The 72,089-nt window shown below is 43.9% G+C and overlaps 1 long non-coding RNA gene across 1 annotated transcript; it reads right to left on the bottom strand.

Annotated features, from left to right (window-relative positions):
- Positions 1 to 12,267: 12,267 nt before the first annotated feature.
- Positions 12,268 to 66,204, bottom strand: LOC125129123 (uncharacterized). Its single transcript, XR_007135416.1, has 3 exons — positions 66,120 to 66,204; positions 17,679 to 17,761; positions 12,268 to 12,596 (listed from the first exon to the last, which is right to left on the bottom strand). It is a non-coding gene; the product is annotated as an uncharacterized LOC125129123 (long non-coding RNA).
- Positions 66,205 to 72,089: the final 5,885 nt, after the last annotated feature.

The raw sequence follows: 72,089 nt of genomic DNA, 5'->3' as shown, positions 1-72,089 counted from the left end.
CACTTAGCGTCCTTTTCAAAATGTCTACATATGATTTGGACATTTTACCAGTTTTATTGGGGATGTAACTTGACACTTCCTTCATGTTGTATTGTTAAAAATATTGTACTGAGTTTGGGGAATGTAAATACAATTTTTTTTCCCATATAAACATCAGTCCCCCAAAGTCTTATATTATTATATACTTATGTATTATGACATTTGGATATTAAAAATCAAGAAGCATTTTATTGATAAAACATCGACTAGAGAGGCATTCTGTACGATACACTTTCTTCATGAGAAGAAAATTTCTCCTATTCAAAGGAAAGCAGGAAAGAAGAAAAAATAAAAAGTAAAGGTATAAATGCCAATTAAACAAATCCTATTTTTTTTTTCTTTTTTCTTTTTAGGGCCGCACCCTCGGCATAATGGAGGTTCCCAGGCTAGGGGTTGAATTGGAGCTGTAGCTGCCGGCCTATGCCACACAACGACATAAAATCTGAGCAGTGTCTGTGACCTACACCACAGATCATGGCAACTCTGGATCCTTAACCCACTGAGCAAGGTCAGGTATTGAACCTGCAACCTCATGGTTACTAGTTGAATTCGCTTCTGCTGTGCCAACAGGAACTCCCCTGATATAATGTTAATTAAAATAAATGTAGGAGTTCCCACTGTGGCACAATGGGATCAGCAGTGTCTTGAGCACTGGGACATAGATTCAATCCCCAGCCCCACACAGTGGGTTAAAGGATCCTATGTTGCCACAGCTGCAGTGGAGGTCACAACTGCAGCTTGGATCTGATCCCTGACTGGGAACTCCATATGCCATGGGGCAGCCAAGAAAGGAAAAAAAAAATTAATAAAAATAAAATTAATATAGATAGTGGGAATTCCTGCCAGGACTCAGGGGTAACAAACCTGACTAGTATCCATGAGGATGCAGGTTCAATCCCGGGTTTTGCTCAGTGGGTTAAGGATCTGGTGTTGCCATGACCTGTGTGTAGGTCACAGATGTGGCTTGGATCTGGGTTGCTGTGGCTGTGGCTCTAGCCAGCAGCTGTAGCTCCAATCGACCCCTAGCCTGGGAATTTCCATATGTCACAGGTGCAGCCCTAAAAAAACAAAAAAGGAAAAAAAAATACCAGGCAAAAATAAAATATTAAAAGAAAGCTGAGGTAGCAATCTTAATATCTGACAAAATGAAATTCAAGTAAAAAATAGAATTAAAGTTAGTAAGGAATAATATATACTAATAAATACAAAATGATAAACCAGGCATACAGAAGCACTTAATAAAAGCAATCTCAAGTATATATTTAAGCACAACTGACAGATACACATCAAAAATTACAGTTGGAGGGTTTAACTGATAGGTTAAACAGATCAAAAAAAATAAATGTGGGAATTTCTGCAAGTATAATGAATAAGCTTGAACTGACTGAAAAAAGTACAAAGGGAGAATGAGATCTTTAGCACAATTATCATTTGTAGAAATTAACAATAAATTTACAAATAATGATACATATTTTACTGAAATACATATAAATAGAAGGCTATGCATCATCTCACAGTAAAATGGCTGCCTAGTAGAAGCAGAAGGAGTGAGGAATGGGGATAAATAAATTTAAAAAAGGGGGGCTAGTTTCTGAGGTGACTTAGCAGATTAAGAACCTGACTAGTGTCCATGAGGATGCAGGTTCAATCCCTGGCCTTGATTAGTGGGTTAAGGATCTGGCATTGCCACAAGCTGTTTTGTAGGTTGAAGACGTGGCTCAGATCTGACATTGCTGTGGCTGTGATGTAGGCTGGCAGCTGCAGCTCCAATTTGACCCTTTGCCTGGGAACTTCCATGTGGCATGGGTGCAGCCATAAAAAAAAAAGAGAGAGAGAGGTCTTACATGAACCAATAGTTATAGAAACATTAACTCAGGCCTTTAAAAAATTATGACAACAACACCCCATACCCTCAACTTTTCTTACCCTTAAAGGAAACACTACTGTGAATGAAGCCTCAGTGTTAAAAATGAGCCGAGCTTTCTGTTTCAAGATAGAGAACAATGAAGGAGGCCACTAACTGATGAGAATTTCCAAAAATTTCTGGAGACAAAAAACAGGAAATGGGGTGGGTGTTGGAAACTGTTTCTTGGGTTGGGTGTAGGAAACTTTCTTGACAGACATAAGATGTGGGCTGCAATGAGGAGGGAGCTGATTTGCTTATAGAAACTCAGAGAGATCAGGACTCAACAATGGCGGGCTCTACAGGGGGCAGAAAACAGAAATCTACGTTAGGAAGAGTCACCTCGTCTGCCCCTGGTCACAGAATACCAGGCTGCCTAGTGTTTACCCCAAGGTTAAAGTAAATAGGAAGGTGCTTCTCTAAGGAAACTGACCAACCTGCCTGGAGACAAGGAGATAACAAGTGCAGTCTGGAGTCCTCAAGCAAACCGGCTGATCCTCAACTGCTTGCCTGAAAACAAAGCTTGCCATTCAGCAAGCCCATCCACACAGCCAAGCGCTCAAGGAACAAGCTTTTCTATTGCCTCTTTTTAAAATATACATGACCAACCAAGGATCACTAGACATTGGAAAAAAGGCTGCAACAAGAAAAAAGGACCAAATTAGACAGAGAAATCAGTCCTACAAGAGACAAATAATTCAGAGAATTGTAGATAATTTTAAAAAATACCATTCGCGGGGAGTTCCTGTCATGGCGAAGTGGACAAATCCGAGTAGGAACCATGAGGTCGCAGGGTTGATCCCTGGCCTCGCTCAGTGGGTTAAGGATCTGGCGTTGCCATGACCTGTGGTGTAGGTCACAGACGCAGCTCAGATCTGGCATTGCTGTGGCTCTGGTGTAGGCTGGCAGCTATGGCTCCAATTAGACCCCTAGCCTGGGAACCTCCATATGCTGTGGGTACAGCCCTAAAAGGACAAAAGACAAAAAACAAACAAACAAAAATAAATAAATAAAACAAACCAAATATTTTGGGCGTTCCTGTCATGGCTCAGCAGTAAAGAACCACACTAGCATCCATGAGGTTGTAGGTTCAATCCCTGGCCTTGCCTAGTGGGTTAAGGATGAGGCGTTGCCGTGAGCTGTGGTGTAGGTCATGGACTCAGCTTGGATCCTGCATTGCTGTGGCTATGGTGTAGGCTGGCAGCTCTGATTCCACCCCTAGCCTGGGAAATTCCGTATGCCATGGGTGTGGCCCTAAAATGCAAAATAAATAAATAAATGCCCTTTTGTATATTCAGAAATATCTGAAAAATTAAAATTGTACCCCTAAAACAAGAGAAGGATGCTATAAAAATGGTAGGATTAAAGAAGAAGCTTTGAAAAATTTAAACGATTGTCAAATTTCAAAAATGCAATAGAAGGAAGATAAAGTTGAAGAAATCTCTCAGAAAATATAGCAAACACAGAGGTGGAAAATATAAGCATAATGAAACCCCATATTTAATTAATGTAATTAATGAGAATTACAGAAGAGCAGGAACAAAATGGTAGAAATAAAGAAATCATGAGAAAAAAATAGATTTCTGCTTAATTCTTATACCAGTAGACCATTTAAGCTTGCAACTAAAAACTGTAATTCCAACATGAACATTAGTTAGTATTTTTCTTTACATTAATGAGCAAGACAAATGTGAAATAATGCAGAGGTATGTCTGAACGTCACCCATTTGCCAATCATGCGAGTAACTTTGCTGAATTGGATAACATTTTCAAATATTGGAAGAATATTTCCTCATTTTCTCTGTTCTCTTTACAATGTAATGGTTACAGATGTGAGGCACTTTTAAGTTCAGTCTGAATTATTAATATTTTCTCCATTACTTTCCTAAGTCTAGAAAAATCAATGAACCTCAAGCCCTGACTTGTAACATTTGTTGATTTCTGTGGTGCAAATGAAATGGGCCACCATGGCCCATTGTATCATACAGATACAATGCACATAAATAACCTCACGAGCATGGATGATAGTTACATGTAGTTAAATAATTAGGAAGTTTTGAGTATCTTCTTTTTTTAATTTTATGGCCGAACTCACAGCATATAGAAGTTCCCAGGCCAGGGATCAGATCTGAGCCACAGATCAGGAACTACCAGATCCTTTAACCCAGTGAACCAGGCTTGGAATTGAAGCCATGCTTCCAGCCACCCAAGCGGCTGTAGTCAGATTCTTTTTTTTTTTTTGTCTTTTTGCCATTTCTAGGACCACTCTTTCAACATATGGAGAGTCACAGGCTAAGGGTCTAATTGGAGCTGTAGCCACCGGCCTACATCAGAGCCACAGCAACACGGGATCCGAGCCATGTCTGCAACCTACACCACAGCTCACGGCAATGCCGGATCCTTAACCCACTGAGAAAGGCCAGGGATCCAACCAGCAACCTCATGGTCCTAGTTGGATTGGTTAACCACTGTGCCACAACAGGAACTCCTGCAGTCACATTCTTAATCCACAGCACCATGGTGGGAACTCCTGAGTATTGTTTTTAGCATAATTTATTTAATCATAAGTTTCGCTAATATAATTTTTGGGGGGCAGCACCCGAGGTATGAGGAAGTACCTGGGCCAGGGATCAAAACCTCACCACAGCAATACTGGAGCCACAGCAGTGACAATGCTGGATCCTTAAATGCTATGTCACCAGAGAACCCCTCAATAATGTAAATTTTTTTGGGGTCTTTTTGTCTTTTTAAGGCCTCACCTGTAGCATATGGAGGTTCCTAGGCTAGGTGTCTAATCGGAGCCACAGCTGCTGGCCTATGCCACAGCCATAGCCACGCAGGATCCGAGTCTCGTCTGTGAACTATGCCACAGCTCACGGCAACTCGGGATCCTTAACCCACTGAGCAAGGCCAGGGATCGAACCCGCAACCTCATGGTTCCTAGTTGGATTCGTTTCCGCGATGCCACGATGGGAACTCCAATAATGTAATTTTCAATGATGGTTGTGTTTAACAACCAGCTCACAGATTCCTGGAAATTTAAACAATCAGCTCTCAGAGCTGGTTTGCACAGACTTCAGCTCACAGCTGGAACGCACCTACAAAACCAGTCCCAGAGTCCACAGACCTTATCAATACCCTAGAAGGCCCCTCCTGCCCTTTCTGGGCAATGCCACCCTTAAGGATAACCACTATTATGACTTCATAGAGTGTACTTTTGATGCAAAGAATTTTATTTGCATAGGTTGTAAATATGATTGAATGTTTTTCAATGTTTCTAAATGCTATAGCAACAAACAGTAATAATCAATGAACATTTAAAATCATTTAAAATTGTATTTTAATTGTATTTCACAGAATACCTTGCTTCTTTTTCTACATTGCATTTATTTATTTATTTTTGCCACACCTGCAGCATGCAGAAGTTCCCAGGCCAGGGATCAAACACATGCCACAGCAGTAACCAGAGCCACAGCAGTGACAATGCCAGATCTTTGACCCACTGAGCAGCATGAGAACTTCTGCATCTTTTTTTTTTTTTTTTTTTTTTGCTTTTTAGGGCTGCACCGGTGACATATGGATGTTCTCAGGCTAGGGGTCCAATCAGAGCTATAGCTGCCGGCCTATGTCACAGCCACAGCAACATCAGATCCAAGTCACATCTGCAATCTATACCACAGCTCATCGCAACACCAGATCCTTAACCCACTGAGTGAGGCCAGGGATCGAACCTGAAACCTCACGGTTCCTAGTTGGATTTGTTTCCGCTGTGCCACGATGGGATCTCTACTCCTGCACCCTTTTTATTTATTTAAAAATGTTTTAAAATTTTTTAGTATTTGCTTTCTAGGGCTACACCCATGGTATATACGTGGAGGTTCCCAGGCTAAGGGTTGAATCAGAGCTGTAGCTGCCCCTGCCACAGCCACAGCAATGCCAGATCCAAGCTGCATCTGCAAACTACACCACAGCTCATGGCAATGCTGGATCCTTAACCCACTGAATGAGGCCAGGGATTGAACCTGCGTGCACATGGATACTAGTCAGATTCGTTTCTGATGAGCCACGACAGGAACTCCTCCCGTATCCTTTAAAAAAAAGTTATTGTTTTATTCGTCTTCATTTTCCAACATGAATCTTTGGTCTATACTTGAGATCTCTGCTTTCCATTTACATCAGCTATTGATTAGACTCAGAGCGAAACCCTGGTGCAAGAAATGGGGTTCCAGGCCCCGAAGGCCATTGAGACTTTATGAAGAAGGGATACCACCTCTCGGGGGGCTCCTCCTTGGGACCTGGGAACATATGCCCTAGTGTACGTTGCTGTTTCCCCAGTCCTCTCTTACCTGCATGATGTTTTCCAAAGAGATGTCATTAGCAGACAAGAGTGACCATTTAAGCTGGTCACATTGCCGTTCCTCCTCAGTTTTTCTATGAGGGTGACACACTATCAATTTTATTGGCTTTGAGATCTTGATTTGCACGTGAAATGGCTCATGCTCAAGTTCCTCTCTGAACGTTCTTAACTCTACAGAAGTACTGCAATTGCCTGTGAAACCATTCTCTGGACCCCTGTGATATCTCTGCCACTTATTTCCCGATCTGTGGCAAATAAGGACACTTGAGATTTTGCTACTAAGCTTTGTTTTCTTTCTTTCTAGCCCCTTTTGTAATCCTGTCATTCCTTCTCTAAAATCACTGTCAAACGCACTTGAAAGCATACTTAAAAATCTTACTGCCTAATGACCTCAACAGCGAACACCACAGCCTCCTCTCCTTAACTAAGCTTTAAGCCTTTATTTAAAAAAAAAAAAAAAAAAAAAGTTGGAGTTCTCATCATGGCTCAGTGGTGAATGAATCCGACTAGGAGCCATGAGGTTGCAGGTTCAATCCCTGGCCTCGATCAGTAGGTTTAGGATCCGGCGTTGCTGTGAGCTGTGGTGTAGGTCGCAGATGCGGCTCGGATCCCGTGTTGCTGTGGCTCTGGTGTAGACCAGCAGCTACACCTTCGATTAGACCCCTAGCCTGGGAACTTCCATATGTCGTGGGAGCAGCCCTAGAAAAGACAAAAAGACAAAAATAAAATAAAATAAAGTCATGCACTAAAAACCAGGCTTACACCTAAGTGGGTATAAAATGGTTTTGGGGAGAACTGCTTAAAGAGAATGTAGGGCAAGGATGTGGAGATGGGGGTGCAGTGAGGATGGGCCTGCCCAACATCCCAGAAGGAATAATTATACCTCCCAAACCAGCTATGTAAATTATAAAATGTAAGCCACAGTCCTTATTTGTCTTGTGAAAATGTAAAAATATGCAATTTTTCGCATTGACCAAAAAAAAAAAAAAAAGAAAAAAGAAAAGAAAGAAAAACTAGAGACACCTTATGGACTGCATGCCTGTGTCCACCCAAAATTAACATGTTGCGACTCTACCTCTCCATGTGATGGTGTTGGGAGGTGGCGACTCTGGGAAGTAATTGAGGTTAGGTGGGATTATGATGGTGAAGACCTCATGAGCGGCATCAGTGCCCTTATAAGAGTTACAGAGAGTGGAGTTCCGGTCGTGGCTCAGTGGTTAACGAATCCGACTAGGAACCATGAAGTTGTGGGTTTGATCCTTGGCCTTGCTCAGTGGGTTAAGGATCTGGCGTTGCCATGAGCTGTGGTGTAGGTCTCAGACGTGGCTCAGATCCTGTGTTTCTGTGGCTCTGGCATAGGCTGGCGGCTACAGCTCTGATTCGACCCCCAGCCTGCAAATCTCCATATGCTGCAGGAGTGGCCCTTGAAAAGGCAAAAAGACCAAAAACAAAAAAGAGTTACGGAGAGCCTGCTTCCCCTCTCAGCTCTCTGCCATGTGAGAATACAATGAGAAATTGGCCCTCAATGAACCAAGAAGCATATTCTCACTGGACACTGAATCTAATGGTGCCTTGATCTTGGACTTCTAGGTTTCAGAATTTCTGTTCTATGATACTTTTGTTACAGCAGCCTGAATGGATGCAGATAGGACATTATGGAGCATCTCTTCTCAAACGAGGGTGAGTCCTGCTCTTGGTGTTCTGCCTGTGTCCTCATGTGGACTTATTTGTTCCTGTCAACATTGCAGAGTCTGCAAGGCTTGGTAAGCACATTGCGTTGTTGCTGTTCTGCAGCAGTGCGATTACTTCAGCTGTGGTCAGTTGCGTATGCCTGTGTGAGTTTTGTTTGTTTGGGAACTGTGGTTACTTTAAAACACTGTCAGAACAAAAGTCTGTTATTATCACTTATAAACTATACTAACATTCCATTGTAAGTTGAAGAATGACACCAATGATAGCATAGGAGGCTATATCATTACCAGTAATTAATCAGAGTGCTTCTACTGAGCAGACAACGATTCAGCTTCCAGTTGGGATCCTACAAAGTGTTTGAAGTTCATGAAATTATATGACTGGCAGTATCAACACAAATTTACCTGAAAATTACAAACCATCCCAGGTAAACCACAAAGTTATAAGAAAATTGTTTCAATGGTTGGAATATGGTATTACAAAGAATTCAATATTCAGTTACTTATACTTATTGGTCTCCCCCACTTTTTTTTTTGTCTTTTTAGGGCCGCATCCGTGGCATATGGAGGTTCCCAGGCTAGGGGTCTAATCGGAGCTGTAGCCACCTGCCTATACCTCAGCCACAGCAACGCGGGACTGAGCTGCATCTGCAACCTATACCGCAGCTCACGGCAATGCCGGATCCTTAACCCACGGAGTGAGGCCAAGGTTCAAATCTGCAACCTCATGGTTCCTAGTCGGATTTGTTAACCACTGAGCCACGACGGGAACTCAGGTCTCCCCTACTTTAAAAAAAATCAGTCATGAAGAATTTCAGATGGAAAATAGCTTTGAAACATTTTAGGAAGAAGCATTGAAAACTTTCAGAAAGCATGAAAAAGTTGAAAAAAAATTTACTTTTTTTTCACTTTTTTTGGTCTTTGTCCTTTTAGGGCCCCATCTTCGACATATGGAGGTTTCCAGGCTAGGGGTGTAATTGGAGCTCTTGCCACCAGCCTACATCACAGCCACAGCAACGCCAGATCCTTAACCCACTGAGCGAGGCCAGGGATTGAACCTGCAACCTCATGGTTCCTAGTCGGATTCATTTCTGATGCATCACGACAGGAACTCCCGAAAAAAACTTAAAAACATGGCAACTCGAGAGTGAATATTGATTTTTGTGGTAAAACCATTGATAATAGATTGTCATCACTCATTCAAGAGAAGCTGGAGTTCCCGTCATGGCACAGTGGTTAACGAATCCAACTCGGAACCATGAGGTTGTGGGTTCGATCCCTGGTCTTGGTCAGTGGGTTAAGGATCTGGCGTTGCCGTGAGCTGTGGTGTAGGTCGCAGACTCGGCTCAGACCCCGAGTTGCTGTGGCTCTGGCGTAGGCCGGTGGCTAGAGCTCCGATTAGACCCCTAGCCTGGGAACCTCCATATGCCGTGGGAGCAGCCCAAGAAATGGCAAAAAGACAAAAAAAAAAAAAGAGAGAGTTTCATTAATGATAAAGACATAGCCAAGACTAGCTGTCCATGGTTATCAAGTTATTTGCAGTAAATCAGAGTCAATATGAATAAAATGCAAGATTATGCCCATGAGGTATAAGAAATGTTAACAGAATGGAAAGTTACCAGAGAAACGCAGTGAAGTGTAAGTAAGAAAAGCCAAGACCATTTCCCCAGGTGCCCATGCCATGCGCAACCTCTGGATTAGTCAGATGAGTCTGGAGGGAAACGAGAGAACATCACGGTTCTCTGAGAATTACCAATCCTTTGTTTTCTGCCACTCATGAATCTGTGGAAATAGTGACAATATAAAAACATGTATAACTGCAGTTGAAAGTGTAATGAACCGCAAGCTATGTGATGCTTTTTAAACCCATAGAACTGGACATCATAGTTCATTATCAGCAGTGAGGAACTTTTGGAGACTTTTGGAAGATGCAAAAGGCTTTTGCAATTGGCTCTTTAATGACACAGGTAAAAAAATGTATGGAGCAGTTTGTTGGCATAAATTTCCAAATTTGACTTTCTGTTTGCTGAAATTGTCTTTATCACAGGCTAAGCAGCTATGCGGTTGGGTAACATGCAATTGTCACTGTTGCCATTTTAGGATTTCTAAAATAGTTTACCACTGATGAGATTTTAATGAAATATACTCTATCATTTTGAATAAAAATATCTGTCTGGAGTTCCCGTCGTGGCGCAGTGGTTAACGAATCCGACTAGGAACCATGAGGTTGCGGGTTCGGTCCCTGCCCTTGCTCAGTGGGTTAATGATCTGGCGTTGCTGTGAGCTGTGGTGTAGGTTGCAGACGTGGCTCGGATCCCACGTTGCTGTGGCTCTGGCATAGGCTGGGGGCTATAGCTCCGATTGGACCCCTAGCCCGGGAACCTCCATATGCCGTGGGAGCGGCCCAAGAAATAGCAAAAAGACAAAAAACAACAACAAAAAAAACCCGTCTTTGCTTTTGTTAGGTCTAGCTTACACTGGAAATGCTGAAGGAAATCAAATATGGTATGACCAAATTTTTGTGCTTCTGGGGGCTTACTTTCATTGCTGAATGCAATCAGATGCCAGGTTTTGATGCTCTGGATGAGGCAGGATTCTGCCAGTGTAAACCTGGGGCCAGAGAAGCTTAAGGCGGAACTGACCTCCTCCCATATATCTCAGATAGTGTGGATTCATGAGAAGAAATACTAGCATCTTATGAAGTGGATTCATCTCAAATCATCTTTTGAAGTATGCTGCAAGATGCATCATCTAAAGCCATTGCTCCTGCCAAACCAAAGAATCCCCATGGGACTGGAGAGGCTGAGGTCAAGCCCCAGACCCTGAAATTGGTCCATGTGAAGGTTTGAAGCTGAGATGGAATATGTCAGTTGCTGCCCACACTCCAAAATGTGGCATATTCCTTTCTTGTATTTTGTCTTTTTGTTGTTGTTGTTGTTGTTGTTATTGTTGTTGTTGTTGTTGTTGCTATTTCTTGGGCCGCTCCCGCGGCATATGGAGGTTCCCGGGCTAGGGGTTGAATCGGAGCTGTAGCCACCGGCCTACGCCAGAGCCACAACAACGCGGGATCCGAGCCGCGTCTGCAACCTACACCACAGCTCACGGCAACGCCAGATCGTTAACCCACTGAGCAAGGGCAGGGACCGAACCCGCAACCTCATGGTTCCTAGTCAGATTCATTAACCACTGCACCACGACAGGAACTCCCCTTTCTTGTATTTTGAAGCACATCTTTGAATAATTGAAAATGATAACATTTCTCTTTGAACGGAACTACAAACATTCCTCTGGAACCTTCTGGGTTTTGTTCATCATTACTGACTAGTGCCATCAGAGGAAAAAACCCCTTATTTTCTGAGCTCAGTTTTGAAAATAAAGATCCCACTACCACCCTGAACGGTCTTTGTCAAGCAACTTCTGATGAAAAGAAAACTCCCAGCTCAGTTTTTAGGAGGTGCCCCAGAAGCTCAGGTGCCCATCAGGTCACACTGCTGCTTAGAAGAAAGTGGCTTGCATGTTGGCCAGCAAGGTGGCAGGTGTCAAAGATCCTGTGAACAGTGTTGCCTAAGCTCTGAATATCTTCATCTTCCTCCAAGCCAGGGCCTTGAATCACCACCTTTTCAGAGATTGTTTCCAATAATAATAGCAGAAAATTATCAACTGTGAAGAATAAAAGAGGTCATGAAGCGCTTACTGAACTTTTTTTTTTGTATTTTCTTTTAGGGCCACACCTGCAGCATATGGAGGTTCCCAGGCTAGGAAACAAGTTCCCAAGTGCTTATTGAACTTGAAGCAGGAGTTGTGTGAGGGGAAAAAAGGGAGTTCCCATTATGGCTCAGCGGTAATGAATCGGACTAATATCCATGAGGATTCAGGTTTGTTCCCTGGCCTCATTCATTGGGTTAAGGGATTGGGCATTGCTGTGAGCTGTGGTGTAGGTCGGCAGCTGCAGCTCCAATTCGACCTTTAGCCTGTGAACTTACATATGCCACGGGTTCAGCCCTAAAAAGTGACCTGAGCCACAGCAGTGACAGTGCCAGATCCTTAACAAACTGCTCAACAAGGGAACTCCTTTTTTGGGGGGGTGTGCCCATGGTATGTGCAAGTTCTCCAGCCAGGGGTCGAATCAGGTCCATAACCTGCTGAGCCACAATGGGAACTCCTGCATGTATTTTTTTTTGTCTTTTGTCTTTTTGTTGTTGTTGTTGTTGTTGTTGCTATTTCTACATGTATTTTTAATGAGAGAGATGGACAGAGATAAAGCCTTCCAAAAAAGTATTTGTAAGACACACTTATTATAGAGACAGTAACCAAATACTTCCCACTTAGATTGAAGCAAGTTCAGTAAAAAATTACTTCTGTGATTCATCTGCTGTTCATTGAAAAAATTTTATAATGCAAAAGTCTTTTATATATGAGGGCACCACTACCACAAACCATCCAAGTACATGTGCTCTGAGGTATTATTTTAACAGTAGGAGAGACCTTTTAGTGTGGATCCATCAGTCCATCTGCACAGGCAGGATTTATCTATGGCCTGGAACAGGAAACCAACCAGGCCACACAAAGATGCTTCTTCCAACGTCACAGCCTCAATTGTGGAGCCCTTGAGAGAACAAATTTGAAACTACTGTTTGTGACAATGACAAGATTTTAGTTTTCTTAGTTCTATTTCTTTCTTTTTTTTTTCTTTTTTCTTTTTTTGCTTTTTAGGGCCGCACTCGTGGCATATGGAAGTTTCCAGGCTAGGGGCCTAATTGGAGCCACAGCTGCCAGCCTACACCACGGCCACAGCAATGCCAGATCCTTAACCCACCAAGCGAGGCTAGGGGTCGAACCCACAACCTTATGGTTCCTAGTCAGATTCGTTTCTGCTGTGCCACGATGAAAATTCCTCCTAATTCTTCGTTTTCTTAGCTGTCTGTGGCCAACTCATCCCAGAAAAAAACTTTTTACATTTCATTTTGCAGATGTGTCACTCCAAATGTAGATTTAAAAAAAAAAAAAAAAGACTTTTTTTTGGGTCTTTTTAGGGCTGCACCTGGGGCATATGCAAGTTCCCAGACTAGGGATGGAATAGGAGCTACAGCTGCTGGCCTACACCACAGCCACAGCAACTTGGGATCCGAGCCTTTTCTGTGATCTATACCACAGCTCATGGCAACACCGGATCCTTAACCCACTGAGCAAGGCCAGGGATTGAACCCACGTCCTCATGGATGCTAGTCAGGTTCGCTAACTGCTGAGCCATGACTGGAACTCCTACACTTAAGTCTTTGTGAGAGGTGCAAATCTGTGTCTGGAGTTTTTTTTTTTTTGTCTTTTTGCTATTTCTTGGGCTGCTCCCGAGGCATATGGAGATTTCCAGGCTAGGGGTCGAATCGGAGCTATAGCCACTGGGCTACGCCAGAGCCACAGCAACGCGGGATCCGAGCCGCGTCTGCAACCTACACCACAGCTCATGGCAACGCCGGATCGTTAACCCACTGAGCAAGGGCAGGGACCAAACCCGCAACCTCATGGTTCCTAGTCGGATTCCTTAACCACTGCGCCACGACGGGAACTCCTTTTTTTTTTTTTTTTGCATGTGAATGTCCAGTTCTTCCAGTACCACTTGCTGAAGACACTACATTAGCTTCATTGCATTGCTTCAGCTCCTCTGTCAAAGATCAGCTGTCTGTATTTGTGGGAGTTTATTTCTGTACTCTCTATTCTTTTTTATTTATTTATTTATTTATTTATTTATTTATTTATTTATTTTTTGGTCTGTTGTCTTTTTAGGCCCCTACCCGCGGCATATGGAGGTTCCCAGTCCAGGGGTCAAATTGGAGCTACAGTGGCCGGCCTACACCACAGCCACAGCAATGCCAGATCTGAGCCATGTCTGTGACCTATACCACAGCTCACGGCAACGCTGGATCCTTAACCACTGAGCGAGGCCAGGGAATGAAGCATATCCTCATGGATAGTAGTGGGATTCATTTCCACTGAGCCACGACGGGAACTCCTGATGACTGTAGATTTATAAGAATGGAACCCATACTGCAGTTGTGATCTGCACCAGCTGCAGCAATACAGACCCTTAACCCATTGAGCCACAGAGGAACGTCCTATAGTAAGTTTTGAAGTCTGGTAACATTAGTCTTTCACCTTTGCTCTTCTCCTTCAGTATTGCGCTGGCTATTCCATATGAACTTTATGCTTTCCATGTGAACTTTAGAATCAGTCTGTTGATATCTATAAAATAACTTGCTGGGATTTCTACTGGGATTGCACTGAATCTAGAGCTCAATTTGGGAAGAACTGATATTTCTTCAATATTGAGTCTTCCTCTCTGTTAACATGGATTATTTCTCCATTTGTTTAGTTTTCTTTGATTTCATCCATTGGAATTTTGTAGTTTTCCTCATATAGATCTTGTCCATATTTTGTGAGATTTACACCTAAGTATTTAATTTTGGGGATGATAATATAAAACTATTGCATTTTTCATTTCAAATTCCACCTGTTTATTACTGGCATATAGGAAAGCAATTGACTTCTGTATATTAACTCTGTGTCCTGCAACCTTACTCTTATTAGTTCTTAGTCTTATTAGTTCCATGAGTTTTTGTCGATTCTTTCAGATTTTCTACACAGACAGTCATATCATCTGCTAACAGTTTTTCAAACTGCAAAACAGTTTACTATCTTCCTTCTCAATCTGTATCCGTTTTATTTTCTTGCCTTATTGCATAGCTAGAACTTTTAGTACAATGTTGAAAAGGAGAGGTGAGAGGGGACAGCCTTGCCTTGTACCTGATCTTAGTCAGAAAGCTTAGAGTTTCTTACCATTAGGTATGGTAGATTTTTTTGAGTTTTTTTGGTAGATAGTCTTTTTATCAAGTTGAGAAAGCTCTCCTATATTGCTAGTTAACCAAGAGTTGTTTTTTTTTTTTTATCATGAATGGGTGTTGAATGTGTCAGAAGCTTTTTCTGCATCCATTGGTATCATCATGAAATCTTTTTATGATTTTTTAATCTTTTTTAATTTTTTGTTTGTTGATGTAATGGATTGCATTAATTGATATTAATGTTGAACCTGACTTAGCATGCCTGGAATAAATCCCATTTGGCTGTGCTATGTAATTCTTTTTACACTTTTTTGAATTTGCTTTGCACATATTTTGTTGAGGATTTCTGCACCTATGTTCATGAGAGACATGGGTTTGTGGTTGTCTTTTCTTTTTTTTTTCTTTTCTTCTTCTTCTTCTTTTTTTTTTTTTTTTTTTTGGCCACACTCATGGCATGTTTTATCCCTGGGCCAGTGACAAAGCCAAATCCTTAACCGTTAGGCTACCTCCTATAGTTGTCTTTTCTTGTGATGTTTTTGTCTAGTTTTGGTATTAGGACAATGCTGGCTTCAATGAATTAGTTAGGAAGTATTCTCTTTGCTTCTATCTTCTAAAAGATATTTAAGAGAATGGGTAATTTCTCCCTTAATGTTTGGTAGAATTCACCAGTGAATGCATCTGGGCCTGGTGATTTCTGTTTTGAAAGGTTATTCACTATTGATTCAATTTTGTTCATAGATAATACGTCTATTTAGATCCTGTACTTCTTCCTGTGTGAGTTTTGGCAGATTATGGCTTCCAAGGAATTAGTCCATTTCAGCTAGGTTATCAAATTTGTGATTACAGAGTTGTTCATAGTGTTCTTTTATTGTCCATTTAAGTTCCATGGGATCTGTAGTGATTCCTCTCTTTCATTTTTGATATTAGTATTTTGCGTCCACTCTCTTTTTTTTCCTTAGTTAGCCTGGCTAAAGGTTATTGATTTATTAGTATTTTCAACAAACCAGCTTTTGGTCTCACTGATTTTCTCTATTTCGTTCCTTTTTTTTTTGTCTTTTTGCCTTTTCTAGGGCTGCTCCCGTGGCATATGGATGTTCCCAGGCTAGGGGTCCAATCGGAGCTGTAGCTGCCGGCCTACACCACAGCCAAGGCAACGCAGGATATGAGCCGCATCTGCAACCTACACCACAGCTCATGGCAATGCTGGATCCTTAACCCACTGAGCAAGGCCAGGGATCGAACCTGCAACCTCATGGTTCCTAGTCGGATTCGTTAACCATTGTGCCACGATGGGAACTCCATACTGTTTTTTTTTTTTTTGTCTTTTGCCTTTTCTTGAGCCATTCTCATGGCATACGGAGGTTCCCCGGCTAGGGGTCAAATCGGAGCTGTAGCTCCTTTTTTTTAATTTTATTGATCTCTGCTCTAATAAATTCTTATTCTTTTCCTTTCCTTACCTTGGATCTTATTTGTTATTCTTTTTCTTGTTTCCTAACGTAGAAATTTAGATTATTGATTTTATTATTTTTGTTGTTGTTGTTCTTTTGGCCACACCTATGGAATGTGGACATTACTGTGCTGGAGTTCCCTTCATGGCTTAGTGGTAAACGAACCCGACCAGTATCCATGAGGATGCAGGTTCGATCCCTGGCCTCACTCAGTGGGTTAAGGATCTGGCGTTGCCATGAGCTGTGGTATAGATCACAGATGCAGCTTGGATCCTGTGTGTCTGTGTCTGTGGCTATGGCTGGAAGCTGTAGCTCTGATTCGACCCCTAGCTTGGGAACCTCCATATGTTGCAAGTGTGGCCCTAAAAGGCAAAAAAAAAGAAGTAGAAGAAGTTGTTTCTGTGCTGGTGATCAAACCTGACCAACCCAAGCTGCTACAGTAACAACACCAGATCCTTAACCCACTATGCCACAAGAGAACTCCAGATTATTGATGTTAGATTTTTCTTTTCTAATACATGCATTCAGTGGTATCAAAAAATTTCCCTCACACTGCTTTCTCTGCATCTCACAAGTTTTGATAAGTTGTATTTTTAATTTTCATTTAGTTCAAAATACTTTCAAATTTCTGGAGTTCCCCTCATAGCTCAGAGGAAACAAATCTGACTAGCATCCATGAGGACACAGGTTCGATCCCTGGCCTTGGTCAGTGGGTTAAGGATCCAGCATTGTCATGAGCTGTGGTGTGGTTGCAGACACAGCTTGGAGTTGACATTGCTGCAGCTGTGGTGCATGATAGCAGCTGTAGCTCCGACTTGACCCCTAGCCTGGGAACCACCATATGCCACGGGTGCAGCCCTAAAAAGCAACCCCCCCCCAAAAAAAAATCTTTCAAATTTCTTCTTTGACCATGTGCTATTTTTTTAATTTATTTAGAAGCATAGTGTTTACTCTTTGCATATTTGGGCATTTTCCTGTTACCTTTCTGTCACTGATTTCTGGTTAAAGTCCACCATAGTCTGAGAGTTGACACTGTATGATTTCTTTCCTTTTAAGTTTAAGTTGTGTTTTATGGCCCAGAACGTAGTCTATCTTGGTGAATGTTCCATGTCAGTTTGCGGAAAATGGGTATTCTGCTGACAAGTAATTTTAAGCTCCTTTGATCTCGTGGTTCTGTCACCTTTTAGGGCCTGGCAGCCAGCCATTGTACTATTTGCATCTGGGGGCAGATGATAATTGCACCAGAGATACTAGGGACCAGGCTTAAAGTTGCATACAGTTCTCTTGGGCAGCACACATTCTATTGGGCATAACACAGCCACGTGGTGCCATCTTGATGCAGAGGGACGAGAAAATGTGGTCTGCTAGTGTGCCAAGGAAGAGCACAGGGACGGGGGAATGCCTTACCACTCTCTGCCAAAGTCCATGCTTCTGGTAACCATATGTCTGTTTCATTCTTTCTGCCACACACAGAACACTGCCTCTTCACCCTGCAAAGAAGAACACTCCAAAGTCTCATCCAGTTACTACCTTCAGCCCACAAGGCAGGATCTGCAGACAATGCACTGATGTGTAAGTCTCTTCATCAGGTCTGGATATGGCTCCTTGTGTGCAAAGTCAGCACCTCCTGGAGTGTGAGCACCTCCCTAAATTTTGCGCTCTAGGCATCTAACTTGCCTCATCTTGGTCCCAGCCCAGTCTTCTTCACATCTTGATAAAAAATGTTGGAACAATGTTGCAACAGAAGAAAGGGTGGGGGAAAAAATATAATTGTAATGTATACATGTAAGGATAACCTGACCCCCTTGCTGTACAGTGGGAAAAAAAAAATGTTGGAACATAAAATTGCTGCACTGATCACTCACATTTGGAAGAGAAAACAGAAGACATACAGCAGTCGCTGGTCAAGAACAATTGGAAATCCTCTAGGTGTTCACACCCAAGATCAGCTCTAATTCTTCTCTTTGGGAATAAATTTCCATTGGCTTTGGTGGCTCCTGGATCCACTGTCTGGCGTGGTCTTCAATGTACATCACTTTCTTTCTTTCTTTTTTTTGGCTGTACCTGCAGCATGCAGAAGTTCCCAGCCCAGAGATCAAACCTACACCACAGCAGTGACCTGAGCCACAGTAGCGACAATGCCACATGATCCTTAACCACTAGACCACCAGGGAACTTCTCTGTGCATCACTTACTTTTTCTTTTTTTTTTTTTTCTTTTTAGGGCCACATCTGTGGCATATGGAGGTTTCCAGGCTAGGGGTCGAATTGGAGCTGTAGCCACCGGCCTACGCCACAGCCACAGCAATGCCAGATGCTAGTCCCGTCTTTGACCTCCATCACAGCTCACAGCAATGCCTGATCCTTAGCCCACTGAGTGAGGCCAGGGATCGAACCTGTGTTCTCATGGATACCAGTCAGATTCATTTCTGCTGAGCCACAATGGGAACTCCCTATAAAGTATTTTTAATTAAGGTATGTACATTTTTTTCAGACATAATGCTATTGCACACTAAACAGACTACACTATAGTGTAAATATAACTTTTATACGCACTGCGAAACCAAAAAGTTTCTGTGACTTACTTTATTGCGCTACTCACTTTATTGCCATGGTCTGGAACCAAACCCACAACATCTCCAGTGTATGCCTGTAGTTCCAATATGCTTGGAAATGAGAAGTCATTCTCACATGCTTGTTAGAATGATGTGTAGGGAAAAACTACATGGGCTGTGAGTCAGGACCCAGTGGCTAATCTTGACTCTCTTAGCGAAAAAAATACATGAGTTTTTATAACAACTGTTTTATTTTGTTATAGACGTGTATTTCTTAGCTGTGTTCCTACAGGGCTGCAGATTGCTGAGCTCTAGAGAAGTGAGACATTGTAAATAGGAACTATTTATTTATTTATTTATTTTGCTTTTTAGGGCCGCACCTGTGGTATATGGAGGTTCCCAGACTAGGGGTCGAATCGGAGCTGCAGGTGCCAGTCTACACCACAGCCACAGCAACACAGGATCCAAGCCGTGTCTGTGACCTACACCACAGCTCACGGCAATGCCAGATCCTTAACCCACTGAGTGAGTCTAGGGATTGAATCCTCATCCTCATGGACATTAGTCAGGTTTGTTACCACTGAGCCATGACGGGAACTCCAAAAATTTATTTTAAAATAAGAGCAAGAGAGTTCCCTTGTGGTGTGGCAGGTTAAGGATCTGGCATTGTCACTGCAGCAGCCAGGGTCACTGTTGTGGCATGGGCTCAGTCTCTGCCCTGGTAACCTCCACATGCTATGGGCGAGACCAAAAAAAGTAGAGCAATATCAGCAGTGAATGATTTTTTTTTTGCCTTTTGGGCCGCAACCACAGCATATGGAGGTTCCCAGGCTAGGGGTCAAGTCGGAGCTGCAGCTGCCGACCTATACCACAGCCACAACAATGCCAGATCTGAGCCGCGTCTGCAAACTACACCACATCTTATGGCAACACTGGATCCTTAACCCACTGAGCAAGGCCAGGGATCGAACCTGCAACCTCATGGTTCCTAGTCAGATTCGTTTCTGCTGTGCCATGATGGAAACTCCCAGCAGTGAATGATTTTTGTTTATGGTAAATTTCAGATGCAGTTACTTAGTTCTGAATCCCTTGGGGCCATTGCAAATGGGTACTGTAAAATCAAAAAACTTTTAACATTGGCTTTGCACTTGGGTTTTCATATTATGTGCTTACAATTGAGTCAGCCTTGAGAATGAATCACCTCATGTTCATGGATTTACCTCTCCATATCTTGGGGGGAAATTAAGAGAAGGGTGCCTTGTTCACTTGAATCTCTGCTAGTTTCAAAGAGATAAGAGCGTCCTACAGTTTTGATATGGCTCTCTGGCAAACCGGATGTTATTTATTTTTAACATTAATAATTCCTCTGCCAAGGGCATGCTATTTGCTTGGGCTTGTAATCTCTTTGCCATAATATTTATTCTGTATTATTCTACAGAATCCATGGATGAATTAATCATTCTTGGAACCTGAACATTAAGTGTGCTGGTGAGTCAGATCACACTCATTTGGAGTTGCTGGAGAAGAGGAGGGCTGCTTCCTTGTGGACCCTACTCTTTTGTGTGTGTGTGTGTGTGTGTGTGTGTGTGTGTGTTTGCCATTTCTTGGGCTGGTCCCACGGCATATGGAGGTTCCCAGGCTAAGGGTCTAATCGGAGCTGTAGCCACCGGCCTACGCCAGAGCCACAGCAATGCGGGATCCGTGCCGCATCCGCAACCTACACCACAGCTCACAGCAACGCTGGATCCTTAACCCACTGAACAAGGCCAGGGATTGAACCCACAACCTCATGGTTCCTAGTCGGATTCATTAACCACTGAGCCATGACGGGAACTCCATGGACCCTACTCTTAAGGACAGATATAGTCATCAAATGGGAAAATTCTCAAACACTTCGAGATGACATGTGAAGCTCAATCAGAAGCTGGGGTGGTTGCTCGTAATTAGCATTACAGATTGTTTTTCATTGTATAGAAATTGTTTATTTGCCCCCAATATTCATTCTCTGTCTCTTTCTCAGTAATAGAACAAGTAGTTACACGGGCACTTGGCCACTCTGAATAAGCACTACCTTACCCAGGCTTCCTTACCATAAACTGTCATGCTATAACTTAGATCAGGCCAGTGGGGAGGGGTAGTCACAATTTCAAGGCAGTCTCACTAGTGGGAGAGGGTATGTCCTATTTCTCTCTGAACCACAATGTGAAAGTTACATGTTGAAAATGAAAAAGCAAGATGAAAGGAATGTGAGCCCCTGCTCAGGGCAGAGCCTCCATGCCAATGTTGGACTGCCCTTCCAGATTTTTATGTGTAAGATAAATAAATTACTACCTTGTTCAAGCCACTGTCACTGCTATTTTTCTGTCACTTCAGCTGAGTTTAATCCTGATAAAGTCCCCATATTTAGAATGAATATTCCAGATCAGGGAAAAGGGATCTTTTCTCTCTCTTTCTAATACAGAGTCTGGCTGCACATGAGCACAGAATGGGGAGGTTAGATCCAAGGACTTTCTTTTTGCCTTTTTTTTTTAATCTTTTTAGGGCCTCACCCTAAAAAGGGGTAGAATCAGAGCTGTAGCCACCAGCCTACACCATGGCCACAGCAGCGCCAGATCTGAGCCACATCTGTCACCTATACCACAGATCACAGCAACGCCAGATCCTTAACCCACTGAGCAAGGGCTGGGATGGAACCTACAACCTCATGGATACTAGTCAGATTCATTTCCACTGAGCCACCAGGGAACTCCAGACTCAAGGACTTTCAATGCAATAGTAACCTATTACTGGCTGATATCTACTAAACACTCTGCCTTTGAAGGTGAAATTTCTTCTCTCACCAGTTACCAAGGAATCATTGACAGCCAAAAACCAGTTCTACTTGCAGAGTGTCCTGGTAAACATGACAGACACTCTCAAAATACCTGCCCGGACAAAGACTGAGGATATAGATGTGATTAAAGTATCATCAGATTTAGGAACAACCATCAACTAAATAGACTGGAAACTACCAAAAAGATATCCTATGCCCCCAAATAAGGAGGCCATATTGAGATGGCAGGAAGGATGATTACACACTATGAGCAACCCCATACCCACTGGGTAGGTAGCCCACAGACTGGAAAGTAACGATATGGCAGAGGCTCACCCAAGAGAGTGAGAGTTCCAAGCCCCACGTCAGGTTCCCATGCCTGGGGGGTCTGACATTGGGAGAAGCCCCTGAAGCATTTGGCATTGAGGGCTAGCAGGGCTTGGGGGCAGGAGCTCCACAGGACTGGGGGAAATGGAGACTTCATTCTTGAGAAACACACACAAGCTTTCATGTGCACTGGGTCCCAGGGCAAAGCAGAGACTCCATAGGAATCTGGGTCAGACGTGCCTGCAGTTCTTGGAGGATCTCCTGGGAAAACGGGGTGAGTATGGCTCATTGTGAAGGATACTGGAAGCAAAGGTCTTGGGAATAATCATCAGTGTGAATGACTCTCGAAGTGGCCATTTTGGAAAAAGCTGCCCCACCCATCAGTGCTGAGAAGCCCCAGGCCAAATAAAAAACCGGGTGGGAACACAGCCCCACCCACCAGCAAATAGGCTGCCTAAAGGCCTCCCAGGCACACAGCCACCTCTACTCATACCCAGAGAGACAAAGCCCCACCCACCAGAGGGATAAGAATCAGCTCCACCTACCAATGGGCAGGCACTAATCCCTCCCATCGGGAAGCCTGCAGCAAACCCCCAAACCAACTTCAGCCACCCACAAGGGGAGCACACGTCAGAAGCAAGAAACCCTACTTTCTGCAAAAAGGAGAGCACACTAAAAATCTATACACAATGAAAAGGCAGACAAGTATGACTCAGATAAAAGAACAAGAAAAAATCCCAGAAAAACAGCTAAGTGATCTGGACATTACCAATCTCCATAAAAAAAGACTTTAGACTAAGGATAGTAAAGATGATTCAAGATCTTGGAAATAAACTAGAGGCGAATATTGATGATTTTTTTTTTGTCTTTTTGCCATTTCTGAGGCTGCTCTCGCGGCATATGGAGGTTCCCAGGCTAGGGGTCAAATAAGAGCTGTAGCCACAGGCCTATGCCAGAGCCACAGCAACGTGAGATCTGAGCCACGTCTGCAACCTACACCACAGCTCACAGCAACACCGGGTCTTTAACTCACTGAGTAAGGCCAGGGATTGAACCCACAACCTCATGGTTCCTAGTTGGATTTGTTAACCACCACGACGGAAACTCCAAATATGAATTATAAGAAACAAAGAAGTAAAAGATTTAAAATTAAGCAAGCAAAGATGCAAAATACAATAACTGAAATTAAAAATTCACTAGAAGGGGGAGTTCCCGTCATGGCTCAGTGGTTAACGAATCCGACTAGGAACCATGAGGTTGCAGGTTTGATCCCTGACCTTGCTCAGTGGGTTAAGGATCTGGTGTTGCCATGAGCTATGGTGTAGGTCGCAGATGCAGCTCGGATCCCATGTTGCTGTGGCTGTGGTGTAGGCCAGCGGCTATAGCTCCAATTAGACCCCTAGCCTGGGAACTTCCATGTGCTGTGGGTGTGGCCCTAAAAAATACAAAAAAAAAAAAATTCACAAGAAGAAACACATAGCATAATACAGAAAGTAGAAGCACAAATACGCGAGGTGGAAGACAGACCAGTGGAAATCACTGATTCAGAACAGAAAAGTGAAAGGAGATTGAAAAGAAAGGAAGACAGTCTAAGAGAACCCTGGGACAATATTAAATACACCAACATCCCTATTATGGGGTGCCAGAAGGAGATGAGAGAGAGAAAGGACCAGAGAAAATATCCAAAGAGATAAAAACTAAAAACTCCCATAACGTGGGAAAGCAATCACTCAAATCCAGGAAGCATAACAAGTACCACATAAAATAAACCCAAGGGGGAACACCCCGAGACACATATTAATCAAACTGACCAAAATTAAAGACAAAGAGAAAATAATGAAAGCAGCTAGGGAAAAGAAACAAATACCGTACAAGGGAACCCCAATAAGGTTATCGGCGTATTTTTCAGCAGAAACTCTGCAGGCCAGAAGGGAGTGGCACAATATATTTAAAGTGATGAAAGGAAACATCCTCCAACAGATTAGTTTGCCCAGCAAGGCTCTCATTCAGATTTGAAGGAAAAACCAAAAGCTTTACAGACAAGAGAATTCAGCACCACTAAACCAGCTTTACAACAAATACTAAAGGAACTTCTTCTTCTTTTTTCTTTTGAAGGCCGCACACATGGCATATGAAAATTCCCAGGCTAGCCACCAGCCTACACCACAGCCACAGCAACACTAGATCCAAGTCACATCTGTGACCTACACTGCAGCTCACAGCAATGCTCGATCCTTAACCCACTGAGCAAGGCCAAGGATCAAACCCGTGTCCTCATGGATAATAGTTGGATTCATTACCACTGAGCCACAACGGAAACATAAAGAAAACTCTCTAGGTGGAAAAGGCCACAACTGGAAGCAAAAAATATTGAAAATGACAAGGCGCACCAGTAAAGGCATATATGTAATAAAGACAGGAAATCATCCATATGCAAATATGCTACCAAAAGCAGAAATCATGAAAAGAGGATGGTACAAATGCAGGATACTGGAGATGCATTTGCAATTGAGATACCAACACCTTAAAACAATCTTGTGTGTCTATATATGTGTGTGTGTCCTATATCATATATATGTGCGTGTATATATACTCCTATATCATGTGTGTGTGTGTGTGTGTGTATATATATACTCTTGTAACAAAACTTCATGGTAACTGCATACCAAAAATCTGCAGTAGATATGCACAAAAAAAAAAAAAATCTGCAGTAGATATGCACAAGAGAAGAGAACAAGAGAAGGGAAGAAAAAAGACCAACAAAAACAAATCCAAAACAACTAATAAAATGGCAGTAAGAACATACATATCAATAATTACCTTAAATGTAAATGGACTAAAGGCCCCAATCAAAAGACACAGGCTGGCTGAATGGAGATAAAAACAAGACTCATACATATGCTGTCTAGACCCATATACATGCTGTCTTCAAGAGACTCACCCCAGTTCTAGGGACACATACCAATTGCAAGTGAGAGGATGGAAAAAATATTCCATGCAAACAGAAGTCAAAAGAAAGCTGGAGTAGCAATACTCATATCAGACAAAATAGATATTAAGGAATATTACAAGAGACAAAGAAGGACATCATATAATGATTAAAGGATCAATCCAAGAAGAAATACAACAATCGTAAATATATATGCACCCAACATAGGATCACCTCAATATATAAGGCAACTGCTAACAACCTTAAAAGAAGAAACTGACAATAACACAATAATAGCAGGGGACTTCAATGCCCCGTTACAGCAATGGACAGATCATCCAAACCTAAAATCAACAAGGAAACACAGGCCTTAAATGATGCATTAGACCAAATGGACTTAATAGATATTTATAGAATATTCCATCCAAAAGCAGCAGAATGCACATACTTCTCAAGTGCACACAGAACATTCTCTAGGGCAGATCACATTCTGGTCCATAAATTAAAGAAAATTGAAATCATATCAATCATCTTTACTAACCAGAATGCAATAAGACTAGAAATCAACAAGAGAAAAACCAAAAAAACACAAACACCTGGAGACTAAACAGCATGCTACTAAACAACAAATGCATCACTGAAGAAATCAAAGAGGGAATTTAAAAATACCTAGAAGCAAATGACAACAAAGACACAGCAATCCAAAACCTACGGAATGCAGCACTAGGACACAGGTTTGATTCCGGCTCGGCACAGTGGGTTAAAGAATCTGACACTGACGCAGCTGTGGCATAGGTTGCAACTGTGGCTCAGATCCGATCCCTGGCCCTCAAACTCCGTATGCCTTGGGGCAGCCAAAAAAAAAAAAAAAAATTGAAGGCATAAAAAGAACCAAATAAAAACTTTAGAATCGAAAAACACAATGATAGAAATTAAAAACTCAGTGGACAGGGGACAAAGAAACACATCCATGAACTTGAAGATAGAAGAACTAAAATTACCCAATCTGAACAAGAAGACAGACCGGAGAAAAATAATGAACAGAGCCTCAGGGACCTGGAGGACTAGAACAAAGGATCTAACATGTATCATAAGATTCCTAGAAGGAGAGGAGAAAGAGGATAGCACTGAAAAAGTGCCAGATTTTTTGATAAACAATAACATCCTCACCACACCCAGTATGAAATAGATCATTTGGATAACCTTGTAACTATCAAGGAAATTCAATTTTTATTTATTTTTTATTTTAATTTTTTGAAAAAAAAATTTGGGGGGGGGTCTTTTTTTTTTTTTGCCTTTTCTAGGGCCACTCCCGTGGCATATGGAAGTTCCCAGGCTAGGGGTCTAATCAGAGCTGTAGCCACCAGCCTACGCCAGAGCCACAGCAACTCGGGATCCAAGCCTCCTCTGTGACCTACACCACAGCTCACGGCAATGCTGGATCCTTAACCCACTGAGCAAGGCCAGGGATCGAATCCGCAACCTCACGGTTCCTAGTCGGATTCATTAACCACTGCGCCACGATGGGAACTCATTTTTGAATTTTTAATTAAAGGATTCTCCAAAGAAATCTCTAGGCACAGAGAGAATTTTACTGGTGAATTCTACCACTCAAGGAAAAATTAACATCAATTTCACGTTATCTCTTCCAGAAAATAGAACACTTCCCAATTCATTTTATGAAGCTAGTATTACCTTGATGTCTGCAGGGGATTTGTGAGATCTGGGGGATGATCAAGAAAAAAGATATCACCACAAAGGAAATAACATTCAAGCTTTATTGGGCTGTGCTTAGGGCTGCATGTGAAGGGAAGTCCTTCAGGGTATGAGACTGACCAGACACTTATGGCAAAAGGACCACTATCCAGAAGAGGAGGGGGGCAAGGGCACACCCAGAGGAGAGTGTGATCAGAGAGGGGACATACATGTCGAGGTGACATTACTCAGCAGCCTGGTGGGGAGACTCTAGGTCAGAGAACTCTGAAGGGCAGAAGCTTGGGGTCTTATAACCCCAAAGCTCTGTCTTATCAAAGGCCAGCAGATGCTAGATGAGGTTTTGTGGGATATGCAAAGCAGGTGAGCCCCAAATGGCTAAATTTTTTCCTGGTTGGGACTATTTTAAAGATAATTGTTCATTGCAGCACAGTTCACAATAGGCAAGACATGGAAACAACCTAAATGTCCATCGACAGATCAATGGATTAGGAAGATGTGGAATGGAATACTACTTCACCGTAAAAAGAACAAAATAATGCCATTTGCAGCAACATGGATACAACTAGAGAGTCTCACACTAAGTGAAGTAAGTCAGAAAGAGAAAGACAATATGTGTAATCTAAAATAGGGCACAAATGAACTGATATACAAGGCAAATTGACTCACGGATACAGCAAATGGAGTTATTGTTGCCAAGGGGGAGAGGGAAGGACTGGGAGTTTGGGGTTGGGAGATGCAGACAATAGCATTTGGAGTGGATAAGCAATGAGATCCTGCTGTATAGCACAGGGAACTATATCTAGTCACTTGTGATGGAACATGATGGAGGATAAAGTGAGAAAAAGAATATACATATATTTATATGTGTGTGTATATGTATATGTACGTATAACCTGGTCTTTTTTTTTTTTTTTTTTTTTTAGGGCTGCACCCACAGCATGTGGCGGTTCCCAAGCTAGGGGTCTAATCAGAGCCACAGCTGCCGGCCTATGCCACAATCACAGCAACATGGGGTTCCAGCCGGCTCTGCGACCTTCACCACAGGGGTGCAACGCCAGATCCTTAACCCACTGAGCAAGGCCAGGAATCGAACTCATGGTTACCAGTTGGATTCATTTCTGCTACACCACAACAGGAACTCCAAAGTTGGTCACTTTAATGTACAGCAGAAACTGACAGAACATTGTAAATCAACTATTAATAACAACAAAAAAAGAAAGAAACCAGGCTCTTTGGAGAAATGGCTAATTCTAGGGTTGGGGCAGGGAATAAATAAAAAAGAAAGAAAAGAGGAGTTCCCATCGTGGCACAGTGGAAACAAATCCAACTAGGAACCAGGAGGTTGCGGGTTCGATCCCTGGCCTCGCTCAGTGGGTTAAGGATCTGGTGTTGCTGTGAGCTGTGGTGTAGGTTGCAGATGTAGCTCAGATCTGGCATTGCTGTGGCTGTGGTGTAGGCTGGTGGCTACAGCTCCGATTAGACCCCTAGCCCGGGAATCTCCATGTGCCATGGGTGTGGCCCTGAAAAGACGAAAGACAAAAAAATTTTTAATTAAAAAAATAAAAAAGAAAAGAAAAAAAACAGTCCCCAAAGGCTACATACTGTATGACTCCATTTATATAAAATTCTTGATGTGACAAAATTATAGAAATGAAGAAGAGATTACTGGTTGCCAGGAGTTAAGGAGTGATGGGAATGAGAGGGAAGTAGGTGTGACTATAAAAAGGCTTCTTGACTTATCAATATCAGTATCCAGGTTGTGATCTTGCATTATAGTTTTACAACATGTTATCAATGAGGGGAACTCAGTAAAGGGACACAGGATCTCTTCATATTATTTCTTAATATCATTCTATAGCTGTCTCAGAACAAAAAGTTTAATTTAAAAAATGGAAGGAGTTCCCATTGCGGCACAGCGGAAATGAATCCGACTAGGAACCATGAGGCTGCGGGTTCCATCCCTGGCCTTGCTCAGTGGGTTAAGGATCCAGCATTGCCGTGAGCTGTGGTGTAGGTCGCAGATGCGGCTCAGGTCCCATGTTGCTGTGTCTCTGGCATAGGCTGGTGGCTACACCTCCGATTAGACCCCTAGCCTGGGAACCTCCAGATGCCGCAGGAGCGGCCCTAAAAAGCCATAACTAACTAACTAACTAACTAACTAAATAAATAAATAAAGGAAAACCCTTTTTCTTTGCCTGTTTATACAGGTATTAATTTGTTAGCAGTTCCAGGCAAAAGGTGGCCAGTTTTTACCTCATAAAATGTTAAGTCTGGGTTTTTCAGACCAGTACTTACTGTGAGGAGTCAGGGGGTTTGGGTGTAATCATTCCACTGTAAACCACTACTAGATTCTTTGCTACCTTGAAGAGAAATCTGCTCATAACAGCATAAAAGGTGGTTCTTATAGGCTCTTCTTTAGGCTTTAAGGGCTTCAACTGTGTCCATCCTAAATCAAAAGGTCAGTTAATCATCTCTGACAGGATAAAACTGGAATTTGTTTTGGCCTCTCCTCCTTTATACTTAGATCATAATCACACTTTTAGTTCTTTGGGGTCAGCTGGATGCATAACATCCTGTTACAGAGAAAGAAAGACATCCATCCTCTCGTGTGCAGACGACACATACGGATTTATCATGACCTAAGAGTGGCCTTAAGAGGCATTTGGTCCTAATGGCTCATTATTGTCAAGATGAACAGCTTCAGGTCCATTATTCAAAAGTCAAATCCGCTGTTTTGAGTAGATGGCCCTCAACTTTTTACGAGTTTGTCTCTAGTAATCTCATAAGATTGGTAAGATCATTTATGGTCTCAGATTTACACCCCAGAGACAAGCAGGTGCGCCTTTCCAGGGAGGCAATCAGACTGTTTCTCAGGAGGCCTCAGGTGACACCTGTTCCCTTTGGCAATTTTCCACGGTCTGCTGGGTGGTCCCTGGTCTTCTGGGCTTAGAGACCTAGTTTTGTCCATCACACTCACTTAACCAGGTATATGAGAGTCGATGTAAAACCAAAACGCCAGTGCATGGATTTGCTGAGAGGCATGTTCCATAGACACTTTCATCAGTGTTTTGAGGATACAAAGACAGTCTTCCCTAAGAACCAGGAAGTGCAGGTGCCCACTGAGACTTAAGCTACACAATCAGAACAGGATGGGGATTATTAGACTAGGACACATAAGCAGGCATGGAGAGCCCATTTTCTCCCTGCAGTCAAGGTGTGTGGGAAGCCAAATCATAAACTATAACGATTCAGTTACAAAGTCAAAAATTATTGTTACAATGATGGGGAGACATGATATCCATATTCTCCATACAAAATTTCTCTGTAGGGACAATGACAGAGGGAGAAAGAGACTGATGATAAGCATGGAAGGAGAACAAGAGGAGTGGGATTAATTCTATGTTTCACGGTATTAGGTTCACAAAGCTGAAGACATCCGTCTCACATGGGGCGGGGGGAGGGGTGACCTTGGAATCTGAACATCTGGTGACACATCTTCCACTTCTATCTCTACTGGGGAATGGCCAAACAAACAAATGAACAAAATGCTCAAGATTCAGAAGCTGTTGGCTAGGATTTCCACTGCCCTAGGCTGTGCCCTTAGGTTGGACAATGCCCACATTCTCCTCCATGCCTTTTCTAGGGTAGCAAAGCCCTGCCTGGGTAGCATTCTCTTTCTTCAAGGTGATTTTGAATATTGCTGCTTCAACCTATTATGTTTTGATGTGATCGCTCTCGGAGGACTCTCTTATTCCAAACTCCTGGGATTTGGCTCAGTAGCCTACAAATACTTACAAGCAAATATTTTGCAACTTACTTATCTGGGATCCACCCCAAGAAGCTGTGTGGCTCAAATCAATAAAGACTTTTCTTTTATTGATCCAGGTGGTCATTGGGATAACTGCTCTAAAACCCTTCAAGGTCAAAATAATTTCTGTACTGCTATGGGGGTGGAGGCTTGGGGCTTTCTTCCATGGTCTATATTAAACTAGGCTCTAAATGATTTTCTTTTTTTTCTTTTCTTTTTTTTTTTTTTGTCTTTTTTGCCTTTCCTAGGGCTGCTCCCGCAGCATATGGAGATTCCCAGGCTAGGGGTCGAATTGGAACTGTAGCTGCTGGCCTACGCCAGAGCCACATCAACGTGGGATCCGAGCCGTGTCTGCAACCTACACCACAGCTCACAGCAACACCGGATCCTTAACCCACTGAGCAAGGCCAGAGATCGAACCCGAGACCTCATGGTTCCTAGTTGGATTCGTTAACCACTGCGCCACGATGGGAACTCCTCTAAATGACTTTCCAAATCATCCCTTTTATCATCAGTATGGTATAAATAAACGTCATAACACAAATGCAGATCACTAAGCTGTGTGTTCCTTCAAAATATTTGTGTTTATCTTGATTGTATAAGAAATGATAAACATACATAAAAATAATTTTTACTCCCCCTCTCCCCCACCAAGAGTCTGTATTTGTCTGTTTTCTATCAGTGGTTCTGGCGTCTGACTTTTGTTATGGCGTGATACTGGGTAACAAAGCAATTCATCTGCTGGAAAGAAGTATGAACACCCTTCTTGCAGCTGGCTTCATAAATATCATCTATTTATGCTGCTCACAAGAACTCCTCTTTTCAGCCATGACATAGCTACTGAAAAGTGCTTACATTTACTGCAGAATTTTAAGCACAGAGTTCCTCTAAGTGGAATGGTAATGGATTTGTGTTGTGGTATACCCTTAATGGGCAGGCGGCTTTGTTCAGTTTATTATTGGCAATGATGAGAACACATGCTGGTTTTGTCACCTGGGTCCCAGGTTCACATCAGCTTAAATGATGACCTGTCTTTGCTGCCACATCCTGTATCAGTCATCCGATGAAAGAGCTGGGATGACAGATTCAAGTCTAGGTGCCCCAACTGCCAGAAGGCTGGAGCCAGAGGCATCTGAGCCAGGAACTGACTTAGAACTTCAGAGCAAGTGTCTCGGGGTTAGGCTCCAGACAATCAACCACGTGGAGACTGTGGTGCTCTGACCTGTGTACATTTACACACCACAACTCCCTGGGCCTTTGGTAACACACACATGCCAGGCAGATGCCACTCCCCGCTCCCCCACCCCGACTGCAAATAAAAACCCATGGGGTTAAAAATATACACATCACCTCATCATCCCTCCCTGATTCTTTTTTTTTTTTTTTTGTCTTTTTAGGGCCACACCCACAGCATATGGAAGTTCCCAGTAGCCTGGGATCGAATCAGAGCTGTAGCTGCTGGCTACACCACAGCTCAGGGCAACGCCAGATCCTTAATCCACTGAGCGAGGTCAGGGATTGAACCTGCGTCCCATGGATGCTAGTAAGATTCGTTATGCTGAGCCACGACGGAAACTACCCCTCCCAGATCCTTATCAAAGAATCTGTGTTGATGAAACAGACTGAGTAGTTGCAGGCAGCCTATGTTGTAAAGGCATTTCTTATAGACGTTCTTGTCTCTTTATGTCTCCATTCATTTCTTTCAAGTTCATCAATCTAAAGATCACTACATTGTTCCTGGAAAGTTGTCTCCTAGAAAGTTATTTGACTGAAGCTTTTTTACCCCCTGATACTTAGTTTTACTCGCAAATGAATTGTTAATCGGCTCTCAGTGGAAATGTACCAGTGAAATGACGTTTTTCTGTTCAGCTATTACTAACCTTTTCCATAGCCTTGCAAAAATAATTTGGCTTTTTGTTCTGGGTAATTCCTGTCCTGCTGACGTCACTGCATAATGCAGGGTTGTAATGATAAAATTAACGCCAACCACCACTACCACCAAAATAAGAACACTCAGCATTTCAACATTTTGAGCACTTTTCTAAGCACATACATATATCAACATAATCCAACCTCACAGTCTCATGATGTAGGAACTAGCATTATCCTCATTTTATAATGGAGGAAACTGAGGCATAGAGAAGTTACCTAACTTGCCTAAGGTTATACTCATGTCAAAAGAGATGTGTGTAATTGCTCTTTTTAGAAAAACGATTTTTCTGTTTTTAGTCTATAACAATAATATGTGCCTATGGTTTAAAACAAAAGTTCTTCTAAGACTAAGAATTACAATTTGAAAAGTTAAGAAAGGGAGTTCCTGTTGTGGTGCAGTGGAAATGAATCTGACTAGTATCCATGAGGATGAGGGTTCGATCCCTGGCCTCGCTCAGTGGGTTAAGGATTTGGCATTGCCGTGAGATGTGGTGTAGGTTTGCAGATACGGCTTGTATCGCATGTTGCTGTGGCATGGGCCGGCCCCAGTAGCTTCAGTTTGACCCCTAGCCTAGGAGCTTCCTTATGCTGTGGGAGCGGCTCTAAAAAATTTTTTTTTTAATTAAAAAAATTCTAAAATTAAAAAAAATTAAAAAACAAAGGCTTTTTTTCTTTTTTTTTCTTTTGTCTTTTTGCCTTTCCTAGGGCTGCTCCCGAAGCATATGGAGGTTCCCAGGCTAGGGGTCGAATTGGAGCTGTAGCCATTGGCCTACGCCAGAGCCACAGCAACGTGGGATCCGAGCCGCGTCTGCAACCTACACCACAGCTCACGGCAACGCCAGATCCTTAACCCACTGAGCAAGGCCAGGGATCGAACCCGCAACCTCATGGTTCCTAGTCGGATTCGTTAACCACTGAGCCACGAAGGGAACTCCTTTTTTTTTTTTTTGTCTTTTAAAAAAGAAAAAGTTTTTTAAAAACTGCACCAAATTCTACTACCTAGAGATAAATACTGATCATTTTAACTAATTTATTTATTTATTATATATTTGTTTGCTTTTTAGGGCTGCACCTGTGGCATATGGAGGTTCCCAGGCTAGGGGTCCAATCCGAGCTACAGCTGCCATCCTACGCCACAGCCACAACAATGTGGGATCTGAGCCACGTCTGCAACCTACACCACAGCTCATGGCAACGCCAGATCCTTAACCCACTGAGTGAGGCCAGGGATGGAACCGGCAACCTCATGGTTCCTGGTTGTATTTGTTTCCATTGTGCCACAACCGTGACTCCACCACTGTCACTTTTTAAGCAAATTTCCTCCAAATATCTCTTTATATATTTAGGATCATATTGATTTACAATGATCATAACACAAATGGGATCAAACACACACTACTTTTTTTTTGTTTTTGTCTTTTTGCCTTTTTCTAGGGCCGCACCTGCGGCATATGGAAGCTCCCAGGCTAGGGGTTGAATCAGAGCTGTAGCCGCCGGCCTACGCCAGAGCAACGCAGGATCCAAGCCGAATCTGCAACCTACACCACAGCTCAAGGCAACACCAGATCCTTAACCCACTGAGCAAGGCCAGGGATCAAACCCACAACCTCATGGTTCCTAGTTGGATTTGTTAACCACTGAGCCAAGACAGGAACTCCAAACACAATACTTTTTTGCAATTTACTTTTTCCACCCTATTTTATGATGTCAGTGGCCCTCTGAAGACAGCTAACTGCTATGTTGATCTCTCTGGTTATTGGAATGATCGGGGTTGAGGGGAGTCAGAAGAAAGGACTCAAGATCAGGCTGTATCCAGTCCCTGAAGGACTCCTGCCCTACTTCAGGGCAGGTTTTACTTCTGTCTGATGTTTAACATGGTCATTTTTTGTTTTTTTTTTGTCTTTTTGCCTTTTCTTGGGCCACTCCCGTGGCATATGGAGGTTCCCAGGCTAGGGGTTGAATCAGAACTGTAGCTGCCGGCCTACACCACAGCCACAGCAACTCGGGATCCGAGCCGCGTCTATGACCTACACCACAGCTCAGGGCAATGCCGGATCATTAACCCACTGAGCGAGGCCAGGGACCGAACCCTCAACCTCATGGTTCCTGGTCGGATTCCTTAACCACTGCACCACAATGGGAACTCCTAACATGGTCATTCTTGAGAATGCCACAAAAATTCTTTCAAGAATAAAAGCCAAGAAGTTCTGCTGGCCACTGACTTGGTCCTGAAGACCTGACCCCCAGTTCTCAGATAAGTAGCCAGACTCTGGGCTGAGGATGGTTTACTGTCTGAGTCATGTTCCAGCTGGCACGAGGGGAACCCAGTATCAAACACGTAGTCTCAGTGGGGAAGCGGAGCTGAGAGCTGACACTAGGTGGTTACTGCAGCAGCCCACTGATCAGTGATGTGCTAGTGAGGGAAGAAGTCCAAACCTCTCCAGGAAACCAAGGAAGTCTTAGGATGAGGGCTGTTCCCAAGCATCTCACTAGGAGACACCACTCACACCAATTCACGTGGGTGACACCCTTGAATTACACAGTGCACAACATGAGCAGACGTAGGTGACGGCCACTATTGATCAGCTGAGGCTGGGCCTGCAGGACAGAGTTACATCCTGTGGCCACTGGAAAGAGAATCAGCCTAACAGAGTCCCAAGGATGACAGCTGATACCATGCAGAACACCCCTGCACCTCTCGTGTGTTTGGGAATCAAATTAGTAAAGGAGTAGTTTAAGGGAAGGCGCACCTACATGTGAAAATGGATTCCCAGGCTGACTTTTTTTTTTTTTTTCCTTTAAGCTGCCCTGCAGCCTATGGAGTTCTCAGGCCAGGGCCAAAATCTGAGCTACTGTTGCAGGGACAACCTACTCCAGTGGCAACACTGGATCCTTTAATCCACTGTGCCTGGCTGGGGATTGAACCTGTGCCCTGGCACTGCAGAGACAACACCCAATCCCCTTGAGCTATAGGGGGAAGGCCTCCTAGGCTGACTTTGAAGGAGAGAGACCCCCTGGGCTCACACGCATGTCACCACTGGACTGTCCTCTGGGCAGGCAGGGCCAGTCCATGTGGGAATGGATCCAGCTCTTCAGAAACACAGTACGTTTTAAGAAATGTTTTAAATTCTATCTTTGGACTTAAATAAAAAACAAGAAAAAGTGCAAAATAAATAAATGTCATCCATAATTCTTTTACTCTCATCTAAAATAATCATGGCTATGATTTACGTCTATTTCTGTCTCGCCTTTTTTTTTTTTTTTTGCTTTTTAGGGCTGCACATGAGGCATATGGAAGTTCCCAGATTTAGGGTCACATCAGAGCTACAGCTGCCGGCCTACACCACAGCCACAGTAACTCCGGATCCTTAACCCACTGAGCAAGGCTGGGGATGGAACCCGAATCCTCATGGATACTAGGTGGGGTCATAACGCCCTGAGCCACAACAGGAACTCCCCAAGCTCATGTAATATTTTATGTTTCCCATGATCATTAAATTCTACACGAACATAAAAGTGTAATGGCAGCAAAATAATGCACTATCTAAAGTTCTACAGCCACCAAAACAGCCCTTCAAAGCAACTGTCTTCCTTAAAGATGGTATCTGGAAAGCAAGGCTTAGATCATTTCCCCCAAACAGATTCCATATACACTTCCACAGTGTATTAGCCCCTGGAATCTGGGAGGATGGCATTAGTGAAAGAACATACCTCTAGCTTTCATTTTCATTTTTATTTTTGGCTGCACCTGTGACATATGGAAGTTCCCAGGCCAGGGATCAAAACTGAGTTGCAGCTGCGACCTATGCCATAGCTGTGGCAATATCAGATCCTTAACCCACTGTGCTGGGCTGAGGATTGAACCCTCGCCTCTGAAGATAAAACACTAGATCCTCAACCTTCTGTACCACAGCAGGAACTCCTGCTTTCATTTTTAACTGAAAGGGTTTTTTTTTGTTTTTTTGTTTTTTTGCTTTTTAGGGCCACACTAGCGGCATATGGAGGTTTCCAGGCTAGGGGTCTAATCAGAGATGTTGCTGCCAGTCTACGCCAGAGCCACAGCCACATCAGATCCGAGCCGTGCCTGCCACCCACACCACAGCTCACGGCAATGCCAGATCCTTAACCCACTGAGCGAGGCTAGGGATGGAACCCAAAACCTTGTGGTTCCTAGTCGGATTCGTTTCCGTTGCACCAAACTGAAAGATTTTAAATTAATTCCTATACATGGCAAATGAACAAAAAACTCCCAGTAAACTTCAAAGTTTTATTTTTAAATTTATTTTATTTATTTTTTGTCTTTTGTCTTTTTAGGGCTGCACCCACAGGATATGGAGGTTCCCAGGCTAGGGGTCCAACCGGGCTGTAGCTGCTGGTCTACACCACAGCTCACAGCAACACCGGATCCTTAACCCACTGAGCAAGGCCAGGGATCGAACCTGCAACCTCATGGTTCCTAGTCGGATTCATTTCCACTGTGCCACAACGAACTCCAAAGTTTTAAAAGAATATATATTCAGGACTCACTTCCTTGCCCCACCTTCTCCTCTCCAGAGGTGAAACAGTTGTCAGGTTCTTGGGCATTCTTCTAAACATGTACTGTGTATAGGTAAGCACGGATGTAATAGTTATCTCCATTTTTTTTTTTTCCCCACCTAAATGACAGCATACTCTATGCTTTGCTCTCGCCTTGTTTTGTATACTTAATTTGGAGAGAGAGCACATGGTCTAGGGGCTAAAAGCATAGGATTTGGAAGCCAGATTTCCTGGCCTTAAATTCCAGTACCATCATTACATAGGCAGGTGTTCTTGACCAAATTACCTAATCTCTCAGTGCTCTGATTTCCTTATCTGCAAAGTGGTACTAACAATGGTACCCATCTCACTGGTGTTAATGAGCTGAACTGGGTTTCCTCCCAGAAATATGTTAGAAGTCCTGCACCCCCACCACAGGACCTCAGAGTGGGATCTTATTTGGAAATAGGATATTTACAGAGATAACCAAATTAAAATGAGGTTATTGGGGTGGACCCAAATCCAAGATGACTAGCGTTTTGGTTTTGGTTTTGTTTTCTTCTCTGTGGCAAATGGAAGTTCTCAGACTAGGGGTTGCATTGGAGCTGTAGCTGCTGGCCTGCGCCACAGCCACAGCCACACCGGATCCAAGCTGTGACTGGAACTTATGCCATAGCTCTTGAAATGCCAGATCCTTAACCCACTGAGCAAGGCCAGGGATCAAACCTGCATCTTCATGGACACTAGTCAGATTTTTAACCCACTGAGCCACAGGGAATTCCCTGACTAGTGTTCTTATAAAAAGGGGAAATTTGGACACAGACACGCACATAGAGAGAAGACCATGGGAAGATGGAAGTTATGCTGCCAGAAACCAAGGAATATCTGGGACAACCAGAAGCTGAAAGGGGCAAGGAAGCATCCTCCTCCACAGGTTTCAGGGGGAGCATGGATCCCCCAACACCTTGACTTCTGACTTCTGACCTGCAGACAACAAATACCTGTTGTTTTCAGCTACCTAGTTTGTGGTACTTTGTTACAGCAGCTCCAGCAAACAAATACACATACGCCCAGAATTTATACCATGTCCAATGTTCCTCAAATACTACATAAGCATTACCTATCATTATTATGTAGATCTGCCTTTTTTTTTTTTTTTTGCTTTTTAGAGCCACACTCATGGCATATGGAGGTTCCTAGGCTAGGGGTCGATTTGGAGCCATAGCTGCCGGCCTACCCCAGGGCTCACAGCAACACCAGATCCTTAACCCACTGAGCGAGGCTTGGGATCGAACTCATAACCTCATGGTTCCTAGTTGGATTCATTTCCACTGTACCACGATGAGAACTCCCTGCCTCATTCTTTTTTTTTTGTCTTTTTGCTATTTCTTGGGCCACTCCCGAGGCATATGGGGGTTCCCAGGCTAGGGGTTGAATCGGAGCTGTAGCCACCGGCCAACGCCAGAGCCACAGCAACGCGGGATCCGAGCTGCGTCTGCAAACTACACCACAGCTCATGGCAATGCCGGATCGTTAACCCACTGAGCAAGGGCAGGGACCGAACCCGCAACCTCATGGTTCCTAGTTGGATTTGTTAACCACTGCGCCACGATGGGAACTCCTCTGCCTCATTATTTTTAATAACTACATAGTTTTTTTGTGGTTCTGTCAAAATGTAGTCTTTAAATATTTTTCATTATTATCAAAGTAATAGATTTGTTTAAGAAATAGTACTAAAAGGCACATAATGAAAAAATTAGTATTTTGTCTCCACTAATCTTCAAACTCCCAGTTTCATTCCCCAAAGACATGTATTTTCAGTAACTTGGATCTTCTTTCTGGTATTTCTAAGTTTCAGACACTCTTTTCTGCCTTCCTGTTTTGATAAATGAAGATCTGGGTTTATGGCAATCCCTTGCCCCCAGACACACACACACACACACACACACACACACACACACACACACACACACACACACACACACACTTTCCCCTCTCATCTTCACAATACAATTATATAACCATTTTCAGTTATGTAATCGATTGTTAAAATAGATTTCTTAAGGCTCTGAAATTCAACTGAGACTCAAAGGCTGAGAACATCCAAAGCCGAGAGCAATAGGTACAAAGCACCTCTACGTTGTAAACACATTCTAGAAATCGATGCAGGGCTTGCCAAATGGGTGGCCCCAAAGTGATTCTTCCATCCTTAGGCTTTAACTACCTCCGGTCTCGAGAATTAACGAAGGAGCCTGTGTTGGGCACTGCTTTGGAGCAGTGCTGTGTTTCCCACCCCATCCCTAGTGCTGGAGGGGAGGAAGACTCCTCCTACTCAGCCTAAATGGAGTGAGGAGGATGCTAGGAAGACCCTCAGAGTTTGCAGGGACAGTCTTGTACCTGGTGACTGATTGACCCCTGGATAAAAGGTATGAAGCAAAAGCTGGCTGGAGCAGCCTGCCTGGTCGCAGGACAAAGAGTCAAGGTTGGCCAAGGCTTCCAGGGATTAGTGGGGCAAAGATGTGGTTTTCTGTGACCCAAATTGGATTCTGTGGAAGAGAGCTGCTAACAGGTGGATTTCAAAAGTTCCCAACCCCAATAGTCCCATCTGGAAGGATGAAAAATGACCTCAACAAAGAGTGGACAGGCAGGAGCCAGGTGCTGAGCAGACAGCTGTCAGTGGTCAGCCAAATGAGGCATCTTCCAGGTCAGGGAAAGTACAGAAAAACATCCCCAGTGATGGAGGTTCTCCCACAAATCAACCTTGGACATATGACATATGAAGAGGATGCTGATGGCAGGTGAAAACTTTGCAGGCCCAGATCTTTCCTTCCCCTTCATTCTACCCTTTCCGTGTCTTCATCTGGCACAGTGAGCAACACAGAAGAAAGTAACACTGCCCTTCTAACTAGGATTGCCAGATTTAGCAAATAAAAGTACAGATGCCCAGTTAAATTTGAATTTTAGATGAACAATGGATGCTTTTATAATATCAGCACATCCTATGCAATATTTGGAACATTATTCTATTAAAAGCATTTGTTGCTTTCTGGAACTCACATTAAACTGGGCACCCTGTGTGTTATTTGGCAATCCTGTCCATACTTCTTGCCCACTGCAAACTTCAAGCCTGGGTCAGGTCCAAGCAGTGGGAGAGGAGAAGTAGAAACTGGATAAGAGCTTAGTGTTCTGATATCAGATGACACTAGACTTTGGATAACCTGGAAAAAAATGGAGATATTCATTAATAACCTAAAAGTACTTAGAAACATGATCGAAATGGTTGATACAGGTTTGCTCCCTGGCCTCGATCAGTGGGTTTAAGGATCTGGTGTGGCCATGAACTGTGTTGTAGGTCGCAGACGTGGCTCGGATCCTGCATTGCTGTGGCTGTGGTGTAGGCTGGCAGCTACAGCTCCAATTTGACCCTGAGCCTGGGAACTTCCATATGCCTTGGGTGCAGCCTTAAAAAAGACAAAAGAAAAAAAAAAAAAGAAATTGTTCATAGTTCAGCCATGGGGCTGAAAAAGTGAGATGACAGATTTTTGGAGCTGGAAACTTCCAAGTCCCTCTTGTTTAATAAGCTACTCCCCAATATACTAGGTTTAGCAGTTAGATTATTTATTTATTTAGCTATACTCTCAGCATGTGGACGTTCTCAGGCCAGGGATCAAACCTGTGCCACAGGAGTGACCCAAGCCACAGCAATGACAATGCTGGATCCCTAATACACTGAGCAACAAGGGAATTCAACTCCTAGGATATTCTTTCTTTTTTTTTCTTTTGTTTGCTTTTTAGGGCCTCATCTGTGGCATATGGAGGCTTCCAGCCTATACCACAGCCACAGCAACATCAGATCCAAAGCCATGTCTGCGATCTACACCACAGCTCACAGCAGCGCTGGATCCTTAACCCACTGAGCGAGGCCAGGGATTGAACCCACAACCTCATGTTTCCTAGTTGAATTTGTTTCTGCTGTACCATGATGGGAACTCCCTTAGGTTATTATTTCTATGTAAATGTTATTTGTTGCTGAGCCAAACTGTGAACTCAGATTACATTTCTTTTACAACTTTTTTTTCTTTTTTTTGTCTTTTTGCCATTTCTTGAGCCGCTCCCACAGCATATGGAGGTTCCCAGGCTAGGGGTCTAATTGGAGCTGTAGCCGCTGGCCTACGCCACAGCCACAGCAATGCCAGATCCGAGCCGTGTCTGCAACCTACACCACAGCTCACAGCAATGCCGGATCCTTAATCCACTGTGCAAGGCCAGGGATTGAACCCGCAATCTCATGGTTCCTAGTCGGATTCGTTAACTACTGAGCCACGACGGGAACTCCTATAACTTTCTATTTTTAATTTGATTTAATAATTGCCTAGTTAAATCATTTTTCATTGGTTAAAAGCCATTTATTTTTCTTTCCCTATGAACTGCCTAGTCACGTTATCTGTTGGGTTGTTGAGCTTTCTCTTACTGATTTATTAAAGTTTATTTATATATTAAGAAAATTACCCTAAAAGAACGCTATTTTATGGGGGAATTAGAAATAGTGAGCAACAGAGGCTAAGTAGGTTTTTTCTGACATTTGTGCTGAGAAACTTAGATTTTCTCTATGCTCTGTTGTGAGTATCCAGTCTTGCTCATCCAAAGCAAATTTTCTTAAATCAATAGTTTCCTTAAATATTCCTTTAATGCTCACACTCTCAATTCTTGGTTAAAAATTTTCCAAGAAGGATGTCTACGATTAAGACATAACCCATTAGCATTTTTCTTCTTTAGACATGATCATTCATCCTTGGGATTTATTTCCATGAAATTAACCCACCTCAGGAAAATAGCTGCAAATATTAACTCAAAGGAAACAAGCTACAGTTCTCTTGAGATACTAATATTATGTGGTTGGAACATGGAACGCAAAGATTAAAATCTCAAATTTGTTTCTTTCTTTGTTCATGATTTTATGATTCTAATCCAATAAGAAATCTCATTACTATTTTCAGTTTCCCACTAGAAAATTGGAGCCCTGTGCCTTAACTGTCTCATGAGATTTAGTCTCTGAGACGTCTCCAAAGTAATGGGAATTATACAGTAAGATAAAGGTTACACTTCAGATGACTACCAGGGCATATAAATTTCCATTGTAAATGGTTGCAAACTACTTGGGTAATTTTTGCATCTAATTCTTTCCAAAGAATCCCTTTGTTCTTAAGGGAGATAAAACATGCCAAAAACAAATACATTAAAATATGAATTCAAGAATTATTTTAAGAACAATAGACAGAAAAAACTGCATTTCAGATTAGCTGTCAGTAGAGTCCCACATTTGGCAATAATTTCTCAGAAGAGCCCAGGGCGTGCACCACCTTCTAATTTTTATTTATAAATTCAATTTTAAGATTGCAACGAGGCCTGCTGATTCTATTTCCCTGCCTAATTTATTTATTTCTCTTGAATGAATGACAAGTCGGAAGGGCTGGATTCCAGAATCCCTTGGCCCTGGAATTAAAAAAAATCTTTGCACGTCATGCAGATGCGAACTCTGTTGAGTGTCAGCGATATCATCCCCAGCATATGTAATATCTCACATTCCTGTTCTGCTTTCTCTCTCTATTCAATAGAAAACTCGCTTTGGGGGGAACCTCCACCTTAAAAATCGCCAACATTTCTTTGCTTTTGTCCCGCTGCAGCACTCAAGTTCATCTATCAGGTTTTTGAGTTCATTGGACAGAGCAACAAGACAGAAATCTGATCAGTACACAGAACAATCAGTCCATGAAGTGTAACATGGGATGTCCCATGGGATGGGAATATTTGCTGAGGGATGGTCAGGTTCCTGGCACAAGGTTGGGTGTTTCCATTTGGGCAGTTTTACTGAACTCTTGCGACAGCTTCCTCGAGGTAAATGGGAGATCTGAAGGTCAGAAAGTCAGTGACTTGCTGAAGGAGGTGAATGTCAGGATTTTCCCGCTGCTACCTGTCTCAGACCCAGTCCTACAGCCATACCGAACTGCTGCCAGTTCTTTTTTTTTTTTTTTTTGTCTTTTTGCCATTTCTTGGGCTGTTCCCTCGGTATATGGAGGTTCCCAGGCTAGGGGTCTAATCGGAGCTGTAGCCGCCGGCCAACGCCAGAGACACAGCAACCAGCAACGCTGGATCTGAGCCGCGTCTGTGACCTACACCACAGCTCATGGCAACGCCAGATCGTAAACCCACTGAGCAAGGGCAGTGATCGAACCCGCAACCTCATGGTTCCTAGTTGGATTCATTAACCATTGCGCCACAATGGGAACTCCTGCCGACAGTTCTTCTTGAGCTGGTACTCCTTCTGCAAATGTATCTGGATAGTCTGGGACACAAAAAGCATCATAATATGAATAACCCTGATGTAGGGTTTTATGAAATTGATGGAGAGGCTATTAAGGAAATGCTAGAATCACAGGCAAACAATGATAAATAAGAGCTTTGCAGATTTAGACCAGTTAAAAATTAAAGAGGAGGGAGTTCCGTCATGGCTCAGTGGTTAACAAAGCCGACTAGGATCCATGAGGATGCAGGTTCGATCCCTGGCTTCTCTTAGTGGGTTAAGGATCCGGCGTTGCCGTGAGCTGTGGTGTAGGTCGCAGACACAGCTCCGATCCCATGTGCTACAGCTGTGGTCCTAAAAAAAATAAATTAATTAAAGAGAAAAAATGGACCTTAATAGGATCTTCAAAAGAGAAATATTTGTGGAGTTCCCATCATGGTGCAGCGGAAACGAATCCGCCTAGGAACAATGAGGTTTTGGGTTTGATCCACAGCCTCACTCAGTGGATTAAGGATCTGGCATTTTTGTGGCTGTGGTGTAGACCAGCAGCTACAGCTCCAATTTGACCCCTAGCCTGGGAACCTCCATATGCCTAAAGTGTGGCTGTAAAAAGCAAAATAAAAAGAAAAGAGAGAGAGAAATATTTGAAAATCATAAATTAAGGGGGGCAGTTGGGAAAAACAAAGGACTTCAGTATTTTGTCAAATGTGCTACTAAACACATTTTTACTTTTTATTTTTATGTACGTATTTATTTTTCTTTCTTTCTTTTGCTTTTTAGGGCCACACTCGCGGTTCCCAGGCTAGGGGTCAAATCAGAGCTATAGCTGCCAGCCTACTCCATAGCCACAGAAATGCCAGATCCAAGCCTTGTCTGTGGATTTACATCACAGCTCATGGCAATGCGGGATCCTTAATCGACTGAGTGAGGCCCAGGATCAAACCTGCAACCTCCATGGTTCCTAGTCAGATTTGTTTCTGCTGTGCCATGACGGGAAGTCCTGTATTTACTTTTATGACCACAGCTACCGCATATGGAAGTTCCAGGATAGGGACTGAATCCAAGCTGCAGCTGTGACCTACACTGAAGCTGCAGTAACTCCAGCTTGTTTAACGCACTGTACCTGCCTGGGGATCAAACTTGCAGCTCCACAGAGACCCGAGGGGCTGCAGTCAGATTTTTAACCCACTGTGCCACAGTGGGAACTCCACATTTTTAAAAAAGTAGATTCCCAAACCCTAATCAACATTAACTTTGTTTTTCATTCCAAAAATTAAGGAAGACTTTAAATAATTATCTAATTTTGTTAAATACAAATATAGATTATTTGTAGAATTCTTTTCACTTTCCAAGATAATTTTTTTTTTTTTTTGGTCTTTTTAGGGCTGCACCTATGGCATACAGAAGTTCCCAAGCCAGGGCTTGAATCGGAGCTGTAGCCACTGGCCTACGCCACAGCCACAGCAATGCCAGATCCAAACTGTGTCTGCAGCCTACACTACAGCTCACCGCAATACTGGATCCTTAACCCACTGAGCGAGGCCAGGGATGGAACCTGCATCCTCATGGATACTAGTCAGATTCGTTTCCACAAAGCCATGATGGGAACTCCCAAGATCAAATTTTAACCAATTTTCCCCATATCTTATATGAGATGTTTGTGTTGGGTTCTCTTTATGTCCTCCTTAAGGACTGTGAGGCCGCCTGTATTTGTCCTGCTGTTTCATGCTTCCGAACCTGTGGTTCCATCTGCCTGCGGGACCCATCTCTGTGTCTCTGCAGGGCCACACCCTTCCCTGCTCTCAACCTTCTCCAGTATCATCTCTTGTGTGAGATAGTTTCCTCTAGCCTTTCCTGCTCTCTTAGCCAAATGGATGGAAGAACAGGAAGAAACACACAACTTAACAGGAAAGTTAAGTTATAATGAAGCAATGAATGAGTTCATGTCAGAAGGCACAGATTTCTTAGACTGAAACCTGAGCACAAATAAAGAATATTTCTACTATCATAGAAAAAGTTCTATTGCACAGCACGTGGAACTTACTCGTGAAAATGTAAGCAATAGCTTAAAAGTAATAATAATAAAACAGAAAGAAAGGAATTCTGGGCTTGTTTTCTTCTTAAGTCATAGTGATACTTCTGGAATGAGTGTCACCATTCTGAGATGGTGCTCTGGGAGCACGTTGGTGGGGTCCTTACCAGTGTGGGAGGATGGATGAGGAAATGACCTTTAAGCTAAAACTTGAGTAGGAATTAACTGGGAGGGTGTTGGCAGGGGGTGGGCTGTGGGTTGGTTTAGAAAGACAGTCCCAAGGAGAGGGAACTGTGGGCAAGGAGAACCTGAAGAAAGATACAGGATGCCTCTGGAAGAAGTACAATATATCCTTCAGGCGCTGATTCTGCAAAGTCATGGTTGACCTTGTGCCTGCATCAAAAAGTAAAAGAATATGGCCTAAATGTGAACTGAGTGCCATAGGAAATAAATGCTTCTGGTTATGCCAGGTCAGGATGATTAGAAGGTGTGATGTGTCAGGAGTCTTCCTATTAATTCTTTAGTTTCAATATTCGTTCCTTTCATACTTATCACACATCAAATGTGGTAAGAACTCTATTAGGAAACTCACTGAGTGACCCAAATAGCCTGGAGATGTTACATAATGAATGGAAGTTCACATCTTTCTATCTTCAGAAGATTTTTTTTTTTTTTTAGCTAAGAAGTTTTTTTTTTTTTGGCCATGACCATGGCAGGTGGAAGTTCCCTGGGCCAGGGAGCAAACCCATGCCATGGCAGCAACCCAAGCCATTGCAGTAACAACGTCAGACCCTTAACCCACTGCCCCACAAGAGAACTCCCAGAAGATTTTTGCTCCAATTGAACTAATTTCCTATTGCTAGACATAGTAATTATGAATAGAATATCAGATTTTTGTTTCCAGGGCAGTATGTCCAAAGTGTGGCATTTCAGAAGGCCTTGTAGTGCTTATTTTAAATGCATACTCCTGGAGTTCCTGCCGTGGCCTAGCGGAAATGAATCTGACTAGGAACCAGGAGGTTGCGGGTTTGATCCCTGGCCTCACTCAGTGGGCTAAGGATTTGGCGTTGCCGTCAGCTGTGGTGTAGGTCACAGAAGCAGCTCGGATCTGGTTGTTAATCACTGGGCCACAACAGGAACTCCCAAGTTTTTTTTGTAAAAAAATTTAAAAATAGGGAATTCCCTTCATGGTGCAGCAAAAATGAATCCGACTAGGATCCATGAGGTTGCAGGTTCCATTCCTGGCCTCGCTCAGTGGGCTAAGGATCCGGCGTTGCCGTGAGCTGTGGTGTAGGTCGCAGACATGACTCGGATACTGTGTTGCTGTGGTATAGACTGGTATCTATAGCTCCGATTAGTTCCCTAGCCTGAGAACCTCCATATGCCATGGGTATGGCCCTAAAAAGACAAAAAAAAAAAAAAGATATCCCAAGCCAGAAATAAATCCACATACCTATGGTCAAGCAATTGATGACAAAGGAGGCAAAAATATACAATGGAGAAAGGACAGTCTCCTGAATAGCTACATGTAATTCAGTGAAATGAGAACACTCCCTCACACCATGTACAAAAATAAACTCCAAATGGCTTAAAGATCTAAATATAAGACACAACACCATAAAATTCCTAGAGGAAAACACAGGCAAAACATTCTCGGGCAGAAATGCCAGCAATAATTTATTTCTTAGTCTCCCAAGGTAAAAGAAATAAAAGCAAAATTAAATAAATGGGACCTAATCAACTTACAAGTTTTTGCATCAACAAAACAAAAAGTCAACCTACAGCATGGGAGAAAATATTTGCAAACAATGTAACTGACGAGGGGTTAACATCCAAAACATACCAACAGCTCAAACAACTCAATATCAAAAACGCAAGCAACCCAAACAAAAAATGGACAGTGGATGTCTCCTCTCACCACTGTTATTCAACATAGTTCTGGAATTCCTAGCCATAGTAATCAGAGAAGAAATAAAAGGAATCCATATTGGAAAAGAAGAAAAAAAAGTTTGTGTAGATATATGTATATATATGTGTGTCTGTACATATGTGTGTATATTAAGAGGATGTGTATATACCAATGGGATATATAAGATGTACATATATGCATATTCAGAAATATGTATAGAATCCCAGACCCCTTAGCAGCCTCTAGAATGGATTGGAATGTTCTGCTGAACATGAAATGAAAAGGGCTTTTTTTTTTTTTTTTTTTATGCTTTTTAGGGCTGCATCCACAGCATATGGAAGTTCCCAGGCTAGGGGTCAAATGGGAGCTGGTTCAGCTGCTGGCCTACACCACAGCCACAGCAACACAGGATCTGAGCCATGTCAGTGACCTACACCAGAGCTCATGGCAACGCTGGATCCTTACCTCACTGAGCGAGGCCAGGGATCAAACCCACGTCCTCATGGATGCTAGTCGGGTTGGTTAACTGCTGAGCCATGACGGGAACTCCAGGAAGGGCTATTTGATACATAACTTTGGACCCTGTGTCTTGTTAACTCTATCTGCCCCATCCCCTCCCATCCAAGACGTTTACAAAAAGTTGTCTTGAGAGCTACCTTCTAGGATTGGGCCCAAGCTGAGGAATGTGAGGCACCTTAGATGAAAAGTACTGACCAGTGGTTCTCAAAGGGCCATCCTAGGACCAGAGCCATGAGCACCAGCTGGGGAACTCATGAGAAAGGCAAATTCTGGGATCCCACCCCAATCCCACTAAGTTAGAAACTCTGGGGATGGGGCCTAACAGTCTATGTTTTAATAAGCCCTGCAAGTGATTCTAAAGCTAAAATTTGAGAACGACTGCTCTCAATTGGAGTCACTGCCAACTGGCATGGCATCCAAGACAAATCTGTAAGCAAAAAGAAGGTGGCAAGGCCAGTGTAGGCTCTCAGACTTGCTCTCCGTGGTAGTGGCCACAGTGTACAGGTGCCATCAGGACCCTAAAACTTCCAGGTGAGTGTTTATTGGGAATCAATGTTTTCCCCAAGAGCTGGCACCAGAGTGACGTGTGCATCTCCCAAAAGGGTTTCCAGACAAGAACTTCCTCCAGGAGCTTCCAGGAGAGGTGCCGGGAACCATGGCTTATCTATAGGCAAGGAATTCTCTCTCTCTCTCTCTCTCTTTTTTTTTTCAGTCCCACACCCATGGCACATGCAAGTTTCTAGGCTAGGGGTCGAAATGGAGCTACAGTTGCCACCCTACGCCACAGCCACAGCAACGTGGGATTCGAGGTCTCCAACCTACACCACAGCAGTGGATCCTTAACCCAGTAAGTGAGTCCAGGGATCAAACCCACATCCTCAAGAATATTAGTCAGGTTCTTAACCTGCTGAGCCACAATGGGAACTCCCTAGGCAAGGAATTTTTTTTTTTTTTTTTCAGGGCTGCACTCACGGCATATGGAGCTTCCCAGGCTAGGGGTCTAATCGGAGCTATAGCCTCTGGCCTACACCACAGCCCATGGCAACACCAGATCCTTAACTCACTGAGCGAGGCCAGGTATTGAACCTGCAACTTCATGGTTCCTAGTCAGATTCATTTTTGCTGTGCCACGACGGGAACTCCCTATGCAAGGAATTTTAAAGATCCACCTGCATCTGCAGAGGTGGGGTTTTTAAGACCTTCATTAGTGCAGGATGGGGAGGCTAATTCTCCTTATCTGAAGATAAGCAGGGCGAGGGCTCTGCTTAAAAACCCCTGTGTCACTTTACTACTTTGGATTTCAGAGTCGAGCTAACCAGATTTTATTTACTCACTCCAAAACCAGTTCAACTTGGCAAAATTAAAGAACAAGAATACATACACTTTTGATAGATTTTTCATGGCTCCAAAATAATTTGGGTCCTGGATCATTCTATCAGCTGTCACTGTCAGCAAGTAACCTTAATGAACAGCATCTTGCACGTTATTGCCAAGTCACATTTTTTGGGCACATATTTTCCTATAAAATATTTAAGGCTCCATCTGACTCTGGGTCTTTGGAAGAGATTACATTTTCTCTAAATGTCTGATGCATCCTCTAGAGTTCTGGCCACAGTGCTGCCAAGGCGAAGGCTGCTGATGGGAAGCCCTGTGCTCTGGGGTGCTGGCAGCTCGTCACCCCCATTTCACAGAACTCCGAGCCCACTGGAAAAGGCAGAGTGGATGGATACATTTTCAGAGTGATTTTCCAATTATATTCCCTGTATGTTTTTTTCTTTTCTAGAAGTCTAATGAAAAGACTTCAAATACCAAAATGATTGCTTTTAAAAAAATGTTTGGTTTAAAAAGCCATCTTAGGAGTTCCTGTTGTGGCTCAGAAGAAGTAAACCTGACCAGCATCCATGAGGATGTAGGTTCAATCCCTGGCCTCACTTAGAGGATTAAGCATCCAGAGTTGTGGTGAGCTGCGGTGTAGGTTTCAGACACTGCTCTGATCCTGTGCCGCTGTGGCTGTGGTGTAGGCCAGTGGCTACAGCTCCAATTGGACCCCTAGCCTGAGAATCTCTATATGCCTCGGGTGCAGACCTCAAAAGATTAAGGGAAAAAAAAAAAAAAAGCCATCTTAGTCCAGGTCTGAGGTCAAGGGGCAAAAAAGACAGGTGATGTGGGCCCTTCAGGGATGTTGGATAAAACCCTGAAAACTTCCAGCAAGAGGCAACAGAGGCTAGCTGTGCAGCAGGCCGGCCGTGGTGCAGTCCTTGAGAGAGGGGTGGGGCCTGACATCACAGTCCTGCAAAACTAAATGCATTTGTCTACACTTCCTGCTCCACACCGAGGGAAGCTGCTTCTGAGGACTGGGATGCGGGCATTGCAACTGGCAGAAGCTGGGCTGCCTAAGTCTTGGGTTTCCCAGAATGATCTGACTTATTGACATTCCATTTCGGGATGCATACCGAGAGCTCTTGAGAAGCCGTGCTTATTTTTTGTTAGGGTTTCAGCAGCTTTTACATACACTCACACATACACATACATACACCAACCCTTCTGCAAAGAAAGCGCTGTATGTATATATTTTAACAAGTCTCCCTGGTCTCTCTGCCATGCATTTTTAACGCAGCTGTTCTGGAGGTCAAAAGAAGTCAGTCTCTGGATATCCTGCAGTGGTTCAGACTCTTAATCCCAGGGCTAGAACCCCCCTGAAGTTATATGCCAACTGTGTGTGTGCATTTCCCCCCCTAAAGTCGAGAGGACACAGCTTTGTCAGAGGGTCAAAGAGTTTAAAGCGTTTAAGAACCTCAGAAATTTAGGTGCCGTGGCAATGATTAATTTCTGTTGCCTGCAAGAGAATATTCCTGAAGGACCATGGTCAAGGTTATTCACCAAGGTCTCCGGATCCAGAACAATACAACACACACATACATATCAGACTCATAAGCCATATTTTTTTTCTGAGAAAAAAGAATCTTTGTAATATAGAACAGCGTTTTTTGTTGTTGTTTTGTTTTGTTTTGTTTTGTTTTGTTTTTGTCTTTTTAGGGCCACACCCACAGCATATGGAGGTTCCCAGGTGAGGGGTCTAATCAGAGCTACAGCCTCTGGCCTACGCTACAGCCACAGCAACCCCAGATCCGAGCCGTGTCCGTGACCTACACCACAGCTCACGGCAACACCGGATCCTTAACCCACTGATAGAGGCCAGGGATGGAACCCGCAACCTCATGGTTCCTAGTCAGATTCATTTCCTCTGCGCCATGATGGAAACTCCTAGAACAGTGTTCTTCTACTCCAACCACCACCCTAAATTCAGTTATTGATATTTTCCTTTTACGGCTTTATGGTTTTGATTTTTAAAACACATCAGAGATAAAATTTGGTTCCCAAATTCCTCTTTCCAAAAGTAACTGCAATGATGAGTTTAGCACGTATTTCTTCAGCCCGTTGTATAAAGCTTGTATATACATGCAGCCCTGAACCATATACGGCATTCCTTGTATATTTTAAATGGTATCATCCTGAATGCATCAGTCTGCAACTTGTTTTCTCCCCTTAAAGTTATACTTTGAAATCTATTCACATTGATATATGAAAATCTGGTTCATGCTGCCGCGTTTGCTATTTTGTATTTTAACATTTAAATACACCACATTTTATTTATGTATCATTGATGGATACTCAGGTTGTTTTTAATGTCTGGATCTCATAAACAATGCAGCAGCGCAGCTCCTTGAAAAGATCTCCTTGTGAGCATGTCTTTCTGGGGTGGAGATCTCGAAGCAGAACTCCTGGACCATGGCGTGTGTGCATTTCTGATTTAATAAAATACTGCCCAATGGGTCTCCAAAGTACAGCACAGCAATTTAACTCCTCCAGCAGCATCTGAGTCTGCAGGGATATTTTCCACTGGGGCTCAGGTGGGAATGTATCTGGCCTGAGACCTCCTGCCTCTTTCCCACCTTTCTGTGTTTAGGCAGCTGCATCTCCGAACATGGAAATGGGAGCCCATCTAATGAAAGTTTGGGAGGGAATCTTTCTCAAGTTTTTGATCCATGAGGCTCTACTGACTTGCCAAGGCCTACACCATGGGGTTGGGCCCCAGCCTGTTTGTTTAGACTCTTTTTTTTTTGTCTTTTGTTGTTGTTGTTATTGTTGTTGTTGTTGTTGTTGCTATTTCTTGGGCCGCTCCTGCGGCATATGGAGGTTCCCAGGCTAGGGGTCCAATCGGAGCTGTAGCCACCACCCTATGCCAGAGCCACAGCAACTCGGGATCCGAGCCACGTCTGCAACCTACACCACAGCTCACGGCAACGCCGGATCGTTAACCCACTGAGCAAGGGCAGGGACCGAACCCGCAACCTCATGGTTCCTAGTCGGATTCGTTAACCACTGCGCCACGACGGGAGCTCCTGTTTGTTTAGACTCTTAGCTGTTTTTTTTTTCTTCTGACTTTAAAACAAGTGGAAACTCCTCATCTGCTCATACCTGTGCCCTAAACTGACCCTGAACAGAGAAGGACCACGTATCACACTCGTTTGACCTCAGGTTACCTTAATCAATATTATTGCTTGGTTTGGCTTGCGCATCCATTACACCAGTATTTATCCAGCACCTGGCTTGGAGGGTGCAAAGATAAACAAAACAACCTCTACGGTAGTAACTGCCACCTGCAGAGGGTATGAACTAGCAGCTTAGGTTCTTAACCAGTCCTTCCAGCCGGCCTGTGAAGAAGGTACTATTATCATCTCCCCTTCGCAGGGAGGGAAACTGAGTTTAGGATGATCTCCCGTGCCCAGGCCCAGCTAGGACTGCAGCTCACATCTCTGACTAAGTAATGCGGTAGGAGATGCTCTCTTGGAACTGGAGTGAGAGGTCGCTTTAGTCAAAGGGATAAGAGGAGAAGGTAGAAAGGAAGTGACATTGGAAGGGGCCTCGAAGGCTGCTTCATATTTTAATGGGAAGTGATAGTGGGAAGGATTGATGATGTACCAATGCATGAGGTGGGAAAGAGAAAGATGAGTGTGGGGAACAGTGAATGTCTGGGGCAGAGGAAACTCGTGGAGTAGGACATAAACCAGGAAGACAACCTGAGGTCTGATCACAGTAGAGAGGATGAGTCATTGGCGTGATGTGATCAGAGGTGGAAGCAGTAGACAATGGAACTGCGGGGAAGTGCAGAGCCGCTGGGAGACGAGCTGGGAGAGGAGAGATGCTGAGGACTGGCTGCTCACATCCACTCTAGCCAGTATGACTAAGGTTGGAAAGCTGGTAACTACAACTCACACATTTCCTTGTAGCTAGACTTCTAGACAAGGATCTATTTTGCTGACATGGGTGATACAGAGGCCACATGGTGCCAGGGTCAGGGTCACTTACTTCCTGATTGGAGAACTTCTATAGTGAAAGAACTCATTTTCTTTCTTTCTTTCTTTTTTTTTTTTTTTTGTCTTTTAGCCATTTTCTTGGGCCGCTCCCATTGGCATATGGAGGTTCCCAGGATAGGGGTCGAATCGGAGCTGTAGCCACCGGCCTACGCCACAGCCACAGCCACACAGGATCCGAGCCACATCTGCAACCTATACCACAGCTCATGGTAATGCCGGATCCTTAACCCACTGAGCAAGGCCAGGGATCGAAGCCACAACCTCGTGGTTCCTAGTCGGGTTCATTAGCCACTGAGCCACAATGGGAACTCCAGAACTCACTTTCTAATTGTTGACAGAGATAGTAGGTTTCTAAGAGTTGGGTATTGTTCCTGGAAGCTCTGTTTCCACTGTATTCACCAGATTTTTCAACAATTCATTAGCCGCCTAAAGCTGAGTTCTGTTCAAACTAGCTTGAGTGGCTTCTATTTCTGCAAATAAACTTGAAATAAGAAGGCGATAGTTTGGATGAAAGCAATGGCTGGAAAGAAGAGGGGGTGGGTGTGCACATTTCGGAGATAGAAATGGGCAAGATGGGGTCCAACTTGGGATGTGGAATGAAGGACACTGTCAAAGTTGATGCTGAGGTTCTTACGCAATGATGATGTAGGGAGTGATGGGTCATTAATGGCCACAAACACTGGATTTTGAGAAGGTGACTTTAATCTGGAACTTTGGGGAAGACCTAAATCTTGGGAAGTGCAAGAAGAGTCAGGTATGATGCAATTAACTATTTAGAAGCCTCTTTCCACTCTAAGCTCCAGTTCCATAAGGTCAGAATCCTTGCTAGCTTATTCACCATGACAAATTCTAGGCCTGGCTCAGTGCTTGAAATATTATGGGTATGCAAGAAGTATTTGTTGAATAGTAAAGTTAGGCATCCAAGGTACGAGAAGAATTATGAAAGGAAAACATTTTTAGAGTAAAAGGGTAGGAAATAATGCAGGAGCAAGAAAAGTTGCGAGGTAAGAAAAAGACCACAGATACAACAACTGGTGATGGATTTTTAAAAAGGATATTTTAAAAGCTTTTCTAAAAACAAGCTTTTGAAAAAACTGAAAGAAAACACACATGCAGAAAGTGTGTCATACTTGCACAGCTTAACGAATTATCACAGACTATAACCACCTTCCAGATCAAAACCTAGAATATTCTCAGCATGTCCAACGCCTCCCTCATAACCCCTCTCTGTTGCTAACCTTCACTACCTAAAGGAAACCATTATCCTGACTTCTAAATCATAGATTAGTTTCTTACATTTTGAGCTTTCTGTGATCATACACTGCATATTCATTTCAGTCAGTCTTCTTTTGCTCAAAATTATGTCAGCAGAATTAATCTGTGTTGAATGTTGCAGTAGTTTTTAAATTTTCATTGCTGTATAATATTCCACAGTGTGAACACACCACATGGTTTATCTACTCTACCATTGATGGACATTTAAATTGCCTTCTGGTTCAGACTATTAATAAAGCAACTGGAAACATTTTTTTTTGTCTTTTGTCTTTTTAGGGCCGAACCCACAGCATATGGAGGTTCCCAGGCCAGGGGTCCAATCGGAGCTACAGCTGCTGGCCTATACCACAGCCACAGCAATGCCAGATCCTTAACCCACTGAGCAAGGCCAGGGATCGAACCCACAACTTCATGGTTCCTTGTAAGATTCGTTAACCACTGAGCGACTACGGGAACTCCCTAGAAATATTTTTTTTTGCCTTTTCTAGGGCCGTACCTGTGGCATATGGAGGTTCCCAGGCTAGGGGTCCAATCGGACTTACAGCTGCTGGCCTACACCACAGCAAGGCCAGATCCAAGCCACATCTGTGAGCCACACCACAGCTCACAACAACACTGGATCCTTAACCCACTGAGCAAGGTCAGGGGTTGAACCCAAAACCTCATGGTTCCTTGTCAGATTTGTTAACCACTGAGCCATGACGGGAACTCCTAGAAATATTCTTATACAAATATTTTGGAATACCTACCTACACATTTATAGTAGGTATATATCTAGAAGTGAAATTGCTGGAATATTGGGCCTAAAGAGATTCAGTTTTAGTGAACACCATCAAACAGTTTTCCAAAGTGGTTGAATTAATGTATATAGTCAGCCCTTCATATATAAATACAGATTTTGGCCCCTGTGGGGATCCTGGAACCAATCCCATGTCAAATACTGAGGGACAACTGTACTCCATCCAACAACGGTACAATTGTTCTGTGTTTTCTCCAAAAGGGATTAGGGCTTTTTATATTCTATTTAAGAAATCTTTTTTTTTTTTTTTTGTCTTTTTGCCATTTCTTGAGCCGCTCCCGCGGCATATGGAGGTTTCCAGGCTAGGGGTGGAATTGGAGCTGTAGCCACCGGCCTATGCCAGAGTCATAGCAACGCAGGAACCAAGCCGAGTCTGCGACCTACACCACAGCTCACGGCAACACCAGATCCTTAATCCACTGAGCAAGGCGAGGGATTGAACCTGCAACCTTGGATTCGTTAACCACTGCACCACGACGGGAACTCCTATTTAAGAAATCGCCCCTGACTTCGAAGTCATGGAGATAGTCTTCTATTTTATATTTTAGAAGACTTATAGTCTTATCTTTCATATTTAGATCTTTAATATTTTGGATCTGATGTTTATATAGGTTGTACGGTAGGGGGTCAAGATGAATGTTTATCCCATTCGGACATCCAGTTGGCCCAGCATCATTTATCTGAGGAGACTTCCTCCCCCCATTGTTCTGCAGAACCATCTCTCTTTCTCTTTTATACATGTATGTGTGGAATTTGATTAGGGGCTCTCTGTCCTAAAATGCGGGCCCTGCCATTTACTCCGATCCTATAGCTGCTCCCTCTTAATACGTTTCATTCTCTGTTCCAAGAGGTAGTCATTTTTTCCAATTTGCAATGAAGACTGAGATGTAGAGTAAATGTGGTGCTGGATTGTTCTATTGGGAGTTATGTTTCCTAGAAGTCCTTTCTCTGTATGATTCTGGGTTGAGTTGGCCAAAAGTGAGGTCGGGAGAGATGTAGGAAGTGGAAATGAGGCAGGCATCATTATGGTCCTAAGATCACCAAAGAGAGGTGGCGAGAGCCAGGCTCAGACATGCCCGGGGGCTCCAGGATGCCCTCACTCCACCCTCGCCCCCTGCATCCAGTTCTCTCCTGTTCACAGGCTCTGCCAACAACAGCATCCCAGGCCTGCCAGCAGAGACGCTGCTGTGAACACAGAGGTGTGTCGTGAAGATCCAACAATCCTCCTTAGACTTCAACTCCAGCCCCGGCCCCATCCTACTCCAGCAGCTGGACGTGCCTGGGCTCCAGATTTCCCCGTCAGCCAGGGCTGGGGGGTAACATCCTCTGAGTCTTCACCTCTCCTTCCCAGACCTTTGCCTCCCCAACTCTTCCCCAAATTGTGTAAGGTCCATTTCCTATAAAAAATTCCTTCTCCCGTAACTCATAGTGAGGTTGCTTCCCTGATAGAACTCTGACTGATCCACGCATGTTGAAACAATCAACACAGCGGGATGGAGGCAAGCCTTAGTAAGACTGGTCGTGGATGAAAAGCTAACTTGAGACCTGCATGACGGCATTCTGGGCGGACAACACTGGCAACGCGATCGCCCTGCGGACTTCGGCTTTAAGACCTTGAAGCCGGCTCACTGACCCTTCTGCTTGTCCTTCCTCCACGCCATCCTCACCTGCCTTGGATCGTTCCCTTTCTATACGCCCACATCTGTCTGTCCCTCCAGATTATAAACCCATTCAGTGGCTTGTCTTATTCCTCTTTGCCTGAAGGGAAGTGTCAGCCAAGGCCACAAAGATGCCAGGAGGGAGTGACTGAAGGGGGAGCTCAGCGTCTCCACGGGGGGCGCTGGCACTCAACTTGGCCCTAAATGTCTGATCAGGACCTCAGTGGGCAGGATGAGAGAGAACCCATAAGAACAAAAAACATATTTCCCGACGTGGTGCAGTGGTTAACGAATCTGACTAGGAACCATGAGGTTGTGGGTTCAATCCCTGGCCTTGCTCAGTGGGTTAAGGATCCGGTGTTGCCGTGAGCTGTGGTGTAGGTCACAGATGCGGCTGGGACCCCGAGTTGCTGTGGCTCTGGCGTAGGCTGGCGGCTACAGCTCCAATTAGATCTCTAGCCTGGGAACTCCATATGCCATGGGAGTGGCCCAAGAAAAGGCAAAAAGATGAAAAAAAAAAAGAATAAAAAACATTTCTGTGGGTTGTATGCCAAGCATGAGCTAATACGGACTTTCTGCATTACCTTACTCGGTCTCACAACCCTTGGATGAAGGCAGTGTTATATCCTCACTTTATAAATGGAGAAACTGGGCATCGCAGTAACTAGAAAAGGAACCCATCATCACATCCCCCTTCTAATATCCAGACAGAAACTAGGGCTGGGGTTGATGCATCTTAGAATTTAAGAAGAGCCCTTCCTTAGGAGAGGAAACTGCAAAACATTGCTTCGGCCCTTGAGTGTGTAAGGGAGGCCTGGAACTGGGAGGAGAGAGAGGGGGATGGGGAGACGGAGCGAGATGATGGTTTTGTGTGGTTTTTGTCATTTCTCCTGAGAGAAGAGAGAAGGAAAGACGATGGAAAGGATGTTACATAACGTGGCACGAAGCAGCCGAAATGGCTGAGGAGTGTTTTTAAGAACACAACCAAGGAAGATGTAAAGGATGGCTAATGTTTACTTTTAACTTGTCTCATTTTCTGTGATACAAATCCCTCTATCTTCTTCAATTTCCATGTACACAAAGATATGTCAGGGTGAATCTACAGGAATGAAGGAAATGGCTGAGTGTCACGTTAGGGTTACGTGAAACAGCGAGATGAGCCCTAAACTGAACTAATTCACAGAAGCAGAAGGTCAGGACAAGAGGTAACTCAGAACTCAGGTCCCCTGAGAGCTTGCAGAAACCTTGAAGAAGGCACGGGGGTTTTCAAAGTCTGTGGAATAGGGTGTTTGAGACAATTTTCTCTGCATCATAAGGCTCTGGTTGACACTTCCATCCTTTTTTTTTTTGTTTTTATTTTTTATCTTTATAGGGCCGCACCCATGGTATATGGAGGTTCCCAGGCTAGGGGTTTAATTGGAGCTGTAGCCGCCGGCCTATGCCACAGCCACAGCAACGAAGGATCCAAGCCGCGTCTGCAACCTACACCACAGCTCACGGCAATGCTGGATCCTTAACCCACTGAGTGAAGCCAGGGATCGAACCTGCAACCTCATGGTTCCTAGTCGGATTTTTTTCTGCTGTGCCAACACGGGAACTCCAACACTTCCATCCTTTATAGGACTGGGTGAGTGTACTGAGCCTGGAGGTGGGAGTTACGAGCTGACCTTGAGGGAAGGCTGGTAGTAAGGTGTGGGTGGAGCCTGGAGCTGGGGTGGACTGCTGCAAGGGGTCACACTGGGTCAGAGACAGCCCCCATTCTCATCAACGGATCAAACATCATCAACATCTATCTGGGGGCTCAAAATGTACAGATGGAAGTAGGGGAGGGTAAGATCAGGTAATATCTCCTCCAGGGAGCAATGGATCCCTTTCAAAGTCTACACACCATTTAGTTGTACGGAGTGACATCCAGTAGTGAGGCTTTTGAAAACAGGCAAAAGGATGTGTACGAACCCTACCTTTGATGTGTGTCTGTAGCACAGACAAATGCACCAGCCACCTGCCATCGTCCCCCTCATTCCCCCCAAATCCCACCCTGAGAGCTGCCTCCTCTGCCTTCCTGATTCTTGATCAAATTAGCAATAAGGAAATTCAGGACCTTTTGATCAGGGACATTATTATTTTAAAATATTTTTACCTTTGAGAATTTCCTAGAACTAGATCCTAACTAACCTCTCAGTGTAACTGGTCTCCTATGAAAACCCAAGTCAACAAAGGTCTCCTGAGTATAGACCATGGCAGGCACTGGGTTCCACTGAGAACCAAGACCCAGACTTGCCCATGATGGGCACAGTGACTCAGAGAAACCCAGGCATGACTTTTAAATATGCAATGAGCTGGTGAAATGGAGTCTTGGAGAAACATTCAACGCTCAAGCTTCATAATGTTTTCTCCTCCACTTAACCTCCTTTCCCTTGGTGCCTCTACCTGTCAAAAGGTTTTTCTTTTTAGGGCTGCACCCACAGCACACAGAAGTTCCCAAGCCAGGGGTCGAATTGGAGCTACAGCCACCAGCCTATGCCACAGCCACAGCAACTCAGGATCTCAGCCACATTTGCAACCTACACCACAGCTCACAGCAATGCTGGATCCCCGACCCACTGCACGGGGCCAGGGATCGAACCCACATCCTCCCGAACACTAGTCGGTTCGTTTCCACTGCACCGCAATGAGAACTCCCAAAAGGATTTTTGTTAAATACTAAAATATTGGAGGTATTATTTCTTTTAAGGGATTTCTCAACAGTGCTTTATGTTTGTCAAAAGAGATATAAAAATCCAACCCCTACGTGGAACAGAATGACGAGAATAATGTTGACAGCACACCTGAAACTGAGTGACATGAAACTTATTTTTTAGGCTTAATTAAGCCTGAAGTCCACGGATATCCTCAACCCCAAACCATCATTTATTATAGAAGAGGAAAGCAAACAACATAAAATAAGGAAGAAAACTTGCAAAACAGCATCTTAGGATTTTGTCGGAAAACATTGGATCCTGTTAAAAGTAAGACGACAGGCCCAAAATGGAGTTACTCATGCTAAGCTCCAAGTCACCAAAATGGAGATGTAAATGAATTACAGTTTTGGCTCTTCCAAAAAGGGAATTTTTTTTTTTTTTTTTAAGGTGTGGCATACAGGGGTTCCCTGGCTAGTGCTCCAATCGGAGCTGTATCTCTTGGCCTAGGCCACAGCCACAGCAACACAGGATCTGAGCTGCATCTGTGACCTATACCACAGCTCATGGCAATGCCAGATCCTTAACCCACTGAGCAAGGCCAGGGATCGAACCTGCATCCTCATGGATCCTAGTCAGATTCCTTTCTGAAGAGCCACGAGGGGAACTCCAAGAAAGGGAATCTTAAACCAATCAGGAATGGTCAAAGCAGCACAGACAGGTAATTTCCTGCTAGATCCCCACCTTCCCCTAAGGGAAAGCGACCTTGCAGTGACCAACCTGAGGTTTGGTCTAGGAGCTTCCTTATTCCTCCCTCTTCCTCCCATACGTGTTTTCCACTCTGTGCATCTCCTTGGGGCTCCTTTCTATCTGCTAGATGGGCGGCTGCCCAATTTACGAACTGCTGAATAAGGCCAATAAGATCTTTCACGTTTACTCAGTTGAGTTTGGTTTAATGCTCCAAAGACAGTCAGTAGCAAAATTAACCCCAAAGACCTAACCGCAGTCCCTCTACGGCAGCAGAGTGGCTAAGATCTTCCCTTGCCCGAGGCTGCCTGTGAAGTAGGACAGGCTCTGCTTCTCCCACACGAAGCACCTGTGCTGGGTATCAAATCCACAGCAGGGACCACCAGCTGGGCTCTATTTCCTAAGATTGCCTCCTTTCCCAGGCTCACAGAAACACCTTCTCCAAGAGTCTGAGAATTCCCGGGGCTTCATGGTCTCCAGTATTTGCTTGTGTAACAGGGTAAATTCTGGGATGGCTTGCTGTCCTCATGTGTGGTCCCTGCTTAGACTATGGAAGGAAACTCTGCCCCTTTCCATAAGTGCCACTGAAAGACTCTCACACAAGGTCATGCATGTGTGTGTGTGTGTGTGTGTGTGTGTGTGTGTGTGTGTGTGTAGCAGAGTCTCTGGGTGGCTTGGTACAATGAGGGACCTAACTCTAACACTCTGGCCACACGACATCAGATGTAACATCAGCGAGACCTGTTCTCACAAGTCTTCCAGGCACACTGCATGCCTCTTATCTCCCCTCTCTCACTTCTCCTCCCTCCCCCCCATTTTTGGTCTTTTTAGGGCCACACTAGTGGCATATGGAAGTTCCCAAGCTAGGGGTCGAATTGGAGCTACGGCCTCCAGCCCATACCACAGTCATGGCAATGCAGGATCCAAGCCGCATCTGCAGCCTACACCACAGCTCATGGCAACGCTGGATCCTTAATCCACTGATCGAGGCCAGGGATCGAACCTGCAACCTTACAGATACTAGTTGGGTTGGTTATCACTGAGCCACACGGGAACCCCTCTTCCTCCCTTCTTTTGACCTAAAGCTCAAATTCTTCCCATTCATTTATGTGGAACAATTTCATTCTCTTCCGCCCCTGGCCCTAAACTCAGCGCCAGGCCTGCCTCTCTCTGCACAGCTACAGACTTGGCTCCAGCAGCTGGATTAAGCACTTAAGACAGAGGCCACCTTCCTCCCTGGTGGCAGGAGTTGTGTGGTAGTTTCTACACGAGCCCACAGATCCTCTGAGATGTCTCCTTCCAAAGGCTGGCACCTAATTCTCCTCCCCATTAGGGTGGGCCCAACCTGGTGACTCACTTCCCAAGAACAAAGAGTGGCAGAAGGGATGTGGGACCTTCCAGGTGAGTACCTAAAGGGCACAGGGTCGTCCTCCTCTCTCTCAGACCATTCACCCTGAGGCAAGCCAGCCACCGTGTCACAAGGACACTCCAGAGAGTGTGGAAACCCAGAGAAACTTCTCTGTTTCTCCATTGCTAATTCTTTCCACTGAATACAGTTCTGGGTCAGAGAGCAAAGCATGGTCAGGGATGGGGGAGGTGCTGGGTCACAGCAGAGGAGTAGAAAGACAACGCCTACTAAAGTGACCAGGTGCAGTGGAGGAGGGCACAGGCTCTGAAGTCACAAAAACCTGGGTTTGAATCCCAGCTGGACCTCTTTTTTTTTTTTTTTTTTATGGCCACACCCAGGCATGTGAAAGTTCCCAGGCCAGGGAGTGAATCCGAGCCACCGCTGTGGCAATGTAGATCCTTTAATCCACTGCACCAGACTGGGGCTCGAACCTGCAATTCCATAGCAACTGGAGCCACTGCAGTCAGAGTCTTTTTCTTTTTTTTTTTTCAGGGCTGCACCCGAGGCATATGGACGTTCCCAGGCTAGGGGTCCAATCGGAGCTACAGCTACCAGCCTATACCACAGCCACAGCAATGCGGGATCCAAATCCCATCTACAGCCTACACCACAGCTGATGGCAACACCAGATCCTTAACCCACTGAGCGAGGCCAGGAATCGAACCTGCAACCTCATGGTTCCTAGTCGGATTCGTCTCCACTGTGGCACGACAGGAACTCCAGCAGTCAGATTCTTAAGCTAATGGGCCACAGCAAGAACTCCACCCAGCTGTGTCTCTTATTACCAGCCCCTGCAAGCTTCTGAAGTATCTGTGCAATGGGGCATTATCGCCTTCAGAGAGATGCTGGGGAGTGAGTGGATTGAGACACGGTTAGGCTGGGTGTCAGGACCCCCAGCATAAGCACTCCCTCGTTGTGGTGATTGTGATGATGGTGAGTGCTGGCTGAGCACGTCCTGTGCATGTGTCAGGCCCTGCGGGAGCCGCATTACCTACATAATCATGGCATTATCAATGTGATACGGTATCTTCATCTTCACATTCCAACCCAGTAAGGTTGATAAGGTACAGAGGCTGAAGAGTCTCCCCCTCCCCCAAAAAAGGTATGTCCAAATCAGAATCCCAGATACCTGTAAATGGTGATCTTATGTGAGAATAGGAGCAAAAAAACCAACCAATGGAAAAATGGGCAGAAGACCTAAATAGACATTTCTCTAAGGAAGACCTATGGATGGACAGGAGGTGCATGAAGAAATGCTCAATATCACCAATTATTAGAGAAATGTGAATCAAAACTACAATGAGGTACCACCTCACACCAGTCAGAATGGCCATCATTCATAGGTCCACAAATAACAAATGCTGGAGGTGGTATGGAGAAAAGGGAACCCTCCTACACTGTTGGCGGGAATGGAAATTGGTACAACTGCTGTGGAAAACAGTATGGGGGTACCTCAGAAAACTAAATATACTACCATATGACCCAGCAATCCTACTCTGGCCATACATCAATTCAAAGAGATATGTGCAGAGTTCCCATTGTGGCTCAGTGGTTAATGAACCTGACTAGGATCCATGAGGATGCGGGTTTGATCCCTGGCCTTGCTCAGTGGGTTAAGGATCTGGCATTGCCATGAACTATGGCTCGGATCTGGCATTGCAGTGGCTGTGGTGTAGGCGGGCAGCTGTAGCTCTGACTCGACCCCTAGCCTGGGAACTTCCATATGCCGTGGGTATGGCCCTAAAAAAAGCAAAAAAAAAAAAAAATTACCCCAAAAGATAAATGCATGCATAAGATACACTAACCAAGACACAGAAACAACCTAAATGTCCACTAACAGATGAGTAGATTAAGAAGATGTGGTACATATACACAATGGAATGCTACTCAGCCATAAAAAAAGAATGAAATAATGCCATTTGCAGCAACATGGATGCAACTGGAGATTCCCATACAAAGTGAAGTCAGAAAGAGAAAGACAAATACCTTATGATATCACATATGTGGAGTCTAAAATATGACACAAATGAACCTATCTATAAAACAGAAACAGGAGTTCCCATTGTGGCACATTGGAAAAGAATCCAACTAGGAACCATGAGGTTGCAGGTTCGATCCCTGGCCTTGCTCAGTGGGGTAAGGATCCAGTGTTGCTGTGAGCTGTGGTGTAGGTTGCAGACACAGCTCAGATCTGGGGTTGCTGTGGCTCTGGTGTAGGCTGGCGGCTACAGCTCTGCTTGGATCCCTAGCCTGGGAACCTGCATATGCTGTGGGAGTGGCCTTCAAAAGACAAAAGACAAAAAAAAAAAAAATAGAAACAGACTCAGACATGGAGAAGAGACCTGTGGTTGCCAAGGGGGTGGCAGGAGGGAATGGGATGGACTGGGAGTTTGGGGTTGGCAGATGCAAACTATTACATTTAGAATGGATAAGCAATGAGGTCCTGCTGTATAGCACAGGGAACTGTGTCCAGTCTCTTGGAACAGAACATGATGGGGGATGATATGAGAAAGAGAATGCATATATAGATACATGTACCTGGGTCCTATGCTATACAGCAGAAATCAGCACGACATTGTAAATCAACCATAATTTTTTTAAAAAAAGAAAATAGGGTTTTTACAGATGTAATTAAATTAGAGATTTTAGGATGAGATCATTTTCAATTTAGAGATGGCCCTCCATTTAATGATGGGTGTCCCTGTAACAGAAAGGAGCAGGACATTTGAGGCACAGAGGAGGAAGATAGAGGCAGAGATGGGAGTTGTGTTGCCACAAACCAGAGAAGGCCAGAGCCGGAAGGATTCTCCCCCTGGAGACTTTGGAGGAAGCACGGCCTTGTGTCTTCTCAAGTCTGTACTTTTGACCTCTAGAATTGTGAGGAGAGTAAACTCCTACTGTTTTAGGCCACCAAGCTTGTGGTCATTTGTTATAGCAGCCCTGGGAAACCAATGCAGACATTTTTATCTCCACTTTACAGATGAGGAAATGAAAGTACACTAACTTGCTTAGGGTGCGTTTTTATGCAAAGCACTGATTTATGCTAGATAAACATGAAGCGACTGAGTGCCTTTAAGAGAAACGATGAGGTGGAGTTCCCACTGTGGCACAGCAGAAACGAATCCAACTAGGAACCATGAGGTTGTAGGTTTGATCCCTGGCCTCGCTCAGTGGGTTAAGGATCCGGCATTGCCCTGAGCTGTGGTATAGGTCGCAGATGTGGCTCGATCCTGCATTGCTATGGCTGTGGTGTAGGCCAGCAGCTGTAGCTCTGATTTGACCCCTGGCTTGGGAACTTCCATATACCCTGGGTGCGTCCCTAAAGAGCAAAGAGAGAGAGAGAGAGAAAAACAATGAGGAACCAAAATAGGAAAATTAGGACAAAGTGTAGCTCCAGGTCTTCACAGGAGGAAAAGAAAAGGAGTCCATAGCATTTCAGTTAATGTGCTACTCCTCACATATACTCATTTAATTAGGTCAGGAGAAAGCTAGCAAAACAGAACTCAGGACGACGCGTAAAACAGCTCAGCATAACCCCATGGAAGAAACCAGCCTAGCCAGAACCAGCCCCGAAGACTGATTAGACTCGTGGGAGACTCCTAGCAGATTAAATTAATAGAGCAATTAGGGGCAAGGAAGCAGACTAAGCCGCTTAAAAACTAGGAACCGAAGAGAAAATTTGATTTGTAGGAAGGTCTCTGGTCGTGAACTTTAATTTCTCTTTGGTTTCTTTTTAAGATGCTGAAATGGCAGGTCTGAAGAGCAGGAGATAATCACGAATTTCTTCTGAAATGCAAACGGTGGGGAATCATTAATTTTTAAGGACCACTCATTTCTGGAGGAGCCAAGGAGCCGTGCCTGGTCTCCAGGGTTTTAATTCACTTACATGCAGGGGAAAGATTTCTCCTAACCTACATCATTATCATCCCAAGAGGCTTCTCTTGCCTTTCTTTTGAAAAAAAAATTTGCATTTTCCATAGTTGCAAAAATAACAAATGCTCAATATACCAAACTTGAAAAACTTTAAAAGCCACAAAGAAAATAAAAGGAAGAAATAAGCACTATAATTCCACCTCCAACATATTAAAATATTTTCTTCTGGTATTTTAGGTATAGTTATAGGTATAAATATGCAATTCAAAACCAAACGGACTAGCTGCTCTTGCACGTTCGTGGGAGGGATGGGGTGACGGCATAATGCATATTTATGCAGAAAAAAAAAGAGCCAACATTTAATAGTATTTACTTTGTACCAAACATTCTAAGCACCTTGTACATATTAAACTCTAAGAAACTTCTGCCTACTACCAAGTCCAAAGATATTTTTCTGTATTTAACTCATTTAATTCTCAGCGACCGTCTTAAATGTTAGTGCCGCTCGGGTTTGGTACATAAGGAAACTGAGGCACCTGGACACCGGTGCCCTAACCAAACAGCTGGAAAGCAGCAGAAAGGGACCTGCTCCAGCCCACTCGGCTAGCGAGCGCGGGCTGCGCCCGCATCATTCAGGGCTTCCTTCCTCTTAGAGACCTGGAAGTGGGAGGGACTCACTGTTCAGAGATTCTCCTTGTTGGTCTCCTCCGTTCCAGACTGACGTCGGTCGGAGGTATCAAGGAGTCTAGGTTTGCAATGTTGGGTGGGGAGGACGCTGTAAAGAGGGGGCGGGGGAAACAAGCGGGCAGAGCTTAGAGTAAGGGCGGGCCTTGCCCTGGCGCCGCGGTCCGGGTGGGCAGCCCCACGGCTGCAGCCACGCCCCCGTCCACGCCCACGGCCATGGCCGGTCCTCCAATCAGATCCTGCGGAGCCGGGCGCCTAAGACGCCTGCCCTGGGTACCTGAGCCATGCAGAATTCTGAACCTTAAGAAGAAGTCGGGCACACACACATTTGCCTTGTGCAGATGGTTTTGGAGAAATTCAGGGAAATGGCTGAATCCGCAGTCTAAGCTGCAGCAGTGAAGCGGGAGAGGGGAGAGAAGCCTGAGCGGGCTGAGAGAGAGAGAGGCCCGAGGCAGCGGTGAGCCCCTGGAAATCTGAATAAATCTTGAACGGGACGTTGTACATTATATTGTCCGCAAACACGGAATAGAGGATACAACCAATTTGCTTCTCAGGCCCAAAGGGCTGAATGATCTCAGCTGACAACTGGAAGATATACATTCACACATGCATATACATACACGATCTCTATAACTTGTGTATTATGTATTGTATGTTATATATAACATATATGACACAAAATATATGATACAAATACATATGTAAATAATACTTTACAAAAGTGACATATATAATATATCTATACAATGTACTTTATTATAGAAATATGGCATGATGCTTACATTCAATTATATGACAGCTACACAACAAAATACACATTTTGTAAGATATACAAGCACTTTTTTTTTTTTTTTTGGTCTTTTTAGGGCCATACCCGCTGCATATGGAGGTTCCCGGGCTAGGGGCCTAGCCCCAGCTACAGCTTCCAGCCTACCCAAAGCCACAGCAACTCGAGATCCTTAACCCACTGAGCGAGGCCAGGGATCCAACCTGCAACCTTACGGTTCCTAGTCGGATTCATTTCTGCTGCGCCAGGACAGGAACTCCACAAGCACATATTGATAACATTTTTATTAAAATGTAATATTACAAATGGTTTTAACCTTTCCCATTAAAAACTTTTTTACAAAAATGGGACATTATTATATACAAAATTTTGTGGGTTTTTTTAACCTAGGAATATATGTGGGCCATTTTATGACCATTTTATCATTTTAATAATATTCCTTTTTTTTTGGCCATACCCTCAACATGCAAAATTAGCCTGGTCCAGGGATAGAGCCTGCACCACAGCAGTGACAACACCAGGTCCTTAACTGTTCGGCCATCAGGGAACTCCATTTTAGTAATATTCTTTTACAATATGATTGTTAATGCATTTTTATATTCTATGTGGAGGCATCATAATTTGCTTAAAACCAGTCTCCAATTTGGTTATTTTGGCCATTTTGAGTTTTTGTTATTATAAATAACGCTGCTGATGAACTTTCTTATAAATAGACTTCTGATTTGACCCATGGTGCTAGCGCCAGTCAGGGCTTGACAGGAAACAAGTGGCATGCTAAAACTGGGCTGGTGAGGGTGTCTAATAAAAGGACAATGTACACCTGTGTGAAACCAGCCAAGGATGGGGCAGTGCTGGCAGTACTACCACCCCCGCCTGGGGCAGGCAGGGAGGGAGCAGTTACCAGACCCTGCAGAGGGTGATGTTTGGGGAGGGTCACCTGACAGATGTGGCCGTGGGTGCAGAGATGCAGCAAACCCAGGCAGCAGAGGAAACCAAAGAACCGGTGTCCTCGCCCTCTTCCCATCTTCCCAGCTCTTTCCCATGACTCAGTAGCAGAACCCAGCCAGGCCACACAGGTCGACCTGCAGGGGCACAGAGGGATGGAGAAGACAGTGGACCTGGAGAAGCAAACTGAGGTTAATGTGCCATCAAGAAATGTGTTAACAATTTAATACCCAATAGCAGTGTAAAAGGCACCTCTTTCTCTATAATACCCATGTAGATATTGGGCATTGCCACTTGTAGGGGACTGAACAATGGCTCTCAACAATACTAGGTCTGAATCCCTGAAACTTTTTTTTTTTTTCTTGCCATTTCTTGAGCCGCTCCTGCGGCATATGGAGGTTCCCAGGCTAGGGGTTGAATTGGAGCGGTAGCCACCAGCCTACACCACAGCCACAGCAACTTGGGATCTGAGCCGCGTCTGTGACCTGCACCACAGCTCATGACAACACTGGATCCTTAGCCCACTGAGAAAGGCCAGGGATTGAACCCGCAACCTCATGGTTCCTAGTCGGATTCGTTTCCACTGAGCCACGACGGGAACTCCCCCAATACCTAAAACTTCTAAGTGTTACTTTATGTGGAAGAAAAGTCTTTGAAGATGTGATTACTTTAAGGATCTTGAGATGGGGAGATTATCGTGGATGAGCCAAGTGGGCCCTACATGCAGACATGAGTGTCCTTATAAGAGAAAGGCAGAGGGATGGAGTTCCCTTTGTGGCACAGTGGTTAACAAATATGACTAGGAACCAGGAGGCTGCATGTTTGATCCCTGGCCTTGCTCAGTGGGTTAAGGATCTGGCGTTGCCGTGTGCTGTGGTGTAGGTCGAAGACGTGGCTCGGATCCTGCATTGCTGTGGCCCTGGCATAGGCTGGTGGCTACAGCTCCGATTAGACCCCTAGCCTGGGAACCTCCATATGCCGCAGCGGCAGCCCAAAAAATGGCAAAAAAAAAAAAAGAGAGAGAAAGGCAGAGGGAGATTTGACAAAAAGTGGAGATTGGAGTCACGTGGCCACAAGCCAAGGAATGCCAGTGGCCATCAGAAGCTGGAAGAGGCAAGGAGTCAATCCTCTGCCCTCGAGCCTCCAGAGTGAGCATGGTCCTGCGGGGACCTTGTTTTCAGCCCACTGAATAAACTGAGTTTGTGCTCATTTGTTACAACAGTCACAGAAAAATAATACACTACTCTTTTTTTTTTTCTAATATGCCACTCATTGCCCTAAGGAATTTATTTTTGTAATTTTTTATCTTAAATTGTTTTTATTTTTTTCTATACCACTCTTTTTAATCTGTTAATCCTGGTGTGAAGGAGTAGGAGGATTTGTCATTACTGCTTCATTTTTGATTTTTTCTTGCTGCTTGTGAAGGCAAATACTTTTTTTTTTTTTTTTTTTGGCTGTGCCTGCAGCATGTGGAAGTTCCTGGGCCAGGGACTGAACCTGTGCCACAGCAGTGACCACAAGAGAACTCCATCAGGAATTTTTTATATGTTTAGCTTGGTAGAATTGCCTTTGCCCAAAGGGGAAGGGGTCATCTTTTTCTGCTTGGTTTGTGGAGTGTTTTGTATCATAAGCGTAACAGCCCTTGGCCTGTTTCCCAAGCATTTCAATAGTTTTGTTACTTTTTATAGGTGGCTTTGGTGTTTTGGTACAATGAAGCTCCAAATTTTCATGCAGTCACATCTTTTAGTCTTTGCCTATATGTTTTAGAATGATGCCAAATTCAATAAGATTGCATAACTAGGAATTCCCACTGTGGCCCAGTGGTTAACGAATCCGACTAGAAACCATGAGGTTGCAGGTTCGATCCCTGGCCTTGCCCAGTGGGTTAAGGATCTGATGTTGCCATGAGCTGTAGTGTAGGTCGCAGATGTGGCTCGGATCCCGAGTTGCTGTGGCTCTGGTTTAGGCCGGCTGCTATAGCTCCGATTAGACCCCTAGCCTGGGAACCTCCATATGCCGTGGGAGAGGCCCTAGAAAAGGCAAAAAGACAAAAAAAAAAAAAGAAAAGAAAAAAAAAGATTGCATAAGTAGAATTTATAGTCTCCTTTACAGTTTCTATTTTTAATTTCTAATTCTTCTAACTACTACCAATTACCTGGCAGCTAATGGTGGTAAGAAATATGCAGGGAACAGAAAAAGAAAGTATTAGTCAGAAAAGTTTATAAAGCTTTTGAAAATGTAGAGTATTACAAATCTGTGGTTCTTTGTTGAATTATGTATCAGCAGATAGTTGGCAGAAAATACTTGAATCTATCATGTATTATTGAACCAATACTGTCATTTGTCACTGTGGACTTAATCACTTTCGGTTCTGTGAATTTTTGTCACAAGTAGAAGCTAAACATCCTGGCATTCACTACTATACCACAGTTCTGTGGCTTAGTAGTGAGAAAGCTTTATTGCAATTTTTGAACTTGGGCCCAAGATTGAAATTTTTGTGAATGAGAACTTCCTTTTATTATTTTTATTTATTTGGTTATTTATTAAGCAGTCATTTTATTGAACATTGAATGCCTTTGAAAATTAACTTCTGGTAGAGACATGATAATGCATCTTAATGAATCCAATCTAAAATTAAAAGACAAAACAAGCGTTTTTGTACAAAACTTATGTACGGCAATGAGGTCATTTTGATGGTAACTAATACTGTTTGGATCACAGGTAATGTGCTGCTTTACACAGTTTCTCTACTTTTAAAATTAAAGTGGACTTGAGATCTTCATTCCCACACAAATTTTCAGTGGGTATATTTATACATTCAGCTCATACTATAGTTCCAGCAGCATTTTATTTTGAATCTCCATGCAAGTGTAAAGAGAATTTCCATATTTAAAAATCCATTGAACTGTGATTGAGAAACTTCCACATAATCTTCAGTAGGAAGCAATTAATCCTCATTATAATCACATGCTCAAAGGCAAATAAGAAGGGAGCTAACAGAATTCTAAAAATGCTTTCCAAACAATGAATATGCTTAGTTAAATGTGTAGGCTTGAAAACTGGCATCAGGGAGTTCCCATCGTGGCTCAGTGGTTAACGAATCCGACTAGGAACCATGAGGTTGCAGGTTCGATCCCTGGCCTTGCTCAGTGGGTTAGGGATCCATAAGCTGTGGTGTAGGTTGCAGATGCGGCTCAGACCCCTCATTGCTGTGGCTCTGGTGTAGGCCGGTGGCTACAGCTGTGATTAGACCCCTAGCCTGGGAACCTCCATATGCTGTGGGTGCGGCCTTAGAAAAGGCAAAAACAAAAAAAAAGAAAACTGACATCAGTATTTGGTAGCACCTAGCTGTGTGAAAAGACATTTTCAGAGATGAAATACAGGAGTTCCCGTTGTGGTGCAGCGGAAATGAATCTGACTGGGAACCCTAAGGATGCAGGTTTGATCCCTGGCCTGGCTCAGTGGGTTAAGGATCTGGTGTTGCCGTGAGCTGTGGCGTAGGTCGCACACAAGGCTCGGATCCCATGTTGCTGTGGCTGTGGTGTAGGCCAGCAGCTGTGGCTCTGATTCGACCCCCTAGCCTGGGAACCTCCATATGCCACAGGTGTGGCCCTAAACAAAAAAGGTGAAATATATACAATTCCATTACAGATATTAATAACAGATAAACATTTGTGAGAGATTTAGATGTCCGCTAGTGGGAACACTGACTCTGAACCCCAATTAAGCAAACTGTTATGCTCTCCTAAAAAGGAATTCCATTCTTACCATTAGTAGACTTATTTCACAAAAATTGTACTCATTTACTATCATTATTTTGCTATTATTACATTTTGAATTTTGTCAGTAAGAATTTTATGGCAATTTATATTTTCTTTTGTTGTATAACTACCTACATAATATTCTTAATTCCACCTCTTCACCTACAAAGCCGATAATATTTATATCTAGTCCTTAACGGGAAAGGTTTGCTGACCTTGGATTTAAAGAATGTATACCAAAATGTTAACAATGGCTTTTCCCAAGTATTTAGATTATGAATTTTTTTTTGTCTTTTTTGTTTTTTTGCTATTTCTTGGGGTGCTCCCGCGGCATATGGAGGTTCCCAGACTAGGGGTCGAATAGGAGCTGTAGCTGCTGGCCTACATGACAGCCACAGCATCGCGGGATCCGAGCAGCGTCTGCAACCTACACCACAGCTCACGGCAACGCCGGATCCTTAACCCACTGAG

Source organism: Phacochoerus africanus, chromosome 6 (genome assembly GCF_016906955.1).
Source record: "Phacochoerus africanus isolate WHEZ1 chromosome 6, ROS_Pafr_v1, whole genome shotgun sequence".
In the NCBI taxonomy this organism is placed as follows: Eukaryota; Metazoa; Chordata; class Mammalia; order Artiodactyla; family Suidae; genus Phacochoerus; species Phacochoerus africanus.
The sequence above is the reverse complement of the archived record's forward strand: the minus strand, read 5'-3'. Positions and strand labels throughout refer to the sequence as shown.